This window comes from Cygnus atratus, chromosome 4 (genome assembly GCF_013377495.2).
Source record: "Cygnus atratus isolate AKBS03 ecotype Queensland, Australia chromosome 4, CAtr_DNAZoo_HiC_assembly, whole genome shotgun sequence".
In the NCBI taxonomy this organism is placed as follows: domain Eukaryota; kingdom Metazoa; phylum Chordata; class Aves; order Anseriformes; family Anatidae; genus Cygnus; species Cygnus atratus.
In genome coordinates this window covers 67,360,450-67,432,538 of record NC_066365.1, presented here as the reverse complement: position 1 = coordinate 67,432,538, position 72,089 = coordinate 67,360,450, and positions in this window count along the sequence as shown.

The following is a 72,089-nucleotide window of genomic DNA, read 5'->3' as shown; positions in this document are numbered from 1 at the left end:
TTATAATTCAAGCAAACAATAGCAAAAATGTTGATATGTCATCCAAAGATAAGCCTGGAAGATGAACCACTGCTCATGCATTTCTGCAGACAGATGGACTTCTTCCTCTTTTCTCAGCTAGGTAAGATCAGAGGAGACCCTGACTGCTCCAAGGACCTGTATGACACTCACAGTAGTAGGGACAGAGAGAAGCAGCTACAGCTGGGGCATTTTGACTTGGATTATGGTCAGTGTGCCTTGCAGTAGTGTTTCTGCAGGGGAGGCTGCTGATTGTTGATTTTTGGCATGGATTGAATGTGGTTCTGTTCTTACTGACCTAGGGCATGTTGTTCTGAAACCCTCAGTGCTCCTTCCAGAGTGTTAATAAAGAGACTGCTGAGCTGTATGGTGTGTAGCATGTTTTTTGTACACTGACAAACACTGTGCAGTGCCTTAGCTTCAGGATGCAATTTTGTCAAAGCCATAAGGAAATGAAGATTCAGTGATATTGCACTGGTGAACAAGTCTATGCATCTGTCTGCCTCTGGGGCCTGCCAATAGCTTTTTAATTTGCTGGTCAATACTAACCATAGAGGACAAGAGATCTCAAAAGTATTGAGTTTCCACAAGTTGTGTAAAAATTAGCCTCAGGATGGATGAAAGTATGCCACTCCTTATGCTCAGGGAAAGACTGCTGAATGTTTTCATCCCTTATTAAACAAGGAACCACCTAACTTTATCTTCCAGACACAAATCTGTTTAAAATTAGCCTTCACTGAGCTTTTCTGTTTACAGAGATGCTAGGCAAAACTAATGTTTGTATGTCAATCCTAAAGAAACATTGGCTTTGCAGATGGTAATGAAGGAAGAGGAGTGCTGGGCTCGCCCATCATTTTTCCACATCTTGCAAGTATATCTAACGCCGAAGCAATGTTGTGGAGCCATGCCTGTCAGTGTCTGTGGTGTGCAGCAGCTTTTGTTGTTGTGAGGAGCATGTCCCTTGGTGCGGGTCTGTGAGCACCCACGTGCCAAAGGAATCAGGCTGCTTTTTCTCTGCCTGATGATTCAGTTGCTTCACTCTTTACACATCTCCTGTCAATGCAAAGCCTTTGCATAACTGAGGACTTTTAATCCCTTTATTTCAGGTTCAGAATCAGTATGAAGATAAACACTCTAAGCTTCTGAGAACTCACTGTGATAAAGAGCTAAATATCATGAAACAAGAAAACTTTATCAAATGGAATGATTCTATTTCCTTAAAGGAATCTCTCTCTGCATAATGCTCACACATGGTGTTCTTCATGTTGCATGGGAATGAAAGGGATCAGTATTCATTCAGGTCACTCCAGATGCAGTTCTGCTCTCAAAGCAATGATTATCATTTCGTTCTGCCCTGCACAGTTTTACATCTGCTCCTGCTGCAGGCCACCAGACTAGCCTACCCAAATTAAACTGACAGGGGATAAGCTTGAAGAAATTATTTGTTTTCCTCAAAGAAAGATAATGAAAACAACTTTGAGAAATACTTGTTTCCTGACACTCCTCCACCAGAGAAGAGATAATAGAAATGTTTGCCTGCTGTAGAACAAGTTCCTCCTCTCACGTGGAGGAGAATTAATGAAGCCTGGTATCATACATAGGTGCTAAATCCTTTTCACTACTCTAAGACCCACCTCTATAAAAATATATAAAAATGACAAACTCTCAATAAACTTATGGCCCAATGTTTTCTGCACCTCTACAACCCCTCTGCACACTACTCCCAAACCCAAACAGCTTTCATCTCCGGTCCCACTGGCTGTGCTGGGAAGTTGCCAGCCCCACCATCCCTTGCACAAGACCTGTAGGTCTTGAATAGCTTGGAGGATGCCACCATCACACACACCAAAAATGCGACTCCTTTCCATAGTGCAGGAAGGCTCCAAAATTGGTGTGTGCTCGTTAAAGGACTGGGTGCCAAAGCACTTCAGGATCCAAGAAGATAGGCAGAAGCATTTCCATGTTTGCTGCCTTAATGCGGCAGGTCTGCAATTCAGATGCAGAGGCTCGCTGCCTTAAGGTGTGTGCTGCAGTGCTGGCGTGCAGTGATGTGAGCGGAGGTGAGAAGTGTTTCTCTCCTACCCTTCTCCCTCTTCCCATGGGAAATTTGCATCTGAATAGGAGTTTGCTGAATTTGCATGCATAATCTTAACTTCTCGGATGTTTAGATTTAGAGACAGACCTTTTTCGCATTTAAGTAGGTTTAGCCACATTGATTTCATGTGGCTACATCAATTTATTCCAGCCAAAGATCTAAACTGTTCTTTTCAGTAGTGATTATTTAAAATTAAGAGCTTTAAACTTCTCCTGTTGCCTAGATGAAAGAATTATAGTGCAGCAATCTCACAGTCAAAACATTTTTATTCAGCTCGTTCTGACAGAGGAAACCTTATTTGGAAAATGGAGACACAGTTCACACCAAACATTTGTAGATGTAGTTATTCCAGCGTTGCTTGCAGGAAAGCCTCTCAGGGTTCTAGGGCAATTTTGATTATAGAAGCACATCATTTAATGATACACATCACAGAGTTATTTTTTTGTCCTCTCCGGGAACTGCAGGGGACTTTTTATACTTCTTTGTGAAATCCTTTCTCTCTGTACTACAAATTTATTTAATTGCATTACACACTACTAGCTCTTTTTTCCCTGCTGTTTTGGCTCTGCTCTGGTGCCTGACAATCTCTCTTAACTTAGAGACCTGTGGGACAGCTACATCTGTAGGGAAAATCTGTCAACATAAGGATCTGGATCTAAAGCAATGCTTGCTTATAGTCCTCTCTAGCCTATTGAAGAGTTTTAAGGAACTCAAAAAATGTGTCCAAGATGAACAAGTTTGGATAATCTACATGTACGTAATTTCTAGTGGGATATGTTCTTCCAGTGATCATTTTCTTAGGAATTCAAAAGTTTTAAATTTCTAAATTATTAGCAAAAAGTCAGCCCGAGGATTCATTTTAATCCTATGGACATGTTTTACAATCACTAATGGTCTGTTAGCCTTATTTCCTCATTATTTAGCAGTTGACCAGTTTTGGTGTCCTCTCAAATTTTATCAATAACAAGTTAATATTTTCTTCCAAATTGTTTATTAACTTAAAAATGAAAAGAAGAAACTGTTCTTTAACGAGTTTAGTAGTCCTGTCCACCTGAATTTTTGTTTATAGCTGTGTTCTGATATACATACATTAGAAGGTATGTAATTTGTTCAATATCTCTATTTCCCTGTAGAAACCAAACCTCTTGCAGGAATACTTCTGATATTTAGCTGAATTATTTTACTAAGACACAGCAAATATTAGCATTCCAGAAATGTGCATAATACATCTACAAAACCTGAGTTAAATTATTGAAGAAAATATTGAAGCAAATCATATTAGACTGGCTGATAAGTATACCATAAGCCACAAAGAATTTAATTAGAACTTCAAAATTTGATAGTTAGCTACCAGGATATGAGTAGCTGATGACATGAGTAGCTAATTTGACATTGCATTACTTTGAAAATTCTTTATCCTTAGAAAACACTGCCCAAAACATCAGATTATAAAGACTGCATTGTTTAACAAGTCACTTGTTTGTTATTTAAAGTAGAGAAGTGCACTGAATTCAGCTAAAATACATGGACATCTGCAGTAATACTGCAAGTTACAAAGTAAATCAGATTTCCTACAGACAGACAAATATACACACATACATATGATAGGCATATGTGCACGTGGAAAAGACCCATTTATTAAAGTAAATGTTGGTCTGGAGCTTTCTGAATTCAGTTTATGTCTTCTAGCAGCACAAGAGATGCTGCAGAAGATTGACTTTTCTCTATGATACTCATTCTGTCTCAGTGATGTGACTAAGTGTGCTTGAAAATGACTTCTTAGTGAAAGAAAAAAAAATGTCAAAAAAACTACAGAAACAACATGATTGAGGTGAGGATCTGAGCCAATGGGCTTAAAAATTGATACCTCTTGTGTATGAACTACGACCTTGGATGGATGGAGAGTGAGTGTTAGGAGTAGGTGAGTGACTGGCAGCTGCTTGGGCACGTCTTTGATTAGTTGTAGGAGCATAAGAAATGCCTTAAGTGGCTTGATAGCTGCTCCAGCTATCCCTGTACTCTCTGAAAATGTCATTAGATGATAGTGTTTAAGGGGAGTACCTGAGCCTGGCTTCTATTTATATCCAACTCCACATACTGTTTCCAGCATTCACAGTCATTAGGTTAGGAAAGTTAAAGGGTATGTGTTTATTTATTCCCTTAAGAACCAAACCATGAATTCCTCCAATCCCTTCCGAAGCTGTTGATGAATCTTCCTCCAAGCCTGTTGCAACAAACTCCAGGTTCCCTACTGAATGTATAAACAATTCTGTATGTGTTTTAAATTGACATCCAGCTAGCTTCTGTCAGCACTCCCTAACTCCACTCCCATAAGATTTGATAAATAACAGTTCTGCTTTCACTTTATCATCTGATTTCATGATTTTGTAAATCTCAATAATACTCACTTCAGCCTTGTCCTCCAAAACTGAAGATCCCAGCGAGACTGATTCTCTATTGATTTGATCTTTTTGCTTGCCATCTTCTATACTTTTTCTATCGCCACTAGTCCAGCCTGTGGTATGGAGGCCAAAAGTACATGTAATACTCAAGATGTCATGACACCAAAGCTTCATTTCAATATCATTCCTGGTGATCCCCATTTTTATTTTTATTTTTTTAAATATATGTTTGGAGGGGTGAGGGAGAGGGAGGCATTCAGCTACAACTATACAAGGAATTCGTGATTTTAGAGTTACCAATGATGATCCCATATTATTTTTCCCAAACTGCCACTGCCAGTTCAAAGGCCAGCATCATGTAGACGTAATTTTGATTACTTTCCCCTAGACACTCTACCTTGCAGTAATTTATGTTGAAGATCTCCTGCTACCTTTTTGCTCACTTTCTCACTTTTGTGAGGTCCTTCTGGACTTACTATCAGCACAGAATTACTTCTCCAAAGAGCTTTTTATCACCTGCAAGTCTGGAGATTTTTCTGTGTACTTTTCTGCTAGTCAACAGTGATTATACTTGTGGCAACATGTCTTCTTTTCCCTAGCATCGGAGCACATGAATGGGTTCCTTTCTAACCTCCATTTCTGGGACATGTGTGTGCCAGCATCTAGACACACGTGCTCTGCAGCTGTTGTGGCTGCTCTCCTCCGTCAGCCCACAGAGCAGATGCAACTGCATCTGGCACATGGGGCTTAGGAGTAAGAGAGTTGCAGCATTGCTTATTCAGAATTAACTTATGCAATAGTAGAAACACGCTGATCGTGTTCCCAAAGGAGCACGAGGGAATAAGTTGGACCCCAGAGACCCCTTTGATTCCTGGAATGTCTAATTCCTGAGGTATTTTGTTTTTGAAAAATGTTGTCTTTTTTTTTTTTCCTTCCTCACTCCAAGAAACAGAGAAAGTCAACACATGTGCATCGTAGAACAAAATATAAACTCTTTGGCTCCATGTCCTCAAGGTGGCTTGACTTTATTATTGGCTGAAGAACATTCTTTCCCATTTTATTAATTTAAGAGTTCATGTCGGCCTACTATTTGGGGTGAGATATGTTATCAGGAAAGGAGATTGTGTCTCTAGAAAATGAACCGATTTAAAAGTTTTCAGAGCCTAGGGGAAAATAATGATATTCTCTTGCATTTTGTTCATCCACTGGCAAAAGTCTGGATTCCTGCTTCTTTTTAATCCTGAGTTTAAGACATGCAAATCTATTTTTCAGTAAATCAGTGATGGGCTGCCAGACTAGTTGACAGGGACCAGTTGAAAGGACTGATGGTGTGGAACAACACAAAGAATGGAAGAAAAAGGTGTTTTCTTATTTTAAATCGATTATATGAGGAGCTGGAAAGGTTGACACGAAATGGAAAATAAAAAGCAAGGAAATATTTACCGTATCAATAGTAGATAGAAGAGTCATCATGGTTTTGGTCTGGAGGCAAGTTGCAACTCTCCTCCTCCTCCATTTGTATTCTCTAAATGACTTTTAGTTATGTTCTGCAGCTACTGGAGCCTGAATCACTACAGATTACAGAATGCTGGCTACATGGAGTTGCAAGCTTGTTCTGTACATACTTGTTTACATGTTAGATATTTTCCCCCTTTTATTAATTCTCTGCAATGACAAATGAATGAAATTAAACATATTATAAGGTTTTACCTTACAGAATCTGATATTGCAAACCGTCATTTCAGATTGAGCAGCTGATATTAGATTTCTAAAACGGCATGTCGATCAGCATATTATTTGGGATTTATTTTTAAAAAAATAAGGCAAATGTAATTAACTGTCACTGAAGGCAAAGTAAATTAACTGTCATTATGAACAAGAGGAAAGAATTAAGATTTTGCCGCAAGAGGCAAAAGACTATGGTCATTCCTGCTTAACTCTACACACATAACTGATACACCTACATCATAAGCTTGATTGTTTTTTTAGTGCTCTCCATAGGCAAATGAGAGAACAAGGTATTTTGAAGGGGCAGTTTAGGTGTGAGATGGGCTGAATTACTCTCTGTAAGTGACTAAACTCCTAATTTAGGCCTAATGAATCTGGGCTTTTGCAAAGAGGAGTACTTCTGAGAGAAAAAAAAATGCTGCTTTGAGTTCCTAAGTAGAACATGAAAATCATAATGATAACACACATTGTGCTGTCAAAGAAATATGAAACATTAATTGAGTTAAGTGATAGACTGGAAAAAAACCTCTCTTTTTGAAACAAATGGTGAAAAATAGGAGCTTCAGAGCCTATAAAGCTGAAAAGAGATTTAGGGACATGATGATACGAATAGCAGCACAAAAAGTTGTAAGTGATTAAGAAGTACTTCTTGGATAAAAATGAGGTGGTCCATCTTGAACTGAAAATTACTCATATGAGGGAAAGAAAACTTCAGAGAGAATAAGCACATCAGCCATCTGATTTGGGCAATTCACTCTCTGCACAATCTCAGATGGAAATAGATGCTTATGGAGGGCAAGCCAGAGCCCTCAGTCTCACATCAGAGATCTGCTTCATTCACTGAATGTGCAGCCATCTGCTTGAATAAGGTCCTTAACATAGATTCAGTATATGGATTTCTATGGTCTAGTTTGAGATGGACAGCAAGAAAGCACATTACTCTATCCCAGAGCTACAGGCACAGTGTATCACTGTAGTTATTAACTTATATCTTCAATATATTTTTCTGGTTGCTGTGGGTTACTGCTTGCCAATAGGCAATTTTATCAGCCAGGGAATAGAAACAGAGCCCTTTTAAAGTTCTTTTCTTTCTGGCCTGTTTTTATTATCCACTGGATGACTGTAAACCAACTGAAATTACTTGAACAATCATGCTGGTAGTTTTGTAGCTATTTAGCATGAAGGAGAAAGCACCCTGTGCTCTGCTTCTCCTACTCTCTGAGTGTGACAAGGCAGGTCCTGTTACTTCTGGTCACGTTGCAGCTCCCACATTTGCCGAGTTGCCTCACTGAACCTGAAAGCTCCCTGCTTTAACCAAGGAAACACATTCAATGCCCCTATTTCCTGTAGCCTTGGATGAATATTTGATAAGAAAATCTCTAACCCAAGTCGTCTTGGAGGTGGATCATGATCTCAGCTCACAAAGAAAAGCCAGTGAAACAATCTCTAAAGAAAGCATTGCCCTTGCATATAAACTTCTGCACACATCCTGTTACATGCTTTTGCCTGATTCTTATGTTTGTTGTTGTTGTTGTTGTTGTTGTTGTTGTTTTGCTGGTTTTCTTTCTCTCTTTTTTTTTTTTTATCACAATTATCCTTTCCCGAGTTTAAGCTCACCCTCTGACCCTGTGATTTGCTTTACTCTTTCAACTGATGCTTGAGTGTATATGTAGCTTGCTGTTAATGCCCTGTCCATTTCCATACTCTATTAGCAATCATAGATTTTTTTCTGAAAACATTGAGTAGCTGCTCAGAGGTTCATTTTGGATCTTTTGAGATTTATCTTTTTTCTGGGTGCTTTATGCTATCTATCCCAGTTCTTTGTATCATATACAAATTTGATTTTGCCAGTTTTGCTCAGATGTTTGAGAAAGAGAGCTGAAAGTAAATGGAGACGATGGATTGTCGTCATTAAAATTGTTGTTAATGAGGCCTAGACCTCTAGATCTTTCTCAAAGAGGAACACAAAATTATTAGGAAAACAAAAACAAAAATACAAACAACAAACAAACCAACCAAACAACCAAACAACAACAAAAAACACTACAATAGCAGAACCTTAACTCAGTATGTAGTCCTGCTGTTGAAAGGGTCAAAATTCTCACTATAAAAGTAAGATCATCCCATTTCCTTCTTCACAATTCCCAGTCATTCTACCACAAAACTAAAGAAGGGACCACGGGATAAAATGCTTATTCCTTAGGACTTTAGCTTGTTCTGTGATTACCCAGCTTATTCAAATAATAGATATGTGAGGTGATAATGCTAAATTTCCATTTTTAGGTGCAACTTCCAATCATCATGCTATGTCCCATTACCCTGAAGCATTCGTATTCACCAGGAAATTTGTGATTACCTGTAATTGCAGGAAGCATCTCAAGTATTTCAGAGTGAGACTGAGAGCCAGCTGTAATTCCTGGCTGCAGTTGCAAACACTCAGCCACTTTGCCTGGACAAGAGCTTCCAATAACATCTACAGGTTGCTAACAGAACTCGGATCTGAACTTTTCTTAACATCCTTTGAGTTCCATTACAATTGTTTGAAGAATCATGGCTCACCGTATGAGAAAAAATGTAGTTAATTGTTTTTTTTTAGATGCTCTGTGTAAATCAAACTCAGCTTCTTAAGCACAGACCAGTCATTGTAAAAAACATACAGTGTAAAAACAGTAAATCTAAGAGAACATGAAAAACAGAGACAAGCCTGTAGTCTTTCATAAACATAGCTTATTTTTGTAAACTCAGGGTCTGATTGATTTTCCTAAACTATAATTTCTATCAGCTTTTGTTGGAACTCAACTGTCACTTTCTATTCCATACTGCATGATGCTGTTCAGTAGCAGAAAGATTGTGCTATGAGTGAACAGAAAACAACCATTTAATTGTTTGTCTTTGTGGAATATAACTACAGCCACTTGAATCAATCTTTGCGTCTCAGTCCTTGTATCTCAGTCCTTGAGGTCTGCTCTTTCACCCTAGAGATGGGCAGAGAGACCCAGAAACTCCTCTGTTACTATAGAGACCCAGAAATGTCACTGTGCACCAATGGGACATTAGTGAATGCTGACTCTGCTTTTGTCTCCATAGTAACAGATGAACATCCCCATCTTCACCTCCAAGGCTGTCCCTCGAGGAGCACAGCCAAAGAAGCTCTGTGTTAGCAGCAACTTCTGAATTCTGCCAGGCTCTCTGAGATGAGCTAATTAGGCATCTATGAAGCATGATGAGAAGAGAGCTGATACATGATGGTTGAGGAGGAGACATGTTTATTCACCAAAGGACCATGAAAGGAGTATGAAGACGACTTCTACTGCAGCCTCAATCAGACTGTTTGTATAAAGTAAAATGATTAAACATCTGAGGGGAGAGATAACAGGTAGAAAAATTGATGCTCCTGGTCTTGCCATTTATCTGGTTACAATACTGCATTGACACTAAGGCAGTGTGTGATGATGGAAGAGCCTTTTAGAAGTGTGTGGGACTACACCTAGTTCCACTCTGCCTGTTCAGCTGCCCTGGAAGGGAAGAATGTCATTCCTGATATATGGTTTCATTTTATTTTTTTGAACAAAATTAAGTATTCAAAGATCTGTTGTTTGGGATGTTTCCTGACAGTCAAGACTCAATGGGAAGCATGAGATGAAATAGTAGTACTGTTCATGCATTGGTTTCACCCCATTCTCATTATAGGCAGGGGAATCCTCCGTTCTAGGAGGACTATTCATTTTCAATGGCTCTAGCAGAATTTTAATCAGTTTTTGTTACCAACAAATAGTTTTAAAGCAGAATTCTTGTAAAGACATCTTTAGTGTGAAAAACTAATTATATAGTGTGATTACGCAATACCTATATTTATTCCGACGATGTTTGTCAGAAAAATGGTTCTTCCCATGTCATCATTTTCAGTGACAGGTTCACGTTGACACTGGTGCTGACTACACGCAGTCAAAACTTCCTCAATTTCTAGCACACTTGATCTGACGCTGACAAGTTCATGTGTATTAATTTCAGCAATATGTAAAATTTATAGTAATAAAAGATCTAGGACTTTATTTATTTATTTATTTATTGCTATTAATTCTCATTTCTCACAGAAAGGTTTGATCTTTAAAAAAACTGTGTGCATAAATCAAAAAGGGAAATCCTTAAGTATGCCTTGGAATGGTTATTCTGTGGCCTTTCAGAATAATTTCTTAAGAAGTCAACAGAGAAAACGGTTGGGATTTTAGATACATGTTTGTTTATTTTAGTGAGTGATGCAAAACTGAAGACTCAGTCTGATCTGCAGAATTTGCTTGCTTTGCACAGGATGTTCCTTTCCAAAGAAACCTTATGCCTGGCAGAAAAAAAAAAAAAAGAAAAAAAAACCCACAACATGTTAAATGTGCTTGCTCCAACATAACAAGGTTTTTCAAATGCAGATCTGCAATGAGTGAGAAGGCACACCTTTTTTGTCTCACTGAAGACTCACTCTCTTAAACTCTGAAAGGCTTGCCCTGATAGTACACTTAATTACTCATCCTTAAAGTACACTCCTTATCTTGTTGAGCCTTCTCTTTCTTCGATACAGCATTCTGTGGGGGTTGGCTTAGGGGATGTGTCCTGAATGATAAAATTCTAGAAAATGATGTTTTTCTTACAAACAGAACATAAATACCATGGGATTTTGTATTCTGATATAGTTGCAGCAGTCTCAGCACTGTACTGCAGAGGTGTTCTTAAATGACCTCAAGGGAGCTTCACTGCTGGGTGAGGGCAACCAGGCATGGGCTTCTGAACAGCAAAAGTGTTGTCAGGAATGGCCACAGACCGTGTCAGAGGGTGACTGCTGTCTGGGAGTCTCCGGGCAGAAGCTGCAGAATAAGTTGTGAGAGATCCCAGCTGGTAAGACCTGGAGTCAGATGTTACAGGTTTTGGATGTTCCCTAACAATGATGGGATCCTCTCTGTCCTGCTCTCAAGGGTGTTGGCTTCCACCCTCTGTCGTATAAGTTGCAGTCTATTTTTGCCTATGTTCTCTCTGGAAATGTCCTCCTTGCCATCTTTTCCCTATTTTTATCTAAGTTAATTCACTTTCTCTGCCTTCTACTCCCCAAAATCCCAAAGAGTTGAATTATTATAATATTCCTTGACTCTGCTTGTGGATGGGTCTTCTCACATTTTCCATCTGAACAATTTTAAATTAAAATTCCCTGGGACAGTGACCACCCTTGATTTGTGTTCATAAAATACTCTGGAGACCTGTTCTTGAGTAGCCTTAAACAAAATGATGATATATTTGACTGCTAATGTTATAAGCAAAGGCACAGGTTTGCTTTACTTGAAGGCAAAATCACAGACAGGAAGGCAAATCACAGACGGTTCACCCCTTTGCTGCTGGTATTGCTGCCACAATCACATTTTCTCTTACAAAACACAGAAATAAAATAAAGATCAAAATTACATCTTAAGTTTGGACTCCTTTTTATGTCAGGGCAACTAAATCCTTTAGGGGAAGGTTGTGTCAGGGAACATTGTCCCAGCTAAAAGTAATAATAGAGTAATAGAATAATGATGTTAATGTACTAAGCAGATTTGTGATGGAATTAAACAGTAAGTGCTGATTTTTGTTCAGATTGTGTGAGTCTCTCTCTTGCAAATTAGAGCTGTGATTTAGCATCTGAGGGCAGATTTGGGGAACTCAATTATACAGAACTCAAACTATTGTGCAGCTTTTTTTCAACAGTTTCATACTGCGTTTCTTGTTACTAAGACAGGATAACTTGACAATGCAGCAGAGAAATTAGTACTGTTTTAGAGTATTATTGAGCATAATGTTCTGGAAATGTAGAGAAGTTATAATTCCCTAAATAATACTGAATAGATCTTCTAAGTCTTAACCCATTTCTTCTGAACCATAAGACTAAAAATAAAAGTCTTCTGATGATGATCTTCATTTGATGCATTTGGAAAACAGAGGATCTTTTCAGTAGTCCATCATGTTCCTTGTGGATTAGCATAATAGATGGTTTGCTAGAAAACATTAACTTCAGTGTAAGCTATTTACTGTCACATTGTCATATATGAAAGGCTAATCATAAAGGACAGGGTTAAGAAAGAAATACAATGAGAAGCAAAAGCAAGTGAACTAATAAATTGTTTTAAATATTTTTTTCTTCAGCATTAGTAAAAACAAAACAAAACAAAACAAAACAGAAAAGCTAACTTTTAAAAACAGAAATAAATCAAATCTTATTTGTCACTCCCCAGTATGAACAACAACTCCTAGAGAACTATACTTCAGTTCCTCAAATAACATTGCTGTCATTTCAGTTTAGGGGTCTTAGATGAATTCTTCTCTATTGTGCAGACATTCAGTAAACTGTATGTCTGATGTTTTTAAATCTGGGTGCTTTGAAGTATGTGCTTTCTGTGAATATTATTTTGCCTCTTTTTCTTGTCTTATTCTTTGCATATTTCAACAATGCATTTTCCAATAGTTCAATAGCTTATCCAGACAGTGATAGTTGCTATTGAAAACAAGTGAGAAGACAGCATTATATGCTACAAACTAGGGACCTTCTTTGTAAGCGAGTTTTGAACAATAGCCCTTCTACTTTACGTGGTGAGTTGAAAGCTATATTACATTTATTTCAGTTAAAAAAAAAAAAAAAGTAGTTTTTTTGCTTTCAGTGTTGTGAAATATTGTAGGAGGGAAATTAACCTCCCACCACACCTCCATTTCTTATTTTCTTAAACTTTCTAGGCCTGATTCACTGATGTATGACTTCAGTTTTATATCACAATGAAAATGCACAGAAGAAGTGCAGCTGGAGTAGCACCATGGAGGATCAGACCTATTATCTTGGCAAGTGACTAATATCGCGCTCCATAGCACAGGCTGTAAAACTACATCACACTATTTTTACTCAGGAAGTAACTTTCTGCTTCGATAGAAGTGCTATTTACCTGCACCTATATGCTGTTTGCATGTTCCAGGATAGCTATACTGACATTTAGTTAAAAAAAACAGGTCTCGGAAATGGATAAATAACAGAGGTAAACAGTTTATCTCCAGTGAAAATTTGGACATTTTACAGAGTAAAGAGGAGTGGAATGGAGGTTGGGAATAGTCAGCAATCTGACTAGGATCTTATGGCTAGGATCAAAAATGCACTGCTCAAAATACTGTGGTACAATGTGATTAAGGTAAAACAAGAGAGATTCAGACTGGATGTAAGGAAAATCTTTCCTTGTGAGGACAGGGAAATCAGGGGAAAGGGTTGCCAGGGAAGTTGTGCAGCCTCCAGCCTTGGATATTTTCAAGCCCCAGCTGCACAAAACCTGAGCAGTTTGGGGTGACCTTGGAGCTGCTCCAGCTTTGAGCAGGAGGTTGGACTAGAGACCTACTGAGAACCCTCCTAACCTTTTTGTCTAACCTATAACCTAATCATTTATTCTTTGATCTTACTGGAATGGTAGTAGTCAAGAGTAAAGAGGTATCATGCCAGTAGTTTCTAGACGTGTTAAGAAACCAGTTTTGGTGTGAGAATAAAATAACTTGATATTTGACCCTCAAATCCTACATTTTTTGTTTACTTGTTTGTTTTGCTTGCCTGTTTTTCCTGGTAGTAATCTGTTCAGATATTTTTGTGACTAAAACTTTGGAACTAGATGATTTTTAAGGTCCCTTCCAACACAAACTATTGTATGGTTCTATGATTCTTTGATTCTATGAAAACAATATTTAGGGTACGTGGCTATTCACAACACTGAAATTTGAAATATTTGAGTAATGTCAGCACATGACAGACTCAAGGTCTGGGCCAGTATCCTCTTTCTGATTCATCACCCAATTAAGTTATCACATTTTTATAGTGTTTAGGAAAGAATGTGAAAGCTGCCAAGTACTGTCACTTAAGAAAATCTGTTTCTGGTTTATAAGTATATGCCTTAGTTTATCAACTTTACCTATCCAGATGGATTTTTCACTTGCTTGCACATTTGCAAAGGGCAGAAATAAAAAAAAAAAAAACACCACTGTTTCGGATGTACTGATGAAGGCAGTCCAAATTATTTTGTTAAGAGACATCTACCTTTCACTGCAGAATATGTAACCTAACTTGTAGGACAAAAATCAATCTCATAGCTGGATTTCTTTTTATGTTTATACATCTCAATAGCTTTAGTTTCTAACAGAGCAAACAGCTGTAAAAACAGCTGGATTTGTTCTTATTTTTATATGAATAAATATTTGTAGTTGCTTATAGAGCAAATGCCTGTAAAACTACTGATAGGATTTCAGACTGAATTTTGCTTTTCCTACCCTTTCCTGAATGAGTCCTCATCTGTTCTGATCAGAGGCTAAACAGAGGCTCACTAGAACAGGAGGGCACATTACTGCATTCACTGGGATAATTTGGCTATGGTCCGGGGACTGGCTGAAATCCTCTCAAACCAGTGCAGACCTACCCCATGCTTCCTGCATTCAGTGTTACACAAGCCATGTGGGCATGGAGAATAGAGGGCAGCTGGTGCAGCTGCATCTTTAAAACTTGCTTCTTGGGTTCAGTAGAGAAATAGAAAATACTGAGTTATAGTTCTTAATAATTCCTCATATTCCTACTAGTTCCCTGAACGTTCAGTGGAGGAGAACAACGATTATTTTAGCTAAACTGCTACTACTACTCGTGGTCTTCAGAGATATTCTCTCTCTCTTTCCACTGATTTCACAGGGAACTGAAGCTGTTATTTTAGGAGAAATATGTTAACTCCTTCCTCTTAATTCTCTGCCTCCTCTGCCAAGGCTACTGTGACACTTTAAGAAACTCTGGATCCCAACAACACTGCCCTTATTCTAACATCTACTGTTTTAAGGCATTCTAGAGTTCTGTTTTGATCATTTTACTGATAGGATTTTATAATTGTTACCTCAAAATGTTCTTATTGAAACGGAACCAGGGATTGTCAGCTTGGGCATATCATCCTTAGGCCTTTGCTGAACAGCCACTCAAGGGAGCCTCAGAAATAGGTGGCTTAGCAGAGACATGCTTTAGCAAAAGGTCAGACAAAATCATACAGAAATCTCAAGTATATTTTCAAGTGGACACTTAAGGCAGGAGCTTTCCTGGACAAAGAGACATTAAAGGACATTTAAGAACAAAGAGTCCTTGAGGACCTATTCTATTTAGTTGTGTTTTTTGAACAGACAAACATTTAGCTTGACCTGAGAGAAATATTTCACTAATGAGAATCCCGAATCAAACAGAAATCTCTATGTCTTTCAATATGTGAAGTAGAAATGTATAACAAAGAGAAAAAATAGGCTCTAAAAAAATTGCCAGAATAGATTTACTTATAGAGCATTGTGCTTTTGGAGAGGTCAGAAACATCAAATCTGAGAAGGGTAAGTTCAGACTACAAGATTGTGTTCTAGAAGCACCAATTCTGAAAAGTCCTTAAGGTTAATGGTAGGTAACCTCAATATGTGCTTCCAGTGAGATTCTGGGGAAATGGAAGTTAAAACAACAACAACAACAACAACAACAAAAAAGCATTAAGAAGAAACAAGAAATGAGATTTCCTCAATTTCTGCAATATAGTTCTTCCAGGCCTGGTGCCAACACATGAAAATAACTTTGTAAAACCACTCAGAGAGAACTACAGGACTAAGATAAAGTCTGGAAGATACTTTCTACTCAGAAAGATGGAGGGGGGAATCTTCAAAAGAAAATCAAGCTGAACCAAGTCACATGAAAAGCAAGATATAAGTTGCAGCTCAGAGATGTTACAAAATGTAATCTAGCAGGATTCAGCATCCTCATCATACATATGAGGACTGCTGTTTCTGGTTTATAAAAGAAAACATTTAAAAACTTTTGTGAATATCCGATTTCAATCCCGTAGTCAAATATTAAAGCTATAAAAATGCAAAATGCAGTATTTTTCTCTTTCTACTCAATGAACCAATGAAATACTTGCTAATGGGGGTGGTAATCTCCCCATTAGCTGAATCTTTCACTCAAGACTGAATTTCTTTAGAAAAATATGTTCTATGTACATTTGGTACTATAAAGCTATGTTTGGTGTACAAATTACTGGTGGAGTTCAATGACCTACTTTATATAGAATGTCAGTTGAATGATCATTTTGATTTCCTGATCTTTAGATTTTAAAAAGGAATCTATAAAATTAAGATTTATCTAAACTTTTAAATAAAGCTAAGATGCTAGTGGTAGTTAGGGTAGAAAAGATTTCAAACTCTTATTTTACTCAAGCACTTAAATGTATTTAGTTCTCAGAAATAACTAAGTGAAGAAACCCTTTGCTAGATGCTTATTTTTCTGTGCAAATGATTTCCTAACATTTCTTCATCAGCAGCAGGACTGATGAGCTGTGGTTACTCTTCGCTCAGCAATCTATACATTCAGTTCCACACTGCCAGCTGGAATTGCAGGCAGGGTTGGTTCCATGCTGCTTAGTGAGTGGCGCTACATAGATTGTATTATTTCCATTTCATTTAAAGCTGATATTTATGATCTACTAATTGAAGTGGAAAGGAAACTACCTGTTCTTGTTTATTTCTCATAGTAAAAACACAACCAAGCTATGTTTCAAAACAGCATCAACATATAAAATTTAAAATTACAAAGTCAAATGAGGCTAATACTCCATTCCATGGAGTTTATCAAAGGCTTATAGCTTTAATCAGAGGCTGGAACAGAAAGGCTGGTAAAAGCTGATTTGTCATCTGAGCTTTAACAAGAGATGTTAGGTAAGACTCGGAGCTAATTTTCTTTGATGTAATTGTCACTGATTTCATTGAAGGTATTCCCACCTTACGGCTGTGGTCAGGATCTTTTGCTTTATTCCTGACTGTGGACACATTTTAGCCTCAAGTCTGAAAGATAACTTTAATTAAATACCTGCCTCAGCTAATAAATCGTGAACTTCATCAGAGACAGCAAAAACAGTTTTTCAGATGAAATTCATAGTGTGCAATGGATTTTGTGCAATGGATTTCACGTCTGATGGATGTGAAAGGATGTTCACCCTAATTGCATTACTATGAAAGGGTTTTAACCTTTTCCTCTAAATGTACTTTAATATCACATTGGTCAGTGCAGAAACAGCAAAGAAAATTTCAGGGAATGTCATCAGCTGATCCAAAAATAAATTTGAAAACAGCTACCATCAATATGGTATAAGAACAGAGAAAATTGCAAGTATTTCTGAGTATTTCCAATAGTATATTCACTGGCTACATTAAAGGAAAATTCAGTAACATGCTACTATACACATAAAACACTTTTAATAGTGAAGGTAAATAATTATTTGAACAATTTACTGGGTGTACACTGGATTTGCCACCATTTAATCAAGGCTATGTACATCTCTTTTAAGAATTTGTGGTTTGATAAAGAAGCTTGTGATTGTGATTCTGTATGTCAAAGCAGATCAGAATGGACTATTGTGCTGATCTTAGTTATTCCTAAAATATCTTCAGCTCCCTCAAATGTAAGTTACTGTCAGTATTATTAAATTTTAAAATGATATATTTCATGGAGCTACAGCAACAGTTACTTTTGTCTTGAAGAAAACTCAGGGAAATAATGGAGATGGAAGAATATTTTCCATTCACATCTGTATTCACATCTGCTCTTTCTAGTAAGTACTGAATAAACTCCAATTTTTGAGATAATCTGAGAAAGCAGAATATGAGCAAGAGAGGGAAAGGAAGCTCACAGAATCATAACAAGTACTTGTGATTCAAAAGACAAAAGAAAATATACCAAAAGGTATGGGCAGGGGCAGGAGTAATGGCGGATGCCCCCCACACCTACAAAAGGCAGCCCTAGGCAGTTCTTTAGGAAGGGCTCTCCTTCAAAGGAGGACCATTCCACTGGGAGACTTGAAGTGCATGTAACCCAGAAACTGGGCACCAATCTGTGACCATCTGAGTGCGGCTATCAACTTTCCCTGGGTCGAGAAGGATCAGGTTAGTGATCATTTAGGTACTCTTAACATCCACAAGTCCATGGGTCTTAATGGGATTCACCCATGAGTGCTGAGGGAGCTGGTAGACATCATTGCTAGGCCACTCTCAATCATCTTTGAAAGGTCATGGCTAATCAGGAGAGGTGCCTGAGGAATGGAAGAAAGCAAACATATTTCTCTTTGTCTTTGAGTCTTCAAAATGGGCAAGAAGGAGGACCCAGGGAACTACAAGACAGTCAGCATCACCTCAGTCTCTGGAAAGGTGGTGGAACAAACAGCTCATTCTGGAGGCCATCTCTAGACATGTGGAGGAGAAGAAGGTGATCAGGAGTAGTCAGCATGAATTTGCCAAAGGGAAATCATGCTTAACCAACCTGATTGCCTTCTATGATGGGACAGCTGGTTGGATAGTTGAGGGGAGAGCAGTGGATGTTGTCTACCTGGACTTCAGCAAGGTTTTGGGCACTATCTTTGATATCCTCAAAGATAAGGTCAAGAAGTACAGGCTGGATGAGTGGATGGTGAGGTGGATTAAGAACTAGCTGAATGGCAGGTCTCAGAGGGTTGTGATCAGTGGCACAGAGTCTAGTTTGAGGCCTGTAGCTAGTGGTCTCCCTCCAGGGGTCAATAGTGGTTCCAGTATTGTTTAACTTACTCATCAATGATGAATAGAGTGCCTCCTCAGCAAGTTTGCTGACAATCCACAAGGGGAAGAGTGGCTGATACCCCAGAGTGCTGTACTGCCATACAGAAGGATCTCAACGGGCTGGAGAGATGGGCAGAGAAGAACCTCTTGAAATTCAACAAAGGCAAGTGCAGGATCCTGCACCTGGGGATGAATAATCCTATGCACCATTACAGGCTGGGGGCTAACCCTGCTGGAAAGCAGCGCTGTGCAGAAGGACCTGGAGGTCCTGGTGGACAAGTTAACCATGAGACAGCAATAAGCCCTAGTGGCCAAGAAGGCCAAAGGTAACCTGGGCTATATTAGGAAGAGCATTGCCAGCCAGTCAAGGGAGGCTATCCTTGCCCTTTACTCAGTCATAGTGAGGCTTCACCTGGAGTGCTGTGTCCAGTTCTGGGCTCCCCAGTACAAGAGAAACATGGAGCTCCTGGAGCAAGTCCAGCAAAGGCCTCCTAAAATGTTTTAAGGACTGGGGCATCTCTCAGCTGAGGAAAGGTTGAGGGAGCTGGGCCTGTTCAGCCTGGAGAAGAGAAGGCTCAGGTGAAATCAGATGAATGTGCATAAGCTTCTGTAGGAAGGGTGTCAAGCGAATGGGCCCAGATTCTTCTCAGTGGTGCCCAATAATAGGACGAGAGGCAACATGCACAAACTGAAACACAGGAAGTTTCGTCTGAACATGAGGAAAAACTTTACTGTGAGGGTGACTGAACACTGGAACAGGTTGCCCAGAGAGGTTGTGGAGTATTCCCTGGAGATATTCAAAAGCTACCTGGATACAGTTCTGGGTAATGTGCCCTAATGGACCCTGCTTGAGAAGGGAGCTTGAACTAGATGATCTCCTGAGGTCCCTTCCAACCTCAGCCATTCTGCCATTCTGTGATAGGCATGCAGGATCAGAGTAGGTTGGCTGCATCTTGACTGCAAGAAAGGAGGACTCCAGGACACTCCTAAAATCTCCTTTTCTCCAGTCATTGGAGCAGGTGCCCTTCTTTCCAGGGAAATGTCAATATTGACCTGTGCCACAGGCTGACATTTTTCTGCATTCCGGATATATCTTTCAGGGTCATGTTTCAAGTAACTGAGCATCACCAGAAACTGGAAACATACAGACAACAGCAGAACGATAGAGACATCTATTACCAGTATGGGAGTATTTATTTATGAAATCATGACTTTCTCTGACTTTCAAAATCATTTGACTTTCTATTCATCTTCATCAAAGGATAGCTAGAAATCACCTTAAACAGGTGAGGCATGGAACTATAATTCCTAATTCTACTGTGTACTAAGGTTATGGACTCTTTTCTTGGACAATTATTATTATACCTTTCCCTCACAAATCTTTCAGTGTTCTGCAGGTAATTAATGACCTGCCTCTCCTCTTTTCTCAAGAGAAAACCTGCTTATCAGTTCTCCTTTTACCCTATAGAAACTAATAACCTTTATTTTCATGTGGTCAGACTGATTAAAACTGCTAATTAAAATCAGAACAATTGTTCTCAGTCTGCATCTAGCTTTGAACTTTCCAGCCCCTGTTCTGGGTACAAAAAAAGAATGTCCAAGAAACTGTGAATTTTTTCCAACCGTACTAGTTGATCTAATGAAGGGTATAACCTCTCTCTATAAAACTTGTAATTTACTTTGGATGTGCAGTAAATTTACATTATTAAGGTTATCCTGCAATTGGAGTCCCTGGTTTACACAAGGGAGACTTCATCATCAGGCCTCAAGCTTGAGATCATACATCTACTTTAACAGTAGACAAACAATAATTTTTCTGAACTGAAATGTCATCAATTGCTACAAAGACAGCTAGTATATGAGAGCATAACCACACTTCATGGCTATGTAATTCCTAGGTTTCTGACATATAAATGAACTCCCTCAAAAAGATCTGAAGTTGCCAGCACATTTTTCACTGCTGTTGCTGCCGGTCCTACTACCAGTAGTAGTAGTGCTAAAGCATGTTTTTGTGGACTGCAGAAATTCGACTCAAGGATATGTTTATTTTTTTATACAGAATAACTTTATAGTCTAAAATGTCTGTGTCGAAAACAGAAAGATTAGATCTTATGCCTCTAAATCACATACTTAAAAAGAGTTCTGCGTATTTTCTCTGAGTATGTAACATGCTACAGCTTAAATAGAAAGTCACTGAAATCACTAGGAACATTTATGTCATAAGGACTGCTTGTGGGTGTAGATGTATAGCAATTTAGATATAGTAGGTATACAACAATTTGCCTATCTTGCTCTGACTTTTATTTTCCATTTGAAAAGAAGTGTTCAAAATTCAAGCACAGACCTGTTTTTCTGATGGCATTTTGTTCTATACTGACAAGCCATCACACTTGATTATTACTCCTTATTGGTATGGTAGTGAACAGTAACTAAGGCAAAGTCATCCTTAAAACAACTGAAAATGCTTTTGATTTAAGTAGGACTACAAATACCACAAATGAACTTTGTAGGCCTTAGTTTTCAGGCAAGTTTTATGAGAGCTGCCACCGTATTAGTAAAAGAGTGTAACAGCTGTTAGAACATCAGTATGACATTGAGGGCAAGGAATATAATTTTATCTTCAATCCCTATACACAATTACACATTTTGAATTGAAATATAATATTTTTCATTTAAGCAAGCAAGAGCTGTAGGATTCATCTTTTGAATGAATTGACTGCCATTGAGTGCAAATATTCATGCAGTCTACTTATTACAGAATCACAGGATCACAGAATATCCCGAGTTGGAAGGGACCCAAAAGGATCATCGAGTCCAACTCCTAGTTCCACAAAGAATCACCCAGCAATCAGCCTATGTGTCTGAGAGCGTTGTCCAAATGCTTCTTGAACTCCGGCAGCTCAGTGCTGTGACCACGTCCCTGGGGAGCCTGTCCCAGAGCCCGACCACCTTCTGGGTGAAGATCCTTTTCCTAACACCCAGCTTGACCCTCCCCTGTCCCAGCTCCATGCCGTTCCCTCGGGTCCTGTCGCTGTCCCCAGAGAGCAGAGCTCAGTGCCTGCCCCTCCGCTCCCCTCGTGAGGGAGCTGCAGACCGCCATGAGGCCTACCCTTGGCCTGCTCTGCTCTGGGCTGAACAAACCAAGGGACCTCAGCTGTGCCTCATATATCTTCCCCTCTAGAACCTGCACTATCTTTGTAGCCCTCCTTTGGACACTCTCTAATAGTTTTATGTCCTTTTAATACCATTGTGCCCACAGCTGCACACAGTACTTGAGGTGAGGCTGCACCAGCACAGAGCAGAGCAGGACAAACCCTTCCCTCGACCGGCTGGCAGTGCTGTGCCTGATGCACCCCGGGGTACAGCTGGCCCTTCTGGCTGCCATGGCACACTGTGGGCTCATGTTCAATTTGCTGTCAACCAAACACCCAGATCCCCTTCTGTGGGGCTGCTCTATAGCCTCTCATACTCCAGTTACAGCAGAAAGATATTGAACTGTGCAACAAGTTATTACTTTTGACTGAAAGCCTCCAGATTTATCCGAACTGTCTATTTTTCACAGTCTAAATTTTTTATACTAACCTGTATTTTTAGAACAATTTTCCAAATAAGGTCAGCCTCCTTCCAGCATCTCTTAGATTTGCAGGTTCTTCTGTCCTTCTGAGCTTGCAGACCTCTGCTTTCTGACTTCATTGAGCTGTAAGCTGGGGTTTGTTGGGTGTTCCTTGTGGGTCATGATGCCCAAGCTCATGTTCTGGGAACTCCGTGCTAAAAAGATAATTCTTAACAGAGATTACCTTCTTGGGTAGGTAGGCATGGAAGTTACCTGGAGTGCCCTTTGGAAGACCCAAACCTCCCTATGTTTTGTAACCTTATCAAGAGCAGATAGACCGTTACAAACACCAAAACCATTATTTTTCCTTGATACTAATGTACAGCTTTCTTTTTAATATTTAAAATGGCCTTAGAGTCATTTTCATATTTCATTCGGTGCATGATATAGACGAATCATTTTACTGCATGATTAATTGCTCTTTCTTTGAATATCATGTGCTTCCTATTACAAAAATTTCTAATACACACAGCAGCTTTTTCTAGTGCAGGGGTTTAGTACTGACATTAGCTGGGTTCCTGCCATCATGACCTTTTCTAAATTGACAGTATGTAGCAGCGAGAAACACAGAAAACTAGCAATCTTAATTTTACATCCTCTGTGAATAACATCTGCCTTATTACAGGGGGTAAAACCTTACTCTGCTGTCCTTACACACTCTTACACAAACTCTTTCTTTGTTTCTCCAGGTCAATTCATGGTGGGTTGGGTCAATGTCTTCTCTGGGCTGTATTGTGATGTTAATTAGCAGGGAAACAACTTATTTGGGTTCAATCATTTCTCAGCTTGAAGTTTAAGTTAAGTTCCTAACTTAAACTATACTCACTAATGACAATGAGATATAAAATAAAATGATAAAGTTCTTCCACTCTGGAACATCTGTTTCTTAGTCTAAATAATTCATTGAAAATTTGTTTCTGTTTCACACTTGCTGCTATCAGTCTTTTTTTTTTTTTTTTAAATATATTTTTGAGAAATGGTTTACGTACTGGAAAGTCACTCCCATTCCTCCTCTTCCAATCACTATTTATTATGTATGAATAAACAAAGAATGCAGACATTTTAAGAGTCAGGACTTTCCACTGTAGCAATGCTCAACAGAAGACAATCACTTCCATCTCCCCACCTGCATCCATGAGGGAGCCGACTTTTGTCCATGTGCATTTTCCTTCTCCCCTGGCATAGGATCAGCCAAATTTGCAATACAACTGAGGAAGACGAAGCCTCTGCTGCTCTTGCCTGGAAAAAAGCAGGGAGTGATGTCGGGGGGAAGCAGTCTTGCTGCGGCAGCTCCCTGTGCAGGGGGCAAGAGGGAAGGATGACAGTGGTTACTCCCTGGTCTGTGCTGCAGGCTCCTTGTAGCCTCAAACTGGAGATGCAAAGACAAGACCTTAGCTGATGTCATGGAAATGAAATCTTGCACCTCTTTTCAAATGTAGCAGTGACTTTGTTGAAGCTTTGATTGTTTGCAGGGAAGCCTTTCCTCGGAAAAGCAACAGAAATATACAAACAAAAACCTGAGATTTTTGAGAGGCCTTGCTAGCAGCTTATCAGTTTGCATAATACACACAAGTGTTCTGCGTAGCAGAAATGCACACGTAAGAGAAGGCATATGACTTGCTAATGGTGTAATGAGCATAATTAACCTCGTAACACATTAATATATAATTTGAAATGTTTGCAGACTACATAACAACTATGTTTTGGCATTAACTGTCCTTGAAGGCAGATTATATTTTTCTAACATACTTAGGAAAATTGATGTTTGACAACTCTGTGACAGCTAGTACCGTAACAGTGGAGTGATGCAAATGCAGTGTTAACAAGAACTCAATATTTTGAAAAAGATCTAATTTACAGTTATCACTTACAGGAGCACATGTATGTTGAATAGGTTAAGGCTAGACACATGCTTTGGGATGTACTTGCAGGAGCTCCCTGTAATAAGATAATCTCTCTGCTATCTGTCATTTGTTTTATTCTGGACAAGCCAGAGAGATCATTTTAGTTTTATTTGTTTAAAAAGCTTACTTTATTTTAGTAACAACAAAAACAACAACACCAGGAACAACAACAACAACAAAACCAAAAAAACATTTAATATGCATCAGATTGGTTCTGCTGTTAAAACGCACAGTATTTCCTTTCGTAGTTTCCACGTTCAGTGGGATGAGCCCAGGTTAAGGATAGCTCTTTACGCAGAAAATCTTTGACTACCAGTCATAAACACTTTATAGGTAGGGTGCCTCGTGGGCAGAACTTTTAGAATACACTGAGTTCACTCTGAAGCGTCTCCAACAGGATAACCAGAACTTGAGACTAGAAAAATCACTAGCTCCTAATCACTAGAAAGTCTGATTCCTATACACACACAGGTGTGTATATCTGCACAAAATGAAGCTGTTAAAGCATTTTCCATGAAAACAGTCAACAATTACTTTGTGTTATGCTGTAGCAAACTCACATTTCATTTGATGAATTATTTGCCAACAGGACTGCTTCTGCAAAATGCTAGTAGTACATATGAAACAATAGTTGACAAGAAGCAGCAGTAAATTAAAGAAAATCTTATGCAAATAAATTGGAATGGACTAGACTGTACCTGCATGTTTTTTGTGAAGTTAAAACACTAAAATATTGAATATCCAGTTTCCATAGCAATGTGTCAGTGGTGTTCATAGAAAGCAAAAAGAACAACATTTTCTCTCAGTAAAACAAATTCCCAAGGAAACAAGAACCAATAGATGAATACAGAAACATCTTGAAACTACTCTTGTCATTTAGGGATGGGACAATTTCACAAGTTTTAGGGGCTTAGTTCAAATAAGCACCTAAACATCTTAAATCTCATGCTCTTTAATTCTGTGATTTCACACCTGATACATTTCAGCAGATACCTTCCCTTTGTCCAGATTTATGTCACAAGGCTCAGTGGAAAGATCCAGCAATGGAAAAACCAAATGAGGCATCCCTGCATGCCAGGGGCAGAACAAAGGCCTCACTTGGAGGAGTCTTATAACATTTTCTTCTTCCCACTTGGCTCCATATAGGCCTTGCAATAAAGCAGGCTCTCCAGGTTCTTCCTCATCTACTGGTTTCCCTGTTAAGACAGTCCCAGACAGGTGACATCTGCAGAAAATAAGGTTCTTACTGTTAGTCAACCATCCCGTTGATCCAGCAGCAACCCCAGATGATGGTAGTTAGCTCTGAAGATTTCATTGCAAAGCCTAGGACTGCTTCTTACCTCTTCAGATTGTAAGTCACATGAAACTAATCGCCTTGAGGAAGAGGCTTTTTCCTTGTGTTACCAGTGCCTGTGTACATTCAGGGGCTCTGTATATGAGTAACACTAATAAGGAGGAAGGAATACATTACTGAACTAAAATGATTAATCTCACTGCATGTGTGTGATCATCTGGCTGCTACAGACATCATGGCACTGTGTGTAATGCATTCCTACACATAGCTTTTGCACACAAGGTAGGAAATAAGTTATTTTGCATTTCAAAGTGCAGGAAGCAAAATGCTTATTGTATTCTGAACACAGCTGAAATACCATAGAATCATAGAATCATTAGGGTTGGAAAAGACCTCCAAGATCGTCTGGTCCAACCATCACCCTTCTACCAATGTCACCCACTAAACCATGTCCCTAAGCACCACGTACAACCTTTCCTTGAACACCCTCAGGGATGGTGACTCCACCACCTACCTGGGCAATTCATTCCAATACCTGACTGATCTTTCTTAGAAGAGTGGTCAGACATTGGAATGGGTTGCAGGAGGTGGGTGTAAAAAGAAAACTGAGGGCTCCACATATAGCCTTTTTTTTTTTTTTTTTAATAGCATATTTATGGTACAGCCAGTTTAGTTGTCAGAATCTGTAATGACTGTATTTTTTTATTTTCTTTTTTCCTGTGACTTATTACAAGTATGCTTCTTCGGGACTTAAGATCTGCTGAGTATTTTAGCTTTTCTTTTGGTACTTCACTGGCTTAAATAAAAAAAAAAAAGAAAGATGAAAAGCAAAATAAAATCCATATAATATCCCCATTGTCCCAACCTAAAATTATATATTATCCTTGGAAAATTGAAGGTTCAGTGTAACTGAAGTCCATTATTTTTACTGAAGTACATGTTGAAGTTCTGGTTTGGGAACAATGCAAGAGTGTCTGAGGGCCCTTCTTTAATCTGGAGGTAGAGGGAATGAGTCTTGCTTCAGCTATGTACATGGTTATCACTTAATACTGTGCTGCAGTTTGAAATAAAAGGTCAACTGATCATGTTTGGAGAGATTAAAGGAGTTTGCTTGGAGGTACTTGAGAAAGGTGCAGGAGCTTAAGCTGAATAGAAACAAATTAAACCATCCCAACTACAATATGTGAGATACTAAAAACTTCCCCTTTGAAACAGAAACTGAAAGAGAGAGAGAGAGAGAGAGAGTGACTAAGCAGAGGGATCTACTTTTTAAACACCTAAAAATCCCTGTCGTCCTCAGGAGATTTGATCTTTTTTCTCTCTCTGATTATTCTTCAGAAATATATGTTCACTACATGTGCAGGTGAGCTGAAGAAGTATCTCTGCACATAAACACCTGTCTGTAATGCCATTTGCTTTAGAAGGAGTTTCTGCCTCTGCTCACTTTGGTTATAAACTCATAAATATCCTGTATCGTGGAATCTGGGTGTCATTATAGTGAATATATATAAATACTACTAAATTATACCTTTCCATGAGAAAGTATTTCACCCTTTTCAAGCGTGAAATAAGGCAAAATTCAATTGTGGTCTAGGTTTGCCTTTCAGTGTGGGATTTCTTCATACTTACAAGTGAAAAAGGAATGGTGCAGAATCTGCTATAAACCTCAGAACATGTTTGCACTTGAAACTTGTTTCAGTCTTGGGTAGAGAAGCTGGTCCATGAGCCTCAAAAGAAAGGATGATAACACTTAGGGAGATGCCTTGCAATGGGAGAAAAAATTGTGGTACTGAAGGAAGGAAGCTAAAGGAGTGATCATCATTTTGTGATGAAGTGTGGCCATTTGATAGGGATAGGATGCCTGCAAAATGTTTATAACTCAGTGAGGGAAATGAAATGTGCTCTCCAGCACAAACTTGCTAAATCTAAACAAGCCAAAACATGACGGACAAATTAAACTCTCAAGTGCAGAAGGACTGATATAGTTGCCTTGATAAGATTAGTTTTCTGAAACTGGGTGATCTTTTACTTCTTTAGTGGTTCCATTGGTCTTATGGATCATGAAGTGAATTCCCACCATAAAACTGTCAGAATCTGACCCCTTGCAAGAGAAATTTGGAAACTGTTCAAAATTATGAGGAAAACATTGTTTTACAAGACACAGAGAATATTTAAAATAGATGAGAGATGAGCTGTATCACCTCTCAAGGAATTGCAACAGCACTTCTGTGGATAAATCTCACAGATTTAACATGAGTAGAAACAGTCACAGATAAGTGCTTGAGAATTAGTGCTCATATCTCAGATTAGGTTTGTGATTCTAAGAGGAGTCAGTGTTATTTCTCATGAGTGGAAAATGATTTGTGGAAGAAAAGAAATCATGTACATTACTGACTCCTGAGAAGAGCTCCAGCATGTTCCCACTGCACTGGGATGAAGCCCTCATGAGGAGCTGGGAAGACTGTAAGGGATGGTGAGGAAGCCAAGCCTCTGCTGCACTCAGCTGGGATAAGGGCACAGGGCTCACATGCAGGGCTTCCCACACTGGGAGAAGAGCTGCCGCCCTTCCAGGCTGTGAAATGCTCCAGCTGCCAAACGTTTGCAGCTGAGGTCCCTGCAGGTGAGGGACAGGGAGAGCAGGGAGAAAAGAAAAGATGGGGAAAAAAAAAAAAGAGAGAGAGGGAGAGAGAAAAGCACAATAAGAGGAAGAACAAGATACAGACTGAAGTAAGGGGAAAAAAATAATAACTGGTGTGGAGAGAAAAACTGAAGCATGAAAAAAAATCTGTTTTTCTTCCTGGCCTCCTTCATTTCTGAAAATGTGCTTTTTGAGCTGTCTTATTAAGTCTTCACCTGGAAAACAACGCCTTCTCCATCCATCTCCACCAGCAAGGTTTCAGCCCAGAACCTTCAATGGCAAAGAGCAGTCCTCTTGGGGATGGGGTCACATCTTTTTTTTTTTTTTTTCCATGCAATCTGAAAGACGTCTGAAATTAACTACTCATGCTTACCACAACTTGGTCCAGGACTCAGAACCCAGGTTAAAGATGCTCCTTTCAGTGGTGGCTGCATCCCAGCTATGTGCAGTGCAGCAAACAGCTTGCCCCAGTCCTAGCCCTTTGCTTGCTTCCTTCACCCTCACTGAATTAGTAATACCATTCTTTAAAATAAAATAAAAAAGCCCCGTAAGATAACAAAAATGTATTTTGGCATTAATACAATATACAATAATACAATCTAGGTAGTAATTTTATTTTGCTTAATTTACAATGGCATATTAAACACTGAAAGTGGTCGTTTGGAAAAGAAAGTCCATGTGCTGTTGAATGCAAAATGAAAATTTAATCACTAATCTCCACACCTGTGCCTCAAAACTAAGGTGCGCTAAGTTAAAAATGTTCAGTTCAATCATTATAATGTTTATAAAAGATGAAATGCTCTTGAACGATTTATCTGATGCATTAGCTTAAAAATGCTTTATTCAATGTCAACACGAACTACACACTGCTGAAACATGGAAAATTCCATTCCTGACAATGAGCACTGGACCATGCACTTTCATGTAAGCTTGCGGCCTGGTAACATCAAATGTATTTGTCCTATAAGGTGATGCTTTGTTGAATTTAGGTCTAATTCAGCATACATGTCTTGCCCTGCACATTCAGTGGATTGTAACATTTTTATTCCTAATGCTATCTTGGAAGAGTAACATGAAGAAGTGATATTGAAAGGATTACGTCTATAAAACCTGGGCTCTGGAGGACAGTCTGGATCTTGCAAAGGTCACCTCAGATCATCACAGCTCATTGGGCTGGGGCAGCAGAGGCCCCGGCTCTGTGTGCAGAGGAAGCAGAGGTCAAGGCATCAGCTCTGCAGGAATAATGTAAGTCACCTGGCTGGAACACTAATGCATAATAGGTAAATAATGAGCTGAATGTCATGACAATTGGAAACAGGTGTTGCAGACTGCATCCAGCACAACCCTTTACTCCTCTAGCTGTCAAATGGATGTGTTTTATTGATCCTAACAAATATAAAAATGTACCTGTGAGAGATATATTTTTATTGAAGTTCATCAAGACATGACTTAAGAAAAGGGCCTGGTGATGAATAAACTCTATTTAAGCTTCAGTGAGAATCAGACCTCAGCACCAAATACTGCTGGGGCAACCGAACATCTCTGTGCCAGCCTCCTCTTTTCTTTCCCTCCCTCTGTACCCAGGTATGCTACCAATAACCTGTGCAAGTGCAGGGGGTTTTGTTCCTGGGCATGGGCAAAGAAGAAGGGGCACAGCACTCATTTAGAAGACTTGTTTCTAAGTTTAAAACAAGATTTTTCACATTTCCAAGTATCTGTTTGAAAAATGGTTCCCACATTGCCCTTTGCTACACTGTGCTGTGAGTCTTGGTGGAGTTCACTCCATGAAACTAGCTGTTGCAGATTGGAGCAAAGCTAGTCACTGTCCCCCAGCACCGGGGGCTCTCTTTGTTGGTAATTTCCCTTGAATGCAGATAGAACACTATTCAAAAAGGTGTTTGCTATAGTTTGCCTCTGTTTGTCTTTAAGATCCTTCTTATTTGTTTGTTTGTTTGTCTCATAGCTTCATGCTTCTTCAACAAGAATTATGGAAACACTTTTCCTATTTATTATCCTTGTCTAACCGTTTTGAAAACACTTCTATTCATTGCACCTGTAGCAGTGAACTACTTTCTTCAATTATTAATTTCTGCTATCAATCACACTTTATCTTTTCCACAGCTGAAGAAATATCTTGTCACTTCTTGTATGGAATAGCACACCAATTAAATTTGATTTATACTGTTCTATATTATGTTCAGTTAAATTTAATACACAGGGTGTAATTTTCACTTCTGAAAGCCTTAGGAATAAAATCAGATACATGTTCATTGGTAAATGATAGGTTAAGCAAAACTTCTACAACATTAGGCATAAAGAAAACAAATACTATCATTCTTCTCATTGGTTTGTGACAGCCAAAATACTGAAGCTTGGAGATGTTTTCAGTAATTCTCATGATAATTTAAAATTACTGTACGTTATACTCTCACTTTATCACTCACCAGAATGACTGTGGTGGAAGAAAGCACAACTTTATTTTGACTCGCAAACAGAAGGGTTCTTTTAGGGTTTGACTTATGTATTTTGTTTGTTTGTTTGTTTACTGCATTCCTTTATTCCTTCATCTCCTCTGCTCCTACAACTGAATCTCCATGTTTACATTTTTACTTTTCCTTCTTCCAGAGACTTCCCACTAAGGGAGCATTTGACCTTTTTAAAATCTGTGACTGGACACAGAGAGGAATTGCTGTTAATATCAGTCTCATGTTCAATCTACTGTTATGAATTCTGTCAGCTTCTCCAGCTACTCAGCTCTCGAGTCTGAGGATGGAAAACAAAAAATACGAATATAGTAGAAGCAACAAAAAATAGCTCAATGATATGAACTGCTGTGTGAAAATATAGGAAAACTTTGTGAAAATGAATGGCTAAACCAGAATATTTTATAATGAGATGACTGGAATGATAATTATATAGCTGAGATGAGTATCTTGGATAGCTATAATTCTCTTTTTGTTAAGTTGTTGCTGACTGGTGCAAAAGAAAAGCAGAATATTGGACAATATCATCCTCATAGATTTTCGTGCATACTGGACACTGCCTAAAAGCATTTTTGGTGTGAAATAGGGATGCAGTTGATCATTCTTGCCCAAGGCAAAAAATCTCTTGAAGTTTCTTCCTTTCAATTAGACTACTTTCCCTAAGGCAAGGATCTGAAGTTTGATATCCTCAGGCACTATACATAAAAGAGAAAACATAATTCTTGTCATTGTACATTAAAATAAAGTGATGTCCATTAAAATAAAGTGACTCTGGGAAGAGTTTCATCCTGTTGGTATATCTTAGGCATAAGCACAACTTCACTGGCACCTTGAATCCTGTGGGTCCATAATGGGATGCACCAAGGACTTTCATCCCTTTTGCAACCTGCCCTAAGCCCTTTCAGATATGGTTCCTGCTGGATCTTCCCCGGGAACTAAGCCACAACATCACTGCAGTATTTAGGCACTCATCCTCATGTGCAAAGCAATTTAAGTTACTTGGAATAAATGTATTATCCAAAGGTGGGTTTTAATTAATGTAGTCAGAGTTTTGGTTTCTGTCATTATAGTATTTACCTTAGATTACTAAAATCTCTGCATAATGATGCATATGGATGAAAACTGTGGAGTGGGAAGATTAAATTGTGAAAAAACAATACATTAAAGTTAAATGAAGGAAATGTATGGGTAATAATGGAATTAACGAGTGGGGAAAAATAACATTTTTACATTGCAAAATGGGTTGCAGTAAAACTTCCCTTTCCCCTCCAAAATCCTGAGTAGAGAGAAGTCCTGAAGGCTATGAAGTAGCTGGCAGAAAATTAAATGAGTTAACGTTCTACAAACCAGCATTATTACATGAACATCTGCTGATTTGAAGAGGTCTGCAAAATGTAACCAGGATTCTCAGGATAAGACTTTCATGAATATAAAACATATAGAAAGAGTTACACTGTTTGTGGTGGGAGGTACCAAATAGCAAAAAGCTACTGTGAAAAGTAGATAACACCTTGACCCATTTAAAATCAAATCAGCTAATGAAAAAAATGTGTAACCAAATAGCAAGAGGGAATTTTAAACAAAACAGTTCCACATCTAGGTTAAACAACATATGGTATGTATCAGGCAGCTGCTTATTGAAGTGGGGATAAAATAGGTTGGTTGATCATATAGATCTGAAAGGAATTGCAGCACTGGAAAACTGCAGGTGAAATTAAATTTGGCATTGAAAAGTTTAAATGTTCCTGTTAAAAATTAATTATCTTAAAAATCATTTTAGCCTGAGATAATATTTTTGTTTCTTCCATCCAGCAGATGGTATGGGATAAAAATAATGTAATCACCTTACTAGCACATAACCCAGTCAGATGTCATTGGCAATATCTACATTTTAAAAGTGTTCCAGAAGAGAGAGAGAGGCTTTTATACAGTGTCTCATGAGACTTAGTAACCCTCAAGGAAATCCAAAGAAGGTTTTGTACTCATATATAGCCCCAAACAACAGTAATATTATCTTTCCATGGTACAGGAAAGCAAAGAATCTGGAAGTCTGTGGGATGGGATCTCTGTGCCTGAATAGATTGAGGAACATCTGGGAACATCTATGAGTGCTTAGAGGAACACCAAAATTGGTAGTGTAAGTTGCTAATGCTGAACCCAAAAGTAGGCTTTACAAACACTTTATAAGCCTTCAGCTCTTGTAAAGTGAGGTTGGTGAGATGCCATACCTCATACTATACAGTCTGTTCTATTGGTTCCTATTCCCACCTTTGGATTAATTATAAATACTACTTGGCCTTTTAAAATTAATGATTTAATTCAATTAGAAACATATGGTTTAGAATTATAATTAGAATCATAATCTGGGAGGGATCTCAAAGATTATCTAATTCCAACCCCCCTGCTATGGGCAAGGACATTTCCCACCAGACCAGGTTGCTCAAAGCCCTATCCAACCTGGCCTTGAATGCTTCCAGGCATCCACAACTTCTCTGGGCAGCCTGTTTCAGTGCCTCACCACCCTCACAGGACTTTGCCTGATTGCTATGACTTTTCAAACAGGATGGAGAGTGGCTTGGCAGCTATATCAACCAGTTCCCTCAGGACTCTGGGATGCATCTGATGGGTCCCATAGACTTACATATGTTCAGGTTCCTCAGGTGTTCTTGGACTTGACCTTCAGTTACAGTGAAAGGGACGTTGCTCCCCCAGTCCTTGCCCTGAGGTTCAAAGACTTCAGGTATGTGGGAAGAGTGATTACTTAATACCACAGCACTGGGTATTAAAATCCAGAATCCATCTGTGGATTCAACTAGGGTTGAACCTGTTATTCATAGTTGTTCAGAAATCATTTAAGTTAAAAAAAAAACTTGCCTACAGTATTTCACAAATTTTTGCTGTAACTTTCTATTATTTTCATGGTGGTTCTTCAGCTCACTGGCTTGCTCAAACTTCTTAAAAAATTGGTAGTTCATTCTGGCTTTCAGCACACACAACTATCTTAGAGGATGAAATATCTTCAGTCTTTAGTGGAGTAAGTTTTATTTGCGTGGAACAGCTAGTCTCTCAAAGCAGATAAACCCTCACACATCTCAGTTTTCCCAGCTTTCATTTTTCAAGAGGCTGGAAGACTTTTTTATTATCATGAGTGCTACTCTTTACAGAATTTCTATAGGAATATCTATTTTGTGGTCATCCCTAATTAAATAATTTTGTTATAAAGTTTTCAGTTACAAAGTTAAGACAAGTGTTGAAGGTGAATGGCATTTTCAAGTTGAAGACATAACTAACTGTAGAAAACCTGTATATTCTTCAATTGCTAAATTCCAGTGTTTGAATATAAACACATTTGTGGAATCTTTCTTCTAATAAAGTTGAGGCTTTATAACTGTGCAGCTCCAATGACTTTATATTTGTGGTATAATTTGTGGCCACAAAGCAGTTGAAACAGAGGTATCCTGAGTATATCCAAACATACCTCTTTGGGCTTCTTAAAATCCCCACTCTATAAGCACCTTCCTGTTTCCTAAACTGTTGGTCATAGCACGAGACTATGAATCTCTCCTCTACCTCATACCACACACCGTGATATCGTTCACCTCCAAAGAATGAACACAGTCCTATAAACTCATTTATATAATTAATTCATTAAATATAATTAGTTTAGATCAGGAAGTAGTAATTTAATTGATTTGGTTGAATTGCCTTAAATGCAGTACTTAAAAACACCTACTGAGAATCATAGATTATCTTCGTGGGTTGTGGCATTTGTTTGTTTGTTTGGTTGGTTTTTTGTGTGTTTTTTTGTTTGTTTGTTGTTGTTTTTTCGGATTTGTGTCACATAAATTCATTTTTTTTCACATTCATTTTTTGTCACTTTGTGGTTTTTTTTTCAGATTTGTGTCACATAAGTGTGCACAATACCTTAGGACATAGGTTAGTGTCAAATTAAATGTTTTCCCAGGCTGCAGTTCAGATCTTTAAAGCTTTTGCTGTCCTGCATTTTCATCCTAGTTTTCCCTCAGTCATTGATCAGTGGCATGTTAGAATACCTCATGAGGCAGAATTACTTGTTTCCAACCATATTCCTAATTTTTGCATGTATATGAATGAGTGTGTTGATTTCCCAGATGCAGTGCTCCAAGTAAAATCAGTGAGGTTTGTAGTGTTGGTACGATGTTTGAAATCCTGGGAGTTCCTTCAGGTACAGAATAACAAAATCGCAGAATGCTGGGGTTGGAAGGGACCTCTGGAAGTCATCTGGTCCAACCTCTGCTCAAGCAGGGCCACCCAGAGCAGGTTGCACTGTACCACGTCTAGGCAGCTTTTGAAGATCTCCAATGAGGAGACCCCACAACCTCTCTGGGAGACCTGTTCCAATACCTGTCTGCTGTAAGAAGTTATGTGCCATTTTCCACGGTTAATTTTTTATTACAAGCTCAGTTCTTGTTTTCTAAATGAAACGTTATGAATCAAAGAAGTTTTTCTAGTTAGCAAAGCTGCAAACAATAAATCTGGAATTTCAAGAAAAAGAAACCTGGAAATTCAAATTACTGTCCTGCAAAATATTTTGTTTTCCAAAGATCTTCTGACATCCTTTGATTCTTAGTGAGAAATACCAGATGCCACCTCTGACTGTTTTTGTCTGAGCAGATTTCGGCAGTAAACTGAGATAGGGTTCATGTATACAGTCACTGTTCTATATCCTAAACTTTCTAGTACTATTTGTAGTGGTGTCAACAAAGTAGTATCAACTAAATGAAGCCTCAACTAAAAAGTTACAATAATTCCTTGCCATGTAAGGATGCTGGAGACATGCTAGGGTGACTAGCTAAGAAGGTGCTTCCTGGGGTGTTTTTTTTTTGTTTTTTTTTTTTTTTATGGAAATGCCTTGCAGTCATTTCCATTTCATAATAAAATGGAGTTAACTTTTCATTTATTCTCCTTCTGTTTAAACCTTTGTACTGGCTTTTGTATAATTAATTGAGAAAATATAGTGCAGTCTAATTGAGTTGGTATCATTTTTCAACGTAGACTTGTGTTTTCATTTCCTTGTGGGACAAACAGGAACTTTTCTTTCCACTCCATATTCATGTGTAGCTTCTTGAAAGTTTGGGAGGGGATGCCCAAATGCATGAAAGGAAACTTATAAACATGAACAAATCAGAAACACTCAGATCTGAGGCTTCTAAAATTTAAGTAATCCTTATTCAGCTGCTAGAACTCTTGCTCCCTTAACCATATTTCTGCTGCATATAACTACTAGCAAAATCTCTCAAGAGCTACTGTAATTGCTAGCTTCTGAATTCTGTGGGTTTTAGACACAATGTGACATCTATTATTATTAAAATATAACATCTATTATTATTATTACCATTGTTCCTTGTTAAAGGGAACAGCAATTTTGGCTTGGATTTGAATGGCCAGATTAAGAATTGATAACAGCAAAATCTCACAAATTAGCAGGAAGACAAGAGCTCTGATGTGCTTTCCAAGCACCTCATCAGGCTTTTTCAGCATGAATCACTGATTCCATCAAGCTGGAGGGGTGAGAGTGATGCAAAATTCCCGGCGCAATATCTGCTTTGCCAGTAAAGGGTGGAGAGTGTCTGCTGCAAAGTCACTATAATAGGAGCAAGGGCATTTCCACACTTTGTTTGCCACAGAAGATGGAAGTGTGTCTACAATTTGGTTCACCAGATAAGTGGCAAGGATAAATTTTTGCAAGAATCACCCCTCACATCTGCAAGCTCTCATTTTATCCTATTCAAAATCTTTTGTTGTTCATAAATTACTGGTTTCCTTTTTCTTTGTCTTCCACATTTCAGCTAGTCTGTCAGTTGGAAAGAAAGAAATATTGATATGTTCTTGTCCTGCAGTAATTCACCTGGAGCTGTCTAAGGGAGACATGAACTCAGATTGTGCTATCTCAGCCAGTTTTGTTCACAGCAGGTGCCGCCATTTAATGCTTCACTGCAGGATGTTGCCAATCCTTTTCTTTACCTCCTACCTACACACCTGCTCAGAAATGAGTCATAGAAATATGTGTCAGGACAGGTAAGTAGACTTTTAGAAGTGGCACCTCTGTGTCACTATCAGCAAGGTTGACAGGGATCAAGCTGTCACCTCATGATAGCTCTAGTTTGGACCAAGAGAGGTCAGTTACAGTTTGACCATCTGTCTTCTTCCGTCAATTGTAAAGTGACATTTAATTTAAGGATGGGGCTAAGCCTGGTTAGGAACACACAGAAATGAAATCCCTAGATACATCTACGTCTGCAAGACAAGACCACAGTTTTCATTGGTAACCCAGCAAAGTCCTCCTTCCTGTGTCTTTTTATTTCTCCTTTGAATAGGTATCATTTGTTCACACATTTTTTTCCTGCTTTCAGCTATGAGAAGACACATTGGCAAAATTGAGCTCCATGATGTCATATTACAAATTTTTTACATGGTAGTCTATGATGACAAGCCCTGTAAGATGTTTATAAGGACCATAAAAGGAACTAAAGCTGTTCTGAAGCCTTGTTTTCCAAGGAAAAACTGATGTGGAAAGGTATAAAAATTTGAAAGAAGACCACTGGAAACATCACCAGGACAGTTCCATCAGTGACTTTTCAGTTAATCCAGTCCCCAGACCTCAGAATAATATTAAAACAACAACAACAAACAACAACAATGAAAAAAACAGCAAAAATAGGGAGACAAATGAGAACTGACAATATGATCTGTTGCTCAAAATAAATATTTTCCACATTCTAAACCCCAAAGACCTGAACACTAAAGCCAGGTAACACTGGCTTAGAAAGGATACTGATTAAATACAAAGAACCTTTTCCATAAGTTTCTTAAAGGGAGAAAAATCTAGTTTAAAGGTGTTTGAAACAGTGTTTTGTGTGGAAAACATGGTGAAAACATATCTGTAATAATAATAAAATAATAATGTAGAATATTGTCCTGTCTCTGCTCCCTGCTCTTTTAAGAGCTCAGCTGTGTGTCTGGAACTGAACAAATTCTCTCTCATCACAGAGATGCCTTCAGTTCTGGGGCCCCCAACATAAAAAAGACATGAACCTGTTAGAGTGGTTCCAAAAGAAAGCCATGAAGGTGATCAGAGGGATGAACACCTTTCTCATGAAGTGAGGCTAAGGGAGTTGGGATTGTTCAGCATGGAGAAGAGAAGGCTTTGGGGAGACCTGGGAGTGGCCTTCCAGTATGTAAAGTGGGCCTACAAGAAAGATGGGTAGGGGCTTTTTAGTAGACAGTGTAGTCATAGAACAAAGGATAATGTATTTAAAGTAAAAGAGGAGAGATTTAGATTAGATATAAGAATGAAATTCTTAAGTCTGAAAGTCTGAAGATGGTGAGGCACTGAAACAGGTTTCCTAGAGAAGTTCTGGATACCCCATCACCGGAAGTGTTCAAATCCAGGTTCAATGGAACTTTGGGCAACTTGTTCTAGTGTAAGGTGTCCCTGCCCATGGCAGGAGCTTGGAACTGGGTGGTCTTTAAGGTCCCTCCCAACCCAAACCATTCTATGATTTTATGATAAATATCTTCCCACGCACACAACTCAGCAATCTAGTATGGTTATGTGTAGTCAGTTCATCAGAGGTCAGAAGTAATATCTCAAATACATACTTGGCATTCTTCAGGGAAATGTATTCCTATAAGTATTATAATTCTAAGTCTATCCCACTGCCAAATTGTTCACTAATGTTCTGAAAGCATCCTCTATTCCTGCTCAATTTTCAGTTGTATCTGACCTATACACATCTCTAATAGAAAGTAGACATCTCTAAGAATGGTGTCAGCTCTGCAATGAGGTTCAAGAGTCCATTTGGATTAGTTTTATGATTGCAGGATATTTTCTGGGAACTTTTTTATATTTCAAAGGGATACTTAATTACTAAATTATGATAGATAGCCAACCTTTGACAAATTAGCCCAGCAATTGCCAGCCAGATAATTTCACTATTTTTCAAGGCCAAAAGAGATCACTGTGACCGCACATCCTGATCTACATAACACTTACAATAAACCTCCATTTGGTGACTTGTGCATCATATAAAATGGTTGTATCAACCTTTTCATTCTTTGCAAAAACTTCTCATTCTTTTGATTGTTCAAATTGTTGAAACACATGCAAAGATTGGGTGGAAAGGCAAATGGAAGTGATATGCTGGAGCTTAAAAGTTACATCTGCATGTTTGTGCATGGATGTACACATAGCTATATGTATATTCTCAAACAACTATGTATGTGTGCATGTATATATATTTAAATCAGCTGTGAAGGGGAAGAGAACATGGTCCATGTTCACAACCAAAGGCACGAGTTACCCTCCTATATTAAAGCCTCCTGTTTTTCTTCTCCAAATTTCTACTATTTTTCTATACTTCCTCTGGATTTTTCATTGCACCTTGGTATTTGCAGAAGTTCCTTATTAGAGTTGGTTTGTAAGAAAAAAATTCCAAGATAAAACATTCTTTCTGTTGGCATTTGCTGATTTACACAGGCTGGCATGTTTGATACAGATTAGTTCATTTCAGATGAATTCAGGTGGAGGTGATGTTTCTGTCAGCTTCTTGCCCTGCCACCCTGACAGTCACCTCTCTGGCTTGCTGAGGACACCAGAAGTCCTTGTGAGACCTAACACAGACATCCTGACTGCCCCAGTCTTTTATAGGAAGAAAAGCATTATGATCACTTCGGATCACTCTGACCTTACATATTTTTCATTGGAAAATGCAAATTCGACCATTCAATTTAGGAGCTGAAAGTTAACCAACATCTCAAAAACCATGAATCTGGGATGAGCTCTACCTTTCTACATGTAATTCTACTCCTCATGCAATACCTTTGCCAGGTGAGACAACATATTTTAGTATAATCTGGATGCCTACAAAACTTGTCTAGCACATTCCTCCTGATGTGCAAATGAATATTTGGTTGAAGTATTTTATTTGAAACTTTTATTCTTTTTTTCTTTTTTTTTTTTTTTTCCAGTTGGTGCAATTAAGACTTCTTAAGTGATATTAGCTTTAAATTAATATTCCAATTTACATTCAGAAAAAATAAATAAATAAATAAAACAAGGAAGCTATCAAAATCTGGGTGAAACAAGGAATGTTTTAAGCAAACTCTTGTCAGAACAAACAGGCAAACAAACAAAACCTACAAAAGTTGGATGCCAACAGAAATTTGACTTCAAGTGCACAAATATGTGGAAGCTTGTCACAGCTTTATATTTATTTGAAAAAATATTGAGCTACAGCTCACTGTATCTGAATTACAGTTTCATCTAAAGTAGTCGGCCAAGTATGTGATATCTATAAAAGTAGACTGTAAAAAATGAATAAGCATTACAATACATTATGTAAAATATTGTCCTTTCGAAGCTACTGAAAAAAAAAAAAAAAAGGAATTTCCATTTCTCAGACTCAGTGGACATATCACAGGTTTAATCTAAGAGGAAAGAACAGATATCTTTGAAGAATAGAATAAACATTGGTAAATTAAATTTTCCAGCACTAAAATCCCCTGTGTTCCAGTATGCTAGGATATGTTTCATGTTTCAAAACAATCTGCTCAGAAATTGCTAAAAATATTTCCTATTTTTTAGACCAACACATTCTCCCTGACACAAAATGTAAAGCAGCAATGACAATTTCTTATGCCACAAAAGGAAAAATGGTGAAAACTGAAGGCACTGAAGACTGAAGATATGCTGACAACCTCCCACTGTATTGCTTATAACATTAAATCCCACCCAGCTGGAAGAAGTCCTCCCCTCATAAGGGGAATCTTTTGATGGATTTGATCTGTTTTGCGTAAATTCAATAAATGTTCAGTGGGACAATTGGTGTTAAGTTAAAAAGATTCAAATCAAAAAGTTTCTATGTCCTGAAATGCAGAATAGATTGTCACATTGCTTTTAACTTTGAAAACAGTTACTTTTGGTTTAAAATTCGTTTTTGGAATAAGTCTTTTCATGCCTGTCAGAGCTTTATGTCTTCAGAGGAAAAATCAACAGACTTTCCTCTTGCAGCTCTTAATAAGACAGCCTTGACGACTGGAGATTTGAGAAACTCTCAACGGTTGTGAACAACTAATAACCAGGCAGGAGCTACCTAAATAACCTGCAATAACCTAAACTTCTTTGCAAATGATGCCTTATTTTAATGAAATAGCACCGACTGTCCATTCTCTTTACTTTTTCAAGTATAAAATTCTTTCTCAGGACTTTATCTGAATGTAAAATAGGCCCTTGGCCCTTCTCTACTTTGTATTCAGACATTCAGCTATGTAGATGCTTAAAAAATTAAGGTATAAATAGAAGAGAGGCTTAGTCTTGACTATGAAATGTTGACTATGTCCAAATTTGGTTTTTAAACACATGGACAAATGAATCTCTGTCCTGTTTTGGAAGAGCTAAGTCAGCAATAGAAATCGTGCTCTTCTGTACACACTAAATATTTTTGAATTTTCATTACAACAGTTCTCCAGCTGGAAAAGAAAGAAGGAAACAGGTGCAGAAACATCCAAGAACATTGAAAACTTCACTGTTAAAGGACATGAAATATTAAAGAAATTGAAGTTATTAATTTCTAGACTGGAGTTTCGCAGGTACCTGAATATGTATGGAAAGGAGAGAGACTATGGTTAAAACTCAGCGATTAAAGCAAATAATTGTTTATCTCAGAAGAACTTCGCTTACTGTGTAATACCTTCAGTAATGTTATTACACCTTTACAAAGGAGAATCATTATCTGTTTATTCTTTTACATCTCATTTGTCACCAGTACCTTGTGATCTGTCATAGATGCAAGAATTCCAAGGTACTCTGAAGTACTTGAAGGTATTGAAGTACTTGAAGGTACTGAAGTACTTGAGGACAACTGAGCACTCCCACAGTAAGTATCTGGTTTTTTTTTAGGTCAAAATGATTCTAATTTCAGAAGACATAAGTGTAAAGCAAATATTAGTATAAACTATACTCACTGGTAGATGAAAGTGTTGCACTTTTTGTTGTTGTTTTGTTTTGCTTTTAGTTTTTTGTTTGTTTGTTTGTTTGTGATTTGTTTGTGGTTTGTTTTTTTTTTTTTTTCCCTCAGTATGTCCATGTAGGAAAAGGTCATGTTATCATACCTAAATTCAGTGACTAACAAAGTCCATGACAAAATCTCTTCTGATATCAGTGGGTATTAAACGGTCTTCCATTGACCTAAGAAGAGATTATATTAAGATTTTTAAGATGATATTAAGATTTTTCATGAAGAGAAATGTGGCAAATGTTGGACCACCTTTATTTCTCTTTCATTTATAAGTTTTGTACTTATCTCTAATCCATTCTCAAAACTCAGCCTAAGGGGTGAGATCTGTGCTCTCGCTTCCCTTCCTTGCATGCTGCAGCTGGTACTCTCAGCCATTCTGGCTGCTGCTGAAAGATGTCCATGCTAATTTTTCAGACTTAAAAAATGCTCTTTTGTTTGTCGCGTCTGAACTTTTGTGACAAAATGGCCTCTGTATTCTGCTGCAGCTGAAATTGCTGCTAGCAGGGAGCCAGAGACGTTTGATGACAGCTGGAGCAGGTTTCGAGGCACTTCAAACTCCTGTCGTCTGTCCTCTGCTGCTCTCCATTTCCTCAGAGGAGGATTCATGGTGTTGCCATTTCACAAACTAGAGCTGGCGACCAGAGGGGCATGCAATCTGTTTACAGACCCAGTTTTTCCAACAAGCATTTGGAGCCATTTTATACCAGTTCAGTAGGATTTCAAGCTGCTCCTGTTAGTAGTGGTTCTGGTGACTTGAATATAAATGTTTGTCTTCAGTTTAACTACAGAAATGTTATCAGACCTTAATGGAAATCTAAAAAACACATTTGCACTGAAAACATACATGAGGTTTTGCAGAAGGCAGGACAAGGCTTACAAGTTGCTGTATAAAAGGGGATTTTATGTGAAACAAAATGGCTTCCAGGCCATTCACAGGTGTAGGAAAGAAAGGAAAAAATGTAAGATGATACTGAAAGAGATTATTAACAAGGGCTGAATCTCATAAGGTTCGCTTGCAGGTTCAGAGAGCATTTCTTGGTCTTGTCAGCTCTCTGGAGCTCAGATGCTTCTGCAGAGCTCAAAGTTAAATCCAGCTCAAACGCGCTGGATTTTTACAATTAGTCTCAGAAACTACGGGCTGTCTTTTCAATTTCTGCTCCTTCCTCCCTTTAGTCAGGATGAAATGTCATTGGAAAAGCTTCTGTTATGTTGCTCCATTTCAGTGAATGCTGTCCTGCAGCAAGAGTGGAATGTGACAGGTATAATTTAGGTCAAAATTTTGGGTGTGACTTTAAATTTCAAAAATGTTTCAACCTAAAAGGTTACACACAGTTTTCTGGGCCTGATTTTTCTCCCATTTGAGTTTTTACCTTGAAAAACTTCAAACACTTCAATGCATCTCACCTACCCCGTGTGAGGCAAGACCTTTGGAGTGCTTTTTCTTTTCTCCATGTTGATTCTTTACTTGGTGTCGTGAATGTGGAAAGTGGTTGTATGGTTCACAAGAAGGAAAATGAAAAAGCTATGCATAGAAAGACAAGTACAGATATAGATGAGAGCATGTTGGGGAATACCAAGAGCAGGAAAGATGGCAAATATGAGTGACAAAATACAGCTACAAACCCAGCCTTAGGAATTGGTATTGTGGCACCAAAGCTAGTTGAACTCTTATGGTAACCACAATAAATCCAAATATGAGAAGACAAAAGTATTTCATAAAAGTAAGAAGGCACTGGAGAAATATGGAATAAGGTGCAACAAATCCAGCAGAAATGAAGTGTCAGCCTGTTCTGAGAGCTTGGATAAGTTTTTAGAAGTCTCTCTTCCTGGAAAATTTAAGGATATATTTTTGCCTCTTCTGTTAAGTGGTCAGCATTAGAAGGGTTTTAACATCTTTCCTGCATTTTGACCATGATTTTAAGAGATTCCTTTCCAAGTATGTAATTACAATTATCATCTGCCTATGACTAGAACATACAGAAATGAAGTGTGAGATGATTCAGAAAATTAGCACCTGAAAATGCAAATTGGTCTTAAATCAAATACTATTACGGACAAATCCTTTGCTACTGTCTTAGTCAAAAGTCCCTATCAAATGCCTGGTTTTTTTTTCTTTTTTTTAACAAAGGTTTCAGTTCCATAAGTGTAAAAGTACACATAGAAAAATCTTTCTCTTTGGAGATGGTGTTTTGATGCAAGTATATTAGAATCAAACTTTGTGGTAGAAATGTATATGTTCCAGTGGGGGGAAAAAAAAAAAAAAAGGAAAATGTCAGCTCAAGGTCATAAATCTCTTTTTAGGATGAGAGAAAGGAGGTTTACTTCTCACTCACTCACTTTTCTGTTTTTCTTCTCTTCTCTTCTCTTCTCTTCTCTTCTCTTCTCTTCTCTTCTCTTCTCTTCTCTTCTCTTCTCTTCTCTTTTCTCTTCTCTTCTTTTTTCTTCTCTTTTTTGTCATTTCTCTCTCTCTCTTTATTTTTTATTTTAAAACAAAGCACTAGGAAAGGGCTCTGTTTTGTGCTTTTAAAGAATAAGAAGTTCTGGAAATCTTACAAAGTTTTGCAATAGTTTCAGTTTTATTCAGCCTGTACATAGTTGTTTTATATTACCAGGAATAAGAGGAAAAAAACCACAGAGGCAGGAATTAATTTGTCTGCCATTTCGTGTATATATCTATGTACTATATGCATAAGCAATACATATGCATGCCACATTATGTATGCTGTGTGTGTATATATATGTGTGTGTGTGTTTTTGTGTATGCTTCTGTGTATGTATATATACCCACACCCAAGTACAATTAACAAATATCACCAGATTTTTCTCAGTCTCTCTCATGATTCTATGATTCTATGATATGGAAGCCTCAGAAGTGAGACCAGCCTATCTGTGCATCTGTATGACAAATTTTAACCAAACACAATCATTCTATAAACTTCCCTGTCACTTTAGGGTCTCAATGCTGGAAAAAAAATGTCATCTGACAGTCTTGTTCTTCACTGTGATAAATTGCAGTGATTTAATATTCAGCCTGCTTTGCTAAGGGCAGGGCCCCACTGACAAATGAACAACACAGTGCAATACAGTGACAGCTACTGAAATATTTGTACATCTGCTGACCCAGGGATACCCTTTTATTTAGAAGGTTGGCAGCTCCTGACTGCCTTGATAAATCAGAATTATGCTGACTCCTTTGAGTTGGACTCATTTATTTCCCCTCAAAATTGTACACAGTGGCTGGAAAGGTGACAAGTCACTGTTATACTTTGAGTGATTAAGTTCTAGTCAAAGATAACAGTAATAACTGGCTGACAAGAGAATCTTCTGCATAAATAAGGGTAATATAATCAGCAGTGCTGTCAGCCTTTTTACAGTTTCCTGCACAGATATTTCAGAGTGCAAGATGAAGAGAAATTAAATAAAAAGCAATCATGTTTACTGCCATGTTCTGCATTAAACATCTGCCATACGATGACATTGTTTGCCTGCTATTGGTTTTACGTGATGCTATAGCAATTACTTGGGCATTGCTCCTCTGAGGAATTGCTACTCAGCATCTTTGAGGCCAAGAGCATAATTAGGATTTAGAAAAAGGATGAGAAGTTTACACGGCCAGTGAGATACTGCTCAATCACACAGATAAGCTACATGCATTAGAAATGTTTACCTGCATGTTTCTGACATAAATAAAAACTCAAATAACAGCAGCCAGAAAATGACTTCTAGATTTGAACATTTCTGGCTTTCAAGTACTTCCCTAAATGTGATGCTGACCTGAGTCAGAGATGGATAGCATAGCTAAGTTACTCTGTGCTTCAGTGTGGCAATTTGTATGCTCCTATCATCACTGTTTTACTACCAGAAATGTGATAATTTCCATTGGTGTCTCAGTACTGGGTCTGTAACATGTCAAAAGAAGGGAGCACTGACACATAGTATGGGTCAAACATAAGCATTCTCTTTGAGACAGAAAGAAAACCTGTTATTTCTGAACATTTAAGGAGTTTGGAAGTTAGCTTTTAAATGTATGCATCTACAAAATATTCCTTTTTAGCAATGTATGCATATACAAAATATTCCTTTTTAACAATACCATGAGAAATAGACAAATGAGAAGTGATTACTGGACCAGAAAATTACAGTCTTCATGTGGAAGTACCTGCTTGTGTGACATTACTGCTTTTCCACAGTTGCCAAGTGACTCTTCAGTTGCTCTTGTCCAGGTGTTCGAGCCATTCACATTATCTTTATTCAGGACAGTAAAGTAAGTATCTGTGTGCTCTGATGACATTTAACACTATGCAGTCCAATATGGGCAAGAATTTACCATGACAGAGTCTTTATGAAATATGATTAAAGCTGATCAAGAGACTCCAGCAGATGGTGCAGGGATTTAAAATGAGACGCTAGAGTTGGGAGCAAAAGAAAAGAAGCAAAAAAAAAAAAGGAGCATAGAAAGATCCTTGGTCCTTCCTAACACACTGAGGAAGCACAGACTGAAATGATCTTGTTGGAACTGAACTCATTCATTGTTTCCTGGGAAGTTTGAGGCTGGATTTCAGAGACACAATATTACCGTATTGTGCTTCTTGCCTAGGCTAATAGCCAGACTTCATACAAATGCTCTGTCTGAATTACAAATATCTCCTCATTGAATCTCTGTTTCTCTTCAGTCTGTCCGAGTCTGTTCTGGGAGTGTGTATTTGGGCTGATTGTGTCTTCTTCCCTCTTATTCTAGTAGGACTCAAAGCTAGTTCATAACTGGTAGAGAAGTGTGTCAATGAATTTAAGAAATTATTATTGAAATACCAACCCACCATCTAAGTTTCTCCCATGGCTTGTTACAGAATTCATTTTGCATGTGGCTCTTGTATCACCAAGCCTCAGTAGATGGATGTTTTTTTGTGGAGTCTAACCATATACGTGACAAAGACACCCTGTAGTTATAAATATCAATAGAATTTACAGAAAAAAATTTTTCTTTTCCATAGAGAAGAAATATTTTCATTGGAAAAGCAATCCGCAGAACAGTGTTTGGTAGGAGTGATAACATTCTTCATTGATCTCAGTTGAATGGTTAAGAAAGTAGCATACCACAAGTCTTTACAAGATGAGCCTTTATTAGGTGCACTGTAGAACTGCTGCCTATTTTCAGGTCATTTATGCAGCTTCCAGTAGAACTGCCCCATTTACTCTTGAGAAGGAGAAATCACAGCAGGAAAAAAAAAAAGAGAGAATCTGTCAGACAATGATAGGGAAAAGCAAATGCCTGCTTCCAGGTCCTTAAAGGTACCTGTTAGCACAAAAAGCTATCTTCTCTATTAACATATTGAGTCTTCAGAAGTGAAAAGACACCGGGGAGATGATATGAGAGCCTTGTGTAAAAGTCAGTAGGCCATAAAACTTTATTTTGCTCGGGTTGGAGCTGGCAAGAAAGAAGAAGTTAAGCTGGGTTAGGGATTTGTGAGGAGTTAAAATTCCAGCAACATGGGAGATATATTCTTTGCATTTCTCATCTGAGTTGCACATGCAAGATACAGGCAGAGGCTTACAGATGAATGGCTTGCATGTATAAAATAAGTACTCTCAATTTAAAATTATCTATCCATGGATAGAACCTATTTTAACTTTACATGAGCAAACGTTTCCCTCTCTGAAGTTCAGATGCAGATTTTGGACAGAAGGAAGCCACACTTCAGCATCTGTGTTTAAATCATCAGCAGCTCTTTTGCAACATATCAAAATTCAGAAGAAGTGACTGAGATAAGCACCATAAAAATCCACAGCAACTGTTAGTTTTGTCCCTTTTTCAGTTGGGTGAAATTTGGATTGCTGAATTGGGCAGCAGTACATTATTTACATTTTCTCTAAATCGCAGCTGATCAAAATAATACTACATTATGAAAATGAGAGAAAAATAAAATATCTGATGTTTTCAGATTTCTCAAGCACAAGGCATTGTTAACAAGTGTTCTTGACATCAAACAAGTTTTCTCTATCCAGAAAACTCCTGTAATTTTTTAGATTGTATGGTTAAGTGGATAACAGGTAACTGCATTGTCCATTTGTTCTTCTCCTGGATAACCAAGAAATACAATGACCAAACTCACAAAAGTTCAATGCCTTGTACTACAAACTTTATATAATCTCCAAGTGAAGACTCTTTTTACTACTCAGTTTTATTGCAGCATGTCCGTTCTCTTATTTCTCCTTTGGTCTTCAGGTGCCAATAGTTTTGTTTAAAAAAAAATGAAGTAATCATTCTTGTTTGTGTTTCCTTCAATAATTTTGAGGGTATTGGATTTTAAACCCTTCCGCTTATCTGAACCTTTATTTATCCATAAAGCTTACTAGAGTGTTAGTACTTGTTTTATTTTTTTCTAAATCCTACACTTAAACTTTGATTTCTGTTACTTTTGAATTTCTCAGTTTCATTTCAATTGAAAAATGTTGTGTGCGTCTCAGAGTCATTTGTCAAAGCAAAATTCCTAACTGCTATATGCACCCTATGATCAGCTTCGTCTGGAGTTAATGCTTGGCTCAAGGGAATCACCAGGGGCTTCATCCTTCATATGGATGGGCTCAAAATTTAGCTTTATTTTTTTTTTGTTACTCTTTGATTATTTTACTTATTTATTTATTTATTTATTTTGTCTGCAGTTCTACCCATATCCAGAATAACCTGGACTAACAGAAGTCTGCAGCTTGGCTATGTTTGATTGACAGGCTGATGTGCTTCTACAAAACAGAGGATTTATTTTAATATCCTAATCTTTTTCATTTTTTCATAAAATCATAGAATGTTTTGGATTGGAGGGGAATTAAAGATCATCTACTGCAACCCCTCTGCCGTGGGCAGGGATACCTCCCACCAGACCAGGTTGCCCAAAGCCTCATCCAGCATTTCCTTGAATACTTCCAGGGATGGGGCATTCACAGCTTCTGTGAGCAATCTGTTCCAGTGCCACACCACCCTCAGAGTAAAGAATTTCTGCCTTATATCTAATCTAAATCTCCCCTATTTTACTTTAAAGCCATTCCCCCTTGTCGTATCACTACACTCCCTGGCAAAGAGTTCCCCCCCCAGCTTTTCTGTAGCCCCCTTTAGGTACTGGAAGGCCGCTCTAAGGTCTCTCTAGAGCTTTCTCTTCTCCAGGCTGAACAACCCCAACTCCCTCAGCCTGTCCTCGTAGGAGAGGTGCTCCAGCCCCTTGATCATCTTTGTGACCCTCCTCTGGACTCTTTCTAATACATCCATGTCCTTCTTGTGCTGGGGGCCCTAGAGATGAACGCAGGGCTCCAGGTGGGGGTCTCATGAGAGCAGAGAAGAGGAGGAGAATGACCTCCCTCGCCCTTCTGGCCATACTGCTTTTGATGGACCCCAGGACACGGTTGACTTTCTGGGCTGCAAGTGCACATTGCTGGCTCATGTTGAGCTTCTCATCAACCAGCATCCCCAGGTCCTTCTCCTCAGGACTGCTCTCAATTCTTTTTTATTTAAATCTTCTTTTTCCTCATTGCATTCTGCTGCTCCAAACCTAGTTGCTGAAATAGATTTATCATTTCTACTTCTTGTTATTTGCATTCATTTTCCTTATGGACTGTAATAGACTGTAATTCATTAAAAATAGATGTTCATATTTGTTAGATCCAATAGCTTTATCAATAACATCACCAGTTATATATACACTGTATAGGTACACAGTGAAAACCCAGCATAGGTGAATCAAAACCTTGAATCTCAGAAATTACTCAAGATTCTTGTTCCTTACATGATGCTTCAATTGGAATCAGTGATGGCTGCACCTCCAGACCTACTTTGGCTTCTGTGTGGTGTTCCTCTGAGCAGCCATTCTGCCGGCATGAAAGGACAGGACAAAAAGTTAATGGGATCCATTTTATATTGATGCCTTGATATTTCCAATTAAAGGTCTCAGTAGAAAATTCTCAGAAACTCATCTCTCACTACATTTTAACATTAGACCATTTTTTTTCCTAGTACAATACAACTTCAGAGATACAGTAAAGATTGAAAGAATAAAGTGTTAGTTGAATATTTCAAACCTTGCAAAATATTTGGCTCAAAATAGTCTCCAGATATCTGAGGGCAGTCTATTTTTTTATTTTTTTTTATCTTCCCCCCACAACTGGTTTATTCCTTGTTGTGGTATCCTGTAATGCTGTTCATAAAACTTTTTTTAATGCATGTGTTGGCAGCAGAAAAATAAGCTGTTTCTATGCTGAGCTTCTCAAGCAGGATGATACTAGTGACACAAGAACAGTTTACATTTAAATATTTTCAATTTTACAGTTGGACTGGCATATAGACACTGGACAGATATCCAAAATGAAGGCAGGTGAAAATATTTTTGTGATGGTGAAAATAAATATATTATTTGAACAAAAATCTCTGCAGGTAGAAAAAACAGTGCTGATGCTGGAGAAAGACTGCTCAAAAGCTGTGCATCTTTACAAAAAAAAAAAATGATACCGATGCTATTGTGGCTGCTATATTGTGAAAATAGAGATAAAACATGAGGAATAGACATGAGATTTTAAATATAAATCTTTAAAATTTTGCTTTTTGCATAATGAGAGAAGCAGTACATTAAACTGTGCCTGCCCCTAGTTAAGAGACACTTCAGTGATTCCAGGTAATTCCTCCTCTCTCTTACAGTAGTGGAAATTTGTAGGAGCTCGGGTTAATATGGTTAGCCTGGGGGAGTGCATAATGGTCACAAGTGGAAGGTGGACATCCCCAAAGAATAAGATGGCTCAGAAAGGATGATCAGGTTGGAATCCATGACATACTATTACCAGTGGACTAGAGAAATAGGTGCTAAACATGGGAAATAACAGATGTATGTCGCTTGCTGTTATGGTGACTACCTTGCTCTCAAGGGATTTATCAGTGACACACTGCTTATATAAAAGTCAGTAAGCTGTTTTCTTGTTACCAATCTTGAAAAGTTATTGTTAGGATGGATTCTAAATAATTTAGTTTTTTTTTTTAGCAAAGTAAATTTTCACTGATTTCCTGAACCATAGACAAAATTTAATTTTAATCACAGATCTTCATAGTTTCATAAATGTTTGCTATTCCTCTATTTTGTCTTGGACAAGAAAGAAATGTCATATGATCGTTATACAGTTTCAATAAGAGAAGAGAAATAACTGCCAGGCATCCTGAAAGATCCAAAGTGCAGACCAGATCCTGAATGAAGCTATCCTCCAAAAACACCTACCTTTAGTTTAGTTAAAAGTAGATGCTTCTATTAGAGCCAATAGCATTATCAATAACATCACCAGTTATATATACACTGTATAGGTACACAGTGAAAATCCGACATAGGCAGATCAAAACCTTGAATCTCAGAAATGACTCAAAGACATTCGAGATTTTCAGTGAGAACTGCATTACTTTACAGTTCCATACAAGAGGAACTGCAAATAAATAGTGGAAGAAAGAATTTCAGAAGTACAAAGGAAAGAAGTAAGTACAAATTGAGTTGCTTACAGACTTACTCTACTGTAGCAGTGAACCAGAATACCAGATGTTTTACAGAAACAGAGAATAGGTTGCTGTCCAGAGGAGCGTACGGCTAAAAAATTTCCTACAGTTAATTTTCAGGTCTGACTTGCCCAATAATTACCTTGAGATGAGCAAAGTAATGAGAATAAAAGAAGGAATTAGGTGACCAGCACAGACTGAGGGATTCTCTGTCCTGTTCAGTTTCTAATAAGGGCCACACAAAGAGCATCCTGAACAACATCTGTCCTACTGCCACATTTCTCAGCTATTTTCAAGGCATCACTGACTCACTCCCCACGAGAGAGTGAGACTGGACAGCCTTCAAGGTGGTGCCATCAGGCTGTAGTGGCTGGCACAGAGCACACATTTCTCTGTAAGAAATTCTGCCTCCTCTTGTCACACATGCCCTAAGTTCTCTGATGTAGGTAGTGCCTCTTCAGGCAGAAAGTGTGGAAGGGAAAGGACAGTGTTGTGGGATGAGGAGCAGTGCTCTGAACAGTGCTGTGCCATTAAGGATGTCATGAACCTACTGAAGACGTGCTGTCTTATCTCCCCCTGTCAAGATCACCGGTGTCTGCTCTCATGGGAGATAAAACATGCTTTGCTAAAAGCAAGGTGGCAAACTCCAGCAATACCAGACTTTAAAGCCTTTACAGGCTCTGTATTATTAGGATATTTCAACCTCTGCACAGTGTGGAATAGCCATTTACTACAATATTTGTTTAACAGATCACAATAAGAAATAATGCTATTCTATCCATAGGAAAGCTTTTCTCCATTTTGTGCAGCTTTTCACAAGCACTGACTAATTAGAGCTTTAATGTGCACTGGCTTAGGTCCAAATAACTGAAATCCCACAGGATCCATGTACTGTCATTTTTCAGAACCTTCAGTTAGAGAAGCAAAAATCTTTGTATCTTCGTCTTCAAACTGGCTTCAAAATCTAATGCCTAAGGGAAAACCACATGATTACACTCTCTTTCAGTGTCCAATGGTCTGGTAGACACGTAAGATTTCATGTAGAAAATATTTAATATACGTGATAACTGTGATTAAGAGCAGAATTTTAGTAAAGCACTTTCAGTACCTTGTTAATTTCTCTTCATTTGTTTTATATGAACATGGAAAGGAGAAGATTATATTCTCATAAAATCGTGTGGCTAATTAAATTGCCTCCTTGGCAAAGAAGGGGCCCTACTTAATATTTTTCACTATAACCTTTCTAAACATGATAAGAATTGTGCTTTAGTCAAACAAGCTATCTCGTTCCCAGAAACCTTTCGATGTCTAGAAGAGGCATTTAGAGAAGTTCGTTAAGTAACTGATTGTCTGATATTCAAAATAAATCAGCTTCTAGAGATTTAACTGAGACAACAAAAAGTACGTTTATGTCAAATATATTTCAAACACATATGTCTGATTTGTTCTGTGTATTTAGTTTAATGGTAGTGGTTTGGAGACTCAGCACAATAGCTTTTATTTTGTGCTGCTACATATTCTGTTGCTATAACAATTGTTTTTCATTATAATTGATCTTGCATCTTCCCTTTCAGATCAGTGCAATGGATGTTCCTGACTCATGCTCTTGCCTTGCCAACGTGTCCCCCTGCAATAGTCAAAGGTTAACTGGGATGCAGTTTCTTGATGGTTGCAATCCCTGGTAGGATGTCCTCTTTGGGCTTGGCGTGGGTGAACGTAGGAATCCATCTGTAGCATGAGAACAGCTGAGAGAAAGCAACAGTCTGCGGTAACACAGATCATGTTGGGTGAGGTATTAAGGGCTACCCTGCTGCAAGGTTTAAGCTGTTATGTTCCCATGGAAAAACAACTGAGACTTTAAATCTTTGAAAAACCTCCTTCCACATCAGCAGAGAATGGCTGGAGTTTAGCAGCAAAATGTGCCAAGGACTCCATTTGGAATTATCTTGCTCTATCACCACTGCAGTACCTGGGGGTGGATTTTCACCATGGATTTCATTTGCTGAGGCAGTGACATAGGGATGAGAGCCTGGGAGTGCTTTTCCTGTGCTCCCCCAGCTTGAGGGGTACCCCGCTAAAAACAAGGCAAGGGAGGAGAGAAAGACCCTAGAATCTGGCACCATAGGGATGAAGGGATTTTTCTGGAGTTTGGGAGTGTGCTGGGAGAAGAAAAGATTGGGCCATGGAGAGTGGTAGAAAATGTGAGTCAAAACCAGGGGAGATAAGACTTAAAGAGAGCTCTGTAGGAGGGATATAAAGGAAGGAAAACATGGGGAATCAGAGAAGGGAAAATACAATGAGAAAATGGCAGAAGAGAGCTGGGGTACAAGGGCAGGGAGGCAAAAAAGCAGAAGCCATCGGGATTAGAGGGCCTGGGGAATAAGTTGTCTAGTTAACAGAAGATACTTTCTTGAAGTTAAACTTGAGAAATGGACCTTAGAGGTCTGCATTTCAATGATCATCTGCTGCTGGCAAATTAGTCAGGACCTCCTGTGCTGGTGACTTACTGCAGGACCTCCAATGCTTGGCTTCTGACTTCGCACACCTCTGACAGTCTCCTTTCTGTGCCTTGGTTGGATGTGGGTGAAGGAGGTACTAGGAGCACATGCCAGAGACCTCCAGCCCCAATTCTCTGTGTGGTACCAGCAGCTGGGACTGACCCCTGTAAATGTGCAGAGGGTCCAAAATTAGGTTCTGTTGGGGAACCACGGAGTTTCATGTCAACCACTGAAAATAAAAAATCTCCTGTCTGCTTTTTATTTCTAGGACAGTCTAACCAAAATTTGGCTCATTAGTCATTCTGATAGCAAGCAGAATAGTCATGATGGTAACCTTCAGAGTATTCTCATGAGGACAAGGGTCCAAAGACATAATTCCCCCCCTTTTGTAGAACAAACAATTCAGGCTTTAGTGTCATAAGAATACCTGACATCTGTGAACTCTAATGACAATTTTGAATGTATTTCAGAAACCTCTTGTGCCAAATGTTTTCTACAGAAAAAAAAAAAAAAAACTTGGTACCAAACAGTAATGGTATTTGTTGCTAGTACTGTGCAGGAAAAGAGAACAAACAAAACAAAACAAAAAGCTTCACTGCTCTCTGAGCCAGGAAGGTAGAAGCAGATATTTGATTACTTCAGACATATTAAAGCTGGAATACATTATTGGAATATCATTTCCATAGGAGCAGAGATGAAATAACAATAGAAAACTGAGGAAAAATAATGGACACATAATCAGTTAAGAAGAACATACAAGGCAAATATGAGATGCCAGGTGTCATGGATAGTAGATTACAGTGTCCCTATTTAAATATTTTGTACTTCAGGATTGAAAAGAATTTCTCTTAAATGGAAAACATACAAACAAACAAAACCACATCAAACCTATATCTAATATTTTTCAGCCTTTATAGATCATCACAAAATGGCATTTTTAGGTCACCCAATGGAACTGGTAAGAAGTAAATGAGTAAGCAGTTTGAGAAGAATCAAATATATTGAAAGGCAAATCTTTCCAAGAATACTCAGCAGCAATATTTCTTATTGCTTTGCAATAAATCTAAATGCAGCTACTCAGCTGTCCTCCTCAGCACACCATTGCACTAAAGTAATTACATCACTAAATGAGCTTTTGAATCAAAAGTGAAAGGCTTACTGAAGACAACAGAGAAAGTGGAAACTTCTCTGGTGACTTTTGCATCCTGTTCTAATACATTTGAAACAAATCCTGTCTTTTTTTTTTTCCTTTTTTTTTTTTTTTCCTCTCCCAAAACTTCATTGCAAAGTAATGAATATACTATGGCAGTGTTTTGAATCACCCATCTGGATGGATTCTGTTGTGTGGGTTTTCTCAGAACTATTCATTTAACTCTCAGCCACAGTCATACTGTGCATATGCCTTGCTGAAAAATAATTGTCATTACCATTTTTAGGGAACTGCCCCAAATGACCCTAAACTCTCATTTCTATGGTGGTAAATTGTGTTTGTATGTCCATCATTAGACACAGAGAGCTAGATTAGAGTTCTTGTAATTTCATGTGGATTAATTTCCATTATCAGCCCTGAATATCATCTGAGAGTGCATCATCACTAAGTTTTTTTTGCATTGTGAATTACCTGTATATCTGCACAGCAGCTTAAACTTAACTACCCTGAATAATTTCATATCCTCTGTAAAATTTGTATCCTTTGTAAAATTTGTTCCCTCACTATTTACCTCTTTTTCTTTATCATTTATGAATATACTGAGCATGACAGGTCCTACCATATATCCTCTGAGACTCTCATTTAACTGCTAAAATATTCATTTACTAATGTATGTGGTTACAGCAGGATAGAGACAAAAATATTTTTGTTGAAAGAGGGAAAACTTTTGCAGTTTTCCTGAAGGCCTTTGTCAGCCTTTTTTCTTAAGGCTAAGGATACTGGATTGACTGGTTCACCTTACTAACAGACACTTCCAGAAATCCTTACAGTTTCACAAGACATATCCATGACTCATTCCATATCTATCATTTCATCCATATTTATTAATTTCAGTCTTTATTACAGTTCTTCAACAATCTGTCTGGTGCTGAAGTCAAAAGCAACTGGTTTGTCCTACCCAAGATGACCTGAGTCCTACTTTGTGACACTGGTACCATATTAACCATTTTCTATTTCTCTGATTCTGAGGCTGGATCAAGCAGCAAGTTACTTGGTTGATTAGTAGTTTGGCAAGTTCACAGATCTAAGTTTCTTTTGAAAAATAGAATCTCTCAGAGGTTTGTGATCAGTTTATTGATTTCTGAAATTTCTACGCTTGACAGTTCCAACACAAGTCCCCACCATCATCTTCTCTGCTCTTTATCAGTGATAACTTTTCCACCTTCCTTCTGCAGTAAGTGAGGATCAAAGCTTTCCCCATGTGGGTTTGTTTTCTACATGGTCATTATCTATGCATCTTACTGATTCTGGGAAATTTTCTTTTTCTGGTATGTTTTAAGAAGTTATGATTATTAGCATTTATGTCTTTATGTCATTTATGTCTTTAGAAGTTGGTCTTTTTTTACCTGCCCTGTTGTCCATTGATATTTGATTTGCTACAATCCATTATCTTCCTCTCAAGTGAATATCGCTTCCACTTTTAAAGGTGTCTTTTTATTTTTTTTTCACTTCTAATACCTTCCTTTACTTTTCTGTTCAGTGATGCTAGCTTTGAGGTGTGAGAATGGAGGTCTTAGTCCCTAAGTTTCTAGTGTAATGTGTTTTAATAGCATTTTACCTCATTATCTGCTACTTTTAAAAGTCTCTTTAACAAGCTTCCTCATTTTAGGGTAGCTTTTCTTTTTCAATGTTTCTTTCCAGTGTGAGGGATATTTTAATTTTCCCTCTCAGTGCCACTCTTAAGTCTGTATACCTTATGGTCACTGCTACTGAATGGTTCTTCTATATATACATCCTGAGCTGCCAGGTCTGAGACCTGCTCAGAACTACCAGCTGCTTGTCCTCTTGTGGTTTTGTTGACTGTTTGCCCAAGAAGCAGGAATTAAAGTTGTAATTGTATCTCAAAATTACATCTACCCAGGGTATATGAGGCATCTAATGTCTCCAATGTTGTTTGTTTTTTTTTTTTTGTTTGTTTTCTGCCCTCATTTGCCTCCTTCCAAAATGATTTTTAGTGAAATTCCAAGACCTCACTCCCACTGACAAGCCTGTGGGAGGAAGACAGACTGCACTTGGAAATGTTCATCTTGCTAAGTTCTCTACAAATCATCTCCAAAAGAGAGACAGTCTTGAAGGGCTGCAGAGTGGAAGGCAGATGATCCAAGCACCCAGAGCTTTTATTGCTTTCCTGCCACTGCCAGAAAATATCTTCTCTCTGCCTGTGCTTCCAGTGCACATCACCTCTGCTGCACTTACCTAATGCTCAAGGATAATCACAAAGACTCTTGCAGGGAAAAGCTACTCAGTTCATGTACTTTAAACCAACTCAGGGCTGAAGAGGTTTCTTAACTTAGAACACATAATTAGCTGACAATGAGTATATTAGCCATTCAGGACCAACACATGCTGTTCCCTATACCTTGCTGACCCCAATGCATAACAGAAAGCCCCTCCTCACAAGGTTGCATATGCACAAGAAAGGTGCAGGTCCCTACTTGCTGCACCCCATAGTCCTCTAGCTGGATAAATGTTATTTATGGCACTTGACAGGGTAGCTGCTCCATTTGGCAGAGTCAAAGGTTGAAATGACTGCAGGACAGCTTCTGGGAGGTTATGACTCCTGCTGTTTCCACTCAAAGATCCCTGCCGCTATTAAAATTTTTCATGTTTCTTTTATACTACTTTTCAGTCTTACTCTTTACTCATTTCTCAAATTCCTTTGAAGCATCCTAGTTACTCTTTGATCTGTCTGATGGCCATCTTCCTCTTTAACAGGATCACTTGGGGCCAATGCCCTCCAAACATTTTGATGTATTTGATACATACATGAGCACACTCATACTCTTATCTCAAAACCAGCGGTCATCTAGGTCACTTGCCAAGAGTATGCCATGAAGACATCCCCACAAACGCAAGTCCAAAACTTCATCAGGGATCTCTGTCTCACAGTTCTGCCCTCAGCAAAGGAAGAATTGATGTTAAGGTGTTATTCCAAGTATTTTCTTGAAGGCAGAGATGAATCAGTTCAGGTAAGCATAAGAAAGACACTTGCTTCCTCTTACATCCCTTTGGACTATCCTGATGGTTGTCTCAAACAGCAAGGATTCTCCTTTGATGCTCTATGTGAGTCCAGTGCTCTTCTCCACATCCTGAGTAAGACCCTCCTGCAGATAAGTTGCATTTGGTGCAAGGGAAAGAGGACTGCTGATCAGCCACAAGTTAATTAGTGGTGTCCCTGCAGATTTTTTAACTTACACCGTTTGGTTAGTCAGGAACAGTGAATGGAGAATGGTGACACAGGAGAACTACCATCTTGTAGCTGGTCCTGGTAGGCTACCTCCTTCCCCTAACAAGAAAGGAAGTGATACACGGCCTGTCTTTAGTCATTTAATGCCATGGGAATTTGACTTTCATGATGGGAGATTATCTAGCAACTTCTTGTGTCAGTCTAGACCAATTTCCTCACTCAGATCAGGCATAGACATCTCATCTTTCATTTTCACAGCTAGTTTATCTGGTATACTCTCCAAGTTCTTGAGTGACAAATATCTGTTTTTTTTTTTGTTGTTGTTGTTGTTTTTTGTTTTGTTTTCTTTTAACGAGAAGATAGTATTCATAAAACTCTACAAACCCATATGGAAAAACATAAAAAGAGGAATTTTGAGATTCTCTTTCACTTATTTGATCCATAACATAGAAATTAAAGAAGACAAGTGGCTGAGAAGCTAATAAGGATTTTGTGATATGAAAACAGTTGTGTCAGTTATTATGACAAGCTGCAAGGTTTTTGTAGTTTGTGACATGGTGCTGTATGTTAAGATGTTTAGTAGGCTGAAAATGAACTTACAGACCCTTAGCTGCTCCACACTGATTCTTGCACAGGGTAGCTGCCTCATGTTTCTGTATGCAGTGAAACAGAGAAGAGCCTGTGAGGCTTCAGAGAGTCCTAACATCCTGAAGAGACCAGTATCTGAAAAAAAAAAATGGATGTAGAAGGAGAAGGAAGGCAGCAGCATTTAATACTGAAAGGAAAAGAAACTTTTAAGCTAGCAAAAACCAAGAGACTCGTGTCAGAGCTTGTAAAACTAATTGTATTAGCAAATAAGGTACAGGAAATAAACATATTTTTTGTAACCAAGTTTTCTTTCCACCACTATAAAATAATCAGCTTGATGAAATGCAGGAGGGACATTTATCTTCTTTCTTTACAAGGTGTTGTGTGAACTTCTCTCTCCTGCCAATTAGTATTGATCTTATTCACTTCATGTTTCCTTTCTAACAATGAAGTAATAGAATCTGACACATAATTTGCTGAAATAATTTTTTCATTAGACTGCACCAGACTTTGTCAATACCTTGAGATGATAGGCAGTTCATTGTCTGCAATGATATCTAGTAGTATTGTCACATGGCTATAAACATTCATTTAATATCTTTATAAAAATAAGCTAGTCTGCAAAGCAAGTATGCGTTAGAAAAGGTTTTGGAGTTCAAATTTCTAGGAAAGTTACATGGCATATAGCTAGAGGTAAACACTAAATGATAAATTGTTTTGATATTTGGTCTGGTTTTGAATTGTTGCTTTTTTGAGACAGAAACACGATGCACTTTCAGAGAGAAGCTAGGCCACATTTATATTAAAGCCAATTAAAAAACCAACCAACCAAGCAAAAAGAAAAACTTAACATTCTCTTTTCGACCTGTGTTTCCTCAGATCTTTTATTTTTGGTTGTCTCAAAAGGGCTGTGATTCCAACACATTAAAAAAATATATTTATCACATCACATCATTGATTTGATCCTCCAAGCTAAAGATTATTGCCATACTTAGGCACAGGCACACATGCCCTTTCTTATTCTCTGTTTTCAGGGATTTCATTTATATTTTGTCCTTCCACTTATCTGCTTGTAGTTCAGTCTTTTGTTTTCTAGTCAGCTTGTAAGCCCTGTAGGGACAGAAACTGTTCTTTTTCTCTGAACTGAACAGCGGCTTGATCAGAGTGGTCAAGGTCTAAGATTGGAAACACTAGTTACTACAGGAAACAAATAATGGAAAACAATATTCATCATATGAAGACAAGCTGTTTTGGGTAGAAGAGGAATGATGGTCAGCTTCTATGATGGAGCTTGCTTGGTGAGACTGGTTTGTGCATTCCAAGTAAGAAGTACCACAGAGACCAACTTAAAAACGTCCTAGGACCTGCCTGGTCTCTTTCTACACAGTTAGAAAAAGGTAAAGCAATCCAAGAATTCCTCCAAATTATTCGGGCAGGATGGTATCTTGCTGAGCCTGAGCAGAAGGAATCACAAAACACAGCCACAACTGAGTTATGCCTTCTTCTCTGCTGCTGTATGAAATGCAGAAATTCCCCTCTGTAGATGGAAACCTCATGTCATGATGTCCTCCAGCTGTACATGAAAAGCCTGAGGATATCATCCTTGAAATCAGTAACACGAACTGATTTCTAGTCAATAAGGAGAAATGATCACTGATGGAGACACTGGAATTTGCATGGTGCAATGCCCCCAAACCTTCAGGTACTCTCTTATTATCACTTTCCTCAAGCACCTCAGGGGCAAGGGGAATAAGCTTGGTTGGAATTACTCAGGTAGGACTGATCCTGCTTACCTCTGTGTGTCTCAAATGGAGATACCTACATCTAAGGTAGACAATGAAGCTTCCATTACAGTCAGTTGCAGTTGCAGTGGGTACAGCTCATCTGACCAAATGTTGATACCATGCTTGGTCTGACCTAATCTCAGTGGAATGATGGAGAGAAAGGTCAGCTGCATTCTTGACAGAAATATAGTAAAGTCCTCTGAACACAAACATCCTTAGAAAGGTGCAGCAGATGTGATGGAAGTGAAAGGTATTTTTAGAACTTGACCCAGGGACTTGCTGATCTCAACTAAGACTATTTTCACTGACCACAGTTAGAAGTAGATCAGAGCCTTTAACATGGTGCATCACAAGTTCTCAACCCTGCAGCTGTTCATGACAAAAGCAAGACCAAAAGAGTTGAATAAATTAAAGGAAATGATCATAACAATTTACAATATTTTGAGATTAACAGTGCTGAATAACAGTAATAGTCCTCTAGTAGCTCCATGGTTTCCTTGATGGAAATCCGAAACACATCTGAAGTTATGCCATACAGATTTGTGCTCAGAAGGTAGACTTTTATTTCTCTGTTCATGATCTGTTCCTGACATGATGCAGAAGTGTGTTTTCATAACACCAGTTAAAATAAATAGATAGATAGATAGACAGATAGATAGGTAGATAGATAAATATCAGCACTCAGTCTTGAACGTGAACGCATGCAGTTGTAGTTATGAAACGATTTCCCCAAAAGATCAGAGCTAACATTAAAACTGCCTCAGCAATTACTTTGGCACTGAGACACAAAGGTATATATAAAATTTTCTAAGCAAAATGCAGAAGCTCATTATCCATTCCAAATGTAACCAAAGGTCAATTACAGACCACATCAAGACACTAATATCCTTACAAAACCATGAGAAATTTTGAAAGCAGAAAAACATTAGGGAAGTCTTCTGAGTAGGAAACATTAGGTATAAAAACAACAGCAACAATGACAACAACAACAAAACTTTAAACATGGTCTTCTACAGGAATCTGTCCAAATGAAGAGAGAAATCTAGCTCTAGAGGAGGACTAGTAATTCAAAGGTTACTGTTTTCCCTTCATTCTCAATGATGAAAAACTGTAAAACTAAGCCATTTCCATGAAAGCTAAGTAGACATTGTAACTATTTTTACCCAGAACTATTGTTTTACCCTCTGAAGTCATACTATTATTTTGAAAAGTCAGTGCAAAATAAAGAAGCTAAACTAACTGCTATTAGGCGAATTCATGCAGCATGTGGCTCAAGAACAGTCTTCTGGATCTATTGTTTGTTCTGTAGGGTATTCAGTTGAACTTGCATAATTGTATCACCAGTATTCACAGCACTGCCAAAGTCACAGGGTTTATCTTCAATTTATTATGACTGTAATATTTCCCTTTGGCTCTTGAATTAGTTTATTGGAAGGTATCAACAGGCAAGAGGAAAAACCCAGCGGCCCTAAATAGCTATACTCTTAAGTGGTCTTAAGAACCGATGAGGAAATAAGCAAGCAAGAAAAATATCTAAGGTCAGAGTCTCCTTAAAAAAAATCAATATAGACATCCTCACATCTCCAAATGCAGCAGCAGCCACTATTCAAACAGCAAAGCTTTATACTTCAGGATGGACTTTAAAAAAATCATAATCAAAATCAAAGTTTTGGACTAATGTAACCCAAACAACACAACCACTCACTGGCAGCTTTCCTTTGGCTACAAGATACTAGGGATGCTTTATGGGAAGCATCCTAATCTTGAGGGAGATCAGCAATGAGAAACTACAGCAGTGTTTCTGATTCTGCTGAATATATTAACAATAAGTTTGCAGCAAACTAGCTTTCAATCAGAGATGGTCAACTGAACGACATCATTTGGGCACACACCATCAAAAAATGGAAGGGAAAATTAGTGTATTGTAATTTAACTCTGCACATAATTGTAAGCCATGAATTCAAAATGTTCCATCCATTTCAATGGGAATGGGAACAAATAATTCTAAAATATATATGAAAACAAAGATTGTCAGAATCTTTTGTTGAACTGAATTTAATGCAAAAGCATGGATTTATTATTGCAACAAGAACTCTTAATGAACTGTACTAAAAAAAAAAAGTGTCTCTGGATGCAATTTCTAGAAATTCTGCCTGAGAGACAAAGAAGAGAGAAAAAAAGAGAGAAGAGAAGCTGTGAGCATGTAAATTAACCCTGCTGCAGGTTCTGGTTAAAATGAAATTGCTTTTTCAAACTATTCAATCTGAAATAAATTACTGTTATTTTAACACTATTAACAAGACTTAAAAGCCTTTACTGTATTTGTTAGTTTTATGTAGTCCATGTATTGTATTATTTTTAAGTACATATTTTTTGTTGAACTAAATCTATATAGAAACTATTAAAACAAGCCAAGTGGAAGAAAATGTTGACATTGGACCTCTGTTGTCTTGGTCATGGCAGAGCATCTGCCAAAGTAGTCATTCTGAAGACAAAAGGGTGAGGAGTCAGGTCTTTCAGGAAACAAAGAAAGCACAAGTAATTTAAACAAATGTTAAATTAACACATAAAAACCAGTATAAAGTAGTTATGTAGAGAGGAGAGGATGCCCAACAAAAGAAACTGTAGTACAATCAACAAATTAAAAGCGTAAGCAGAAATATCGCCATATGAAAAGAAGGGAGATCGAAAATCTGTTGCATCATGACATCTGCTTCTTTGACCATAAATTAAGAGACAGAGTCTATTGCTCTGAAAAAAAAAAAAAGAAAAAAAAAAAGGATTTGAGTAATCCTGAGTTTCACCATTAGCATCTTTGTCCCATGTATAGAACAAAATTAAACATGTAAAACATGTAAAATTAAAAATTGGAAAAATTTAGCAAAAGAATGATCCAGTCAGAAATGGGAATTAGCTTCTCTCTCTTTTTTTTTTTTTTTTTTTTGCATCTTTTGTCTGATTTATGAAGAAATAGCTAGATATGTGGTAGAGCTCAAAGTAAGATGGAGCCTGGAGAAGAAGAGAAGGCTCCGGGAAAACCTCATTGCAGCCTTCCAGTAGCTAAAGTGGGCGTACAGGAAAGCAGGAGAGGGACTCTTTGTCAGGGAGTGCAGAGATAGGACAAGGAGTAATGGCTTTAAACTAAAAGAAAATAGATTTAGATCAGATATTAGGAAGCAATTCTTTGCTATGAGGGTGGTGAGGCACCAGTGCAAGTTGCCCAGAGAAGCTGTGGATGCCCCATCTCCAGAAGTGCTCAAGGCCAAGATGGGGCTTTGGGCAACCTGGTCTGGTGGGAGGTGTCCCTGCCTATGGCCAGGGTTTGGAACTAAATGGTCTTTAAGGTCCCTCCCAATCCAAACCATTCTGTGATTCTATGATTCTATGAATAGGTACAAGTTCAAAGAGCTTCCTGGCTCAATGCAAAGTTGGATTAAAAGAGTAGCTCCTGTAACTTTTGTTAGGTAGTGTTTGCTGGTTTTGAGAATAAAGCTACAAGCAGTAGATTTGATGCTGACACTGACACCTGCTCAGTGCTTTCAGCAGTTGCTCTGTTGTGGCAGGGAAACTGCACCTGCAAATTTTTTCTCAGCTGCTGCTCAGAGGTTTCAGAGCAGCAGAAATCTACAGATGCTTTTGAGCCACCTTAATAATGAGGTTTTGTAATAAATTTACAACTAGTGTCCATTTAGTCACAGAGCTCTTGGTATTTGGAAAGTTGCTGTTTTCTTAGCCTCATTGCTGGTTCTCAATCACTAACCAAAACCAGTGCCCTGGTGGGTTACGGAGCACCTATTTCTCCTGTACTTTGACCGATGTTTGCTACAGCAGTACTTTTCAATAAGCTGTGTAAGCACATTCTTGAAATTCACCGTGTCAGTCACGTGGCATTTTGTTACTAGGGCAGCATGCTACAACGGTGATTATGGAATTGGTTTTGACCAAGGGGAGAAAGTTCAGGTTCAGAAACTTCAAAATGACAACGTTTCCTAAGAACATGATATAAGGCAGCTTTACAACGGTGATTATGGAATTGGTTTTGACCAAGGGGAGAAAGTTCAGGTTCAGAAACTTCAAAATGACAACGTTTCCTAAGAACATGATATAAGGCAGCTTTTTCCTTATATTTCAAATCTAAAAGAAAAAGCTGTTTCATGGAAAGAAAGTCATGTTTTGTGAGATTGTTTAATGAAAGTAAAAAATGTTTGAATCATGTGAGATATTACATTAATGAACTCTGGACTAGCTAAATCTGAAGCATATAGCCTTTATATCCATGTTTTTTTGCGAAGGACCAGGCCCTTCTGGTCCTCTCAGATACCTACAGCAGACAGACAGAACATATAAAATAACGGAGACCGTGGCACTTCATCTGGATGGGGAACAGGTCCAAGTTCTGCAGCTATCCACAGCTATTATGCACACTGTTATCACTTTTTGTCACATTTGTCCCATTTCTATCAGTTCCACACAATTCTGTTGGCACTGCAAACTGTGGTGACTTAAAGCACCTAAAGGAGAAATGAATTTTCTAGAGCAGCACAACCAGTAGCACTCATGGAGAGGATTTCATAATTTATTTATCTTTTGACAATTAGTCCATTTTTCAAACCCAGGTTCTGCAAAGATATTGTGTAATACAAAATTAATTCATTCACTTGAAATATCTGAGATCTGCCAAACTATGAATTAATAATGGTAGTAAGTCTTTTATGTCAAATCACTCTCCCCACTTTCTCTCACCCAGGAAAGTTCATGACATTTTGTTATCTACTCCAAGGGAATTCACTGGACTTTAAGCATGCAAGTTCAGCTGTGGACATTTTTGAACCCTGTGTTGCCTTTCACAGCAAAGCGATAGAGAGGGTGGTGGCACCCATTTGTTTGTGCCTGTCTTTGGGGCTGTCTGGATGTTACTGTGTCCTAGTGGAAGCATTTTCAGTAGCTTCAATGAGTGCAGGATCAACCGATTAAAAATGTAATAATACGGGGAAAAAGCATGTGACTTTGTGTAAAAGGGATATAAGCTGCATGCTGTTAAAGACTGTAAAATGGACAAGGACACAGTCAAGAAAACACAAACCAAACCAAAGAATAAAAATAAATAAAAATAAAAATAATAAAAATAAAAATAACCCTCCATCACCCACAGCTGAATTTCAAAAAACAACCTATCCAATGGTAGAGAGAAAGAGGAGTTGTTCTTATTTTGACCAAACACAGTCTGCACAGAAGAAGAAAACACTCCCGAGCCTTTCCCTCTAAGAAATCAAGAACAAATAACCAGACCAGAAAATGTGTTGGGGACAATAAATTGCAGACTGTATGTATCCCCAATCCTCTCCCTGCACCCAAAACACCTGCTCACATGGCAAAGACTTGCTGGACACCTTCCTGTTTTAACTAATAATGACACTGATGTCTGGACTTTTGCCTGATGTCTGGACTTTTGCCTTAAAGCATGTCCTGGTCTGAGCATCATATTGCAAATTTTGCTGAAAGTTCTGCTCTGACCATAAGGTTGGTGCTATAGTCTTACCCTGCCTCTGTTTAAAGAAAGGACTTGTGGTTGAACGTCCACCTTCCTTTGGTGCCCATGTAAAATGTGAGCCCAGTCCTGGGAACAGAGGCTTTCAGGGTCCCAAGAGGCCTGCTCATTCAGAGATTTGTGTCACCGATAATATGGGTTTCACCAGAGCAATGGAGGCTGCCCCTACCCAGGCCTGCCTACAGAAATTTTTGCTAATGCAAAAGGTGTCTAGAGGTGAGGCTTGTAGTCTGAGCCCCTGAGACAGCAGAGGACTGAGCTCAACTACACACATGAGCCTCCTTCACTGACACTGTGCCTGCTGATAAGCCCCTATGCCCACATTTCCTTCACCACTACCATGGAAATGACCCAGGACCCTCTCCACACCTCTGCATCCCAGTGACTGTCCTAAGGGTTCCCCTGCGGCCTCCACACCGTATGTGCCACGCCTGCTTCCTTAAGTGACCTGGAACTTTCTCCCTTCAAAACACCCTGCCTTTGCTACCAATACACAAGAAATACACAAGAAACTATCTTATGATCCCACCAGAGCAGCGGATAGTGCCTGAGAAAACAGGAGGAGCTGCCTTAAAACATAGTACTGCAACCAAGCAAAACAATTTGGGCTTTTTTTTTTTTTGAATAGCATATTCTAAAAGAGCTGGAGGGATGTGCTCTGTGCTTATTTATCTGCTTTCCAAATACTTTTTGCCTGTTCCTCATTAGTGCACATTAACACAAGCTGGGGAGACAACCTGGCATTACAAAGGACACTGAGGGATTATGAGTTGCTATGGTTTATGAAATGTAAATTTACATTTGAGTGCAGGCAGGGGACATCAGATATCTCTGTTCCCCCTGCAGGGTTTTTTTGGAAATTGCACAATATCAGATCATGCAGTGGAAAATGCTTTCAGGCCTGAAGCATGAGGTAAGGAGTCAACTGAGGAACAAAGAACACAAAGGCAATACTCTTCTGAATGACTGGATGGAGCCTACCTAAAAAAAAAAAAAAAAAAAAAAAAGGATATTTTGTAAGTCTGATTGTGTGTTTTATTGATGGCACCTTCATATTCACATATGTGAAGTGAAGGACCTAGCAAGCATTTGATTTTGTGTGAGTTTTGCCAATGTGAGAAAAGCTACTTGCTGCTCAGCTTCTCGGCTTTGGCAGCTTTAGCTGAGGATCCAGCATGGTTTGACAGCAATGTGCCTTCACATACCTGAAAAAGCCTCAGATGGATTCCAGACAAAACAGAGCTCATGTTTTTACTCCCAGTGTTGTTTTCTGGGCAGGCAGGCAAAAATGCTCATGGAGCAAGGTCTGCGGGACATGGGTTGTTTTGCCTGTCCTGAATCCAGGGGTTCTGCTGGACATTGCCCATACCAGCCAGTTTGTGGCAGGGCTGAGCAAATGAAATCTTGAACTGGTTCTGTGAGGAGCTTTCTCCCTTGCTGCAAGTAGATTGTTGCAAGAGTTGCTTTTAACTTTCTACATATATGCAGATGAAGGATACCCAGAAAATGAAAGCATGATTCCAACACACTTGACTTAACTTTATTCCCAGTGCTCAGACAGAGAACAATAACATCACACTAGTCTTAGCATAGAATGATTTCTATTTCCTAAGCTAATATGTTTGCATTTGATGGGGGCTGAGCACATGCAAGCAATCTGTTTTAGCTGAGCCATGGAAACCTGATTGCATGTGAGAGCCCTAAGCAGTGAGGCAATGACAGCTGTGGAGCCAGGGTGGTAAGACATATGTCTGGAGGGCAATGCCCAGAGCACAGACACCCTCAGTCCCAGAGTGTTTCATCCCTGATGCTCAGCCCAAAATTAATCCCACGTAATGGGATAAAGACACTGGCTGCTGGCGGGTTATTCCTCCAAGTTGTACACTGGGCTGGGACAGAGGCTCTCCCGTGGGATGGTGGGTATCACCACCATGGGGTTTGGCTCCACTGGCTGCTACTCCGCGCTGGTTGGCAGAAATACCCACCTCACATCTAATTCTCATTTTATGCAAAACCTTTCCGTTCTTTTCCTCTGTTTCTTCTTCATTCAGTGAGAGGAAAAACAATATTATTTGGTTGTTTGTCTGAGCTCAGGTAGCATAAATCACTGGCTGATGCACATGGTGACAAATGAGCATCTTCCCCTGTCAAGGGCAAAGTCTGTGGGGAATGACAGGTAGAGCTGAGGCTGTTTTGTTTCAGGGAGCCTCTGAAAATCCTTCCTCTCTGCTTTCCTAAATCTGTGCTGCTTTGTGGAAACATTGCTAAGGGATTGTATGAATAGTGACAAAGTACAGGTTGTTTTAAAATGGTGATAATTCCTACATTAGTATATGAACAGAAAACTCCACATTGTCTCACACTCACATATAAAATGAACACCTTTATTATTAGAAAGTAAATGGTATAAGGTTAGATTATATTGTGGATTCCACATACGAACCCAGCCTGACCCCTGATTTCAAAGTATTTCAAGAGAATACATCCTTGTAATCTGAATACATGCATAATCTGCTGTTACACGTGTAGCATACTGCTATTTTCTGCAGACTCTCAGATTTACACAATAGCATTTAAGAGTTATCATCTCTTGGCATTAGCTGGATCATCATATACTTTGGAAGAATTTCAAGCCTTATTTCATCTAGTTTTACAGTTGCTAGGACGCACAGGAGCACCATGGAGTCACCGTGCTCATGCTGGAATTCATCTAATCCCCCCGAGGTAAAGTGAATGTCACAGGTAGCAGCCAGGTCTTCCTCCTCTGAATTGCCTTCACTGCACGGTCAGTGTCAGGAATCAGTGCTGATTGTGCTTGTGCATTTTTACTTTCATTCAGTGCTGCAGTTATATTTCCAGCACCCCTATTCAAAAGCATGGGCTCAGCTCAGTTCCTGAGCCTGTTTCAAACTGGAGAAATATATTTCCTCCACCAGAATCTGCTGTGGCCTCCAGTGTCATTTAACTTCAAATATCTGATTTCAAGCTCTTTGCCCCTCTAGAAACTTTCCAGAACTTCCACTCTGACAACAGACACCATTTGGATATACCAGGGAGTAAATCTTCCAGGTCCAGACTGAGGGGTTGACCTGAAGATACTCATCCCCAAAGATACATGTTATGAGTACCTCTCCCTCATGCTGTCTAGCAGATCACGTCTCTACAGGGCCAAATGGAAACTGTGACCTATTAAGGAGGTAAGAAAACAGAAAGGAAGATGTACCTTCACAAATCACTCTATTAATAAGGTAGCAATATTTGGCCAGAACTCCATAAATATCTGCAAAACTGCACAGGCACATAAGACTTGAAGGGAATTCTTCCATTGTTGTGCCCAGTTCCACAGGCACAGGGAATGTTCTTTTATACCTTTTGCCCTTATGACTTCTAGTACCTATTTCTCCCCTTCTGGAGACTTTGCCTCTGTTTCTCATATCATAATCTCATTGTTGTCACATGGAAGGAACTGACAGTACGGAAGGGTGCTTGGAAAGAGTTAATAAGACTTCTCTTTTTGCTATTTTTGGGGTCTTGCCCTATAAGCAGATGTATCTTCTGTGCCCAGTAAAGACAATTGCTGCAAAGCCCACAGACAATAACGCCACAGTGGTTGACATATCCATCTTTTAGATATATCCTCTTCTAGATGGGCAGAAATTCCTGTGGAGAATGACCTCTGTGGGTGTATCTGTGGGTACAGCCCATGCTTATGCAACAGTATGCACTGCATGCACTACTGATATCAACAGTAGTTATGTCTTGCTGTTTCACCATCATTTCTTAATTTGCAAAACACAGTGTCTGCAAATAATGTTTTATTTGTTTGCACCCTTTACAGCAAGCAATTGTCCCCAAAAACAAGTCAAAATGCCCATTTTATTTATGATTACAGTTTATTTTTAATTCAGCATTTTGGAAACACTTGATTTGCTTTTATTGGTGTCCTAGCACAGAGCAAGGTCCCACTATCATACTATTTATATCAGAAAAGAAATCAGCAAGGGCTAAATTTGAAAACCCAAAGTTGGATAGCTATACAATCTGACTAGCAACCATAAAAGGTTGCTTATAAATTAAGATGGCCTGAAACTGCTTTTTTCACATTTCCTGCTATCACAGATGTCTTGTTCCTATGCCTCAGTCAACAGATATACCAACAATAAGGCAGCAGCTAGGCTTTATAAACTGGCTTCTAAGTCTGGATTACCAACTAGTTTCATCATCATGTTGATGCCAAAATATATGGAATCCTACAATTAGATCTAGCAACAAAATGCATTTGTAAGAGGTAGGCACCTGTTGAGTACAAGCCCATATTTCTGTATTAGCCAAACACGAATAGCTTCTGCAGTACATCAGATGCCTTAGCATTAACGAAAGTTCAAGAATAGCTATAGTTACCCAGAGGAATAAGAGAAATTGTCTTTCAGTTTTATATCTTCAAATGAGCAATTTCAGTGAATAACAGACCAGCAATGACTGAGTCTAGCCTGAGAATCACTGATATCACTGATATCTGGACACTCCACAACTCGAGTGAGATTTTATTGACCCATCTGAAATCCAAATTCAATCATCTTTGGCAGTTTTAGCAAGTGGGCAAATAACTGCAAACACCTGGGAATAACTGGAACACCTACTTCTTGCATGCGCTTACTCTTGCCATGAGTTTTACACTAAGAAATCTCTACATAATAATTGCTTTGTTTATTTCTAGCACCACTTTGGTAGAGATCCCCATTAATCCTGTGTATGATCCCCATTGATCCTGTGTATTCAACAGCTGTGTGTTTCATTAACCACTGGTAAGGATCACTCTAGAGAAGAGTTTCCCTGCTGTATTTACATAAAAGGGGGCTCAATAAGATAAAACTTTTACCATATGAACACTATTAAGGAACCATCACTCTGTGGCTGTTAATTTTTCCAGCAGGATAATTCTACAGAAAACATACTGAAGTGGTAAGTCCATACTTATATCTCCATCTCTATACTGGTGTGGTTTAAGAGTCACTAAAATTTTGCCCAGTGTTCACGGTTGCACTGTATTCCACAGCTTTCACCTGAAGCAGCTTCCAGGTACAGTACCATTTGCAGAGGGCAGGACAGTTCTGTCTGCTCAGAGCTAAAATTCATTAGTAAAGGGGCATAAAAACTGCCTGGCTGTTATCCATGTTATATCTTGCCTGTAATGAAACAGAGAACTCAGGTTTCCAGCTTGGTCAATCCTATCTTGCCATAAGCAATACATTCACTTTAACTTTTTTTTTCCAAAGTAAAGGATTAAAGCACACTCATAAGCCTCATTCCATCTCAGCTACACATTTAGCACCTCAAATGGTTCAGAAACCACATTCCTTCATCTCTCTCCTCTCCCTCCTTCCCCCAAAATCAAATCTCACTGCTCGAGATTGTGTTTTTTTTTTTTTTTTTCTGTTATTTTCTAATACTCTGGATAGTCAAAACTCAAGTGCTATTTCTATGTCACTTGATTTTCTTCTTCACGAATTAATGAAGTATTTCAAGAGGTAAACAGCATGACTATTTAATTAAAAAAATACAGGATTAAACCAGGAAGTGAGACAACAAACCTCCTGACACTACAGAACCCAATACATCAATTGTAATTATTTAACCAGAAGAATTTGTTGTGGTATCTTGTAGAGAATGTGGATACAGTCTTAAAGACAATTTCACCCATTTCCCATAGGGATACAGATTTCAATTTAATAAGACTGCTCCTAACAAAAAGAGAATAATAAACACTGTTTTTGCTAACAGATTGATGAAATACAGAATTGCTTGCAAGTTATTCTTGACACAGATACAAAAATAATAGGCAAGAGAATATTTCCATTGGTTATGAATCCACGCTTCACTTTATTGAGATCCTGGTGTTTTTAATAGATA